Source organism: Bufo gargarizans, chromosome 11, assembly GCF_014858855.1.
Source record: "Bufo gargarizans isolate SCDJY-AF-19 chromosome 11, ASM1485885v1, whole genome shotgun sequence".
Taxonomy (NCBI): Eukaryota; Metazoa; Chordata; class Amphibia; order Anura; family Bufonidae; genus Bufo; species Bufo gargarizans.
Genome location: NC_058090.1, coordinates 99454977 through 99518884, shown reverse-complemented (window position 1 = coordinate 99518884; position 63908 = coordinate 99454977). Strand labels below are relative to the sequence as shown.

General features: G+C 46.7%; 2 protein-coding genes across 2 annotated transcripts in view; both read right to left on the bottom strand.

Moving 5' to 3' along the window:
- Positions 1-15156, bottom strand: part of SEMA4A (semaphorin 4A) — a 66342-nt gene extending 51186 nt beyond the window's left edge. The window contains exon 1 of the mRNA XM_044272245.1: positions 15032-15156. The gene's annotated coding sequence lies outside the window, so the exon portion shown is untranslated. The remainder of the gene's footprint in view (positions 1-15031) is intronic.
- A 12262-nt stretch (positions 15157-27418) lies between these two features.
- LMNA (lamin A/C) lies at positions 27419-47095 on the bottom strand. The gene is made up of 12 exons (XM_044271745.1): positions 46650-47095; positions 34444-34600; positions 34206-34331; positions 33959-34129; positions 30959-31084; positions 30650-30870; positions 30017-30230; positions 29820-29927; positions 29514-29633; positions 29337-29432; positions 29008-29259; positions 27419-28914 (listed from the first exon to the last, which is right to left on the bottom strand). The coding sequence occupies exons 1-12, from the start codon at positions 46994-46996 to the stop codon at positions 28885-28887; spliced, it is 1968 nt and encodes a 655-aa protein (XP_044127680.1). The 5' UTR covers positions 46997-47095; the 3' UTR covers positions 27419-28884.
- Between the last annotated feature and the right edge of the window lie 16813 nt (positions 47096-63908).

Sequence of the window (63908 nt, the reverse complement as noted above, 5' to 3'; positions counted from 1 at the left end):
GAATATAACTACTATAATACTGCTCCTATGTACAAGAATATAACTACTATAATACTGCTCCTATGTACAAGAATATAACTACTATAATACTGCTCCTATGTACAAGAATATAACTACTAATACTGCTCCTATGTACAGAATATAACTACTATAATACTGCTCCTATGTACAAGAATATAACTACTATAATACTGCTCCTATGTACAAGAATATAACTACTATAATACTGCTCCTATGTACAAGAATATAACTACTATAATACTGCCTCCTATGTACAAGAATATAACTACTATAATACTGCTCCTATGTACAAGAATATAACTACTATAATACTGCTCCTATGTACAAGAATATACTACTATAATACTGCTCCTATGTACAAGAATATAACTACTATAATACTGCCTATGTACAAGAATTAACTACTATAATACTGCTCCTATGTACAGAATATAACTACTATAATACTGCCTCCTATGTACAAGAATATAACTACTATAATACTGCTCCTATGTACAGGATATAACTACTATAATACTGCTCCTATGTACAAGAATATAACTACTATAATACTGCCTCCTATGTACAAGAATATAACTACTATAATACTGCTCCTATGTACAAGAATATAACTACTATAATACTGCTCCTATGTACAGAATATAACTATAATACTGCTCCTATGTACAAGAATATAACTACTATAATACTGCTCCTATGTACAAGAATATAACTACTATAATACTGCTCCTATGTACAGAATATAACTACTATAATACTGCCTATGTACAAGAATATAACTACTATAATACTGCTCCTATGTACAAGAATATAACTACTATAATACTGCTCCTATGTACAAGAATATAACTACTATAATACTGCTCCTATGTACAAGAATATAACTACTATAATAGCTCCTATGTACAAGAATATAACTACTATAATACTCCTATGTACAAGAATATAACTACTATAATACTGCTCCTATGTACAAGAATATAACTACTATAATACTGCTCCTATGTACAAGATATAACTACTATAATACTGCTCCTATGTACAGAATATAACTACTATATACTGCTCCTATGTACAAGATATAACTATAATACTGCTCCTATGTACAAGAATATAACTACTATAATACTGCTCCTATGCAAGAATATAACTACTATAATACTGCTCCTATGTACAAGAATATAACTACTATAATACTGCTCCTATGTACAAGAATATAACTACTATAATACTGCTCCTATGTACAAGAATATAACTACTATAATACTGCTCCTATGTACAAGAATATAACTACTATAATACTGCTCCTATGTACAAGAATATACTACTATAATACTGCTCCTATGTACAGAATATAACTACTATAATACTGCTCCTATGTACAAGAATATAACTACTATAATACTGCTCCTATGTACAAGATATAACTACTATAATACTGCTCCTATGTACAAGAATATACTACTATATACTGCCTCCTATGTACAAGAATATAACTACTATAATACTGCTCCTATGTACAAGAATATAACTACTATAATACTGCTCCTATGTACAAGAATATAACTATAATACTGCTCCTATGTACAAGAATATAACTACTATAATACTGCTCCTATGTACAAGAATATAACTACTATAATACTGCCTCCTATGTACAAGATATAACTACTATAATACTGCTCCTATGTACAAGATATAACTACTATAATACTGCTCCTATGTACAAGAATATAACTACTATAATACTGCTCCTATGTACAAGAATAAACTACTATAATACTGCTCCTATGTACAAGAATATAACTACTATAATACTGCTCCTATGTACAGAATATAACTACTATAATACTGCTCCTATGTACAAGAATATAACTACTATAATACTGCTCCTATGTACAAGAATATAACTACTATAATACTGCTCCTAGTACAAGAATATAACTACTATAATACTGCCTCCTATGTACGAATATAACTACTATAATACTGCTCCTATGTACAAGAATATAACTACTATAATACTGCTTATGTACAAGAATATAACTACTATAATACTGCTCCTATGTACAAGAATATAACTACTATAATACTGCTCCTATGTACAAGAATATAACTACTATAATACTGCTCCTATGTACAAGAAATAACTACTATAATACTGCTCCTATGTACAAGAATATAACTACTATAATACTGCTCCTATGTACAAGAATATAACTACTATAATACTGCTCCTATGTACAAGAATATAACTACTATAATACTGCTCCTATGTACAAGAAATATACTACTATAATACTGCTCCTATGTACAAGAATATAACTACTATACTACTGCTCCTATGTACAAGAATATAACTACTATAATACTGCTCCTATGTACAAGGAATTAACTACTATAATACTGCTCCTATGTACAAGAATATAACTACTATAATACTGCTCCTATGTACAAGAATATAACTACTATAATACTGCCTCCTATGTACAGAATATAACTACTATAATACTGCCTCCTATGTACAGGATATATAACTACTATAATACTGCTCCTATGTACAGAATATAACTACTATAATACTGCCTCCTATGTACAAGACTATAACTACTATAATACTGCTCCTATGTACAAGAACTATAACTACTATAATACTGCTCCTATGTACAAGAATATAACTACTATAATACTGCTCCTATGTACACAGAATATAACTACTATAATACTGCCTCCTATGTACAAGAATATAACTACTATAATACTGCTCCTATGTCAAGAATATAACTACTATAATACTGCTCCTATGTACAAGAATATAACTACTATAATACTGCCTCCTATGTACAGGAATATAACTACTATAATACTGCTCCTATGTACAAGGAATATAACTACTATAATACTGCCTCCTATGTACAAGAATATAACTACTATAATACTGCTCCTATGTACAGAATATAACTACTATAATACTGCCTCCTATGTACAGGATATAACTACTATAATACTGCTCCTATGTACAAGAATATAACTACTATAATACTGCCTCCTATGTACAAGAATATAACTACTATAATACTGCCTCCTATGTACAAGAATATAACTACTATAATACTGCTCCTATGTACAAGAATATAACTACTATAATACTGCTCCTATGTACAAGAATATAACTACTATAATACTGCCTCCTATGTACAAGATATAACTACTATAATACTGCTCCTATGTACAAGAATATAACTACTATAATACTGCTCCTATGTACAAGAATATAACTACTATAATACTGCTCCTATGTACAAGAATATAACTACTATAATACTGCTCCTATGTACAAGAATATACTACTATAATACTGCTCCTATGTACAAGAATATAACTACTATAATACTGCCTCCTATGTACAAGAATATAACTACTATAATACTGCTCCTATGTACAAGAATATAACTACTATAATACTGCTCCTATGTACAAGAATATAACTACTATAATACTGCCTCCTATGTACAAGAATATAACTACTATAATACTGCTCCTATGTACAAGAATATAACTACTATAATACTGCTCCTATGTACAGAATATAACTACTATAATACTGCCTCCTATGTACAAGGAATATAACTACTATAATACTGCTCCTATGTACAAGAATATAACTACTATAATACTGCCTCCTATGTACAAGAATATAACTACTATAATACTAGCCTCCTATGTACAGAATATAACTACTATAATACTGCTCCTATGTACAAGAATATAACTACTATAATACTGCTCCTATGTACAAGAATATAACTACTATAATACTGCTCCTATGTACAAGAATATAACTACTATAATACTGCCTCCTATGTACAAGAATATAACTACTATAATACTGCCTCCTATGTACAAGAATATAACTACTATAATACTGCTCCTATGTACAAGAATATAACTACTATAATACTGCTCCTATGTACAAGAATATAACTACTATAATACTGCTCCTATGTACAAGAATATAACTACTATAATACTGCTCCTATGTACAAGAATATAACTACTATAATACTGCTCCTATGTACAAGAATATAACTACTATAATACTGCCTCCTATGTACAAGGAATATAACTACTATAATACTGCTCCTATGTACAGAATATAACTACTATAATAACTGCTCCTATGTACAGGAATATAACTACTATAATACTGCTCCTATGTACAAGAATATAACTACTATATACTGCTCCTATGTACAAGACTATAACTACTATATACTGCTCCTATGTACAGACTATAACTACTATAATACTGCTCCTATGTACAAGAATATAACTTACTATATACTACTGCTCCTATGTACAAGAATATAACTACTATAATACTGCCTCCTATGTACAAGAATATAACTACTATAATACTGCTCCTATGTACAAGAATATAACTACTATAATACTGCTCCTATGTACAAGAATATAACTACTATAATACTGCTCCTATGTACAAGAATATAACTACTATAATACTGCTCCTATGTACAAGAATATAACTACTATAATACTGCTCCTATGTACAAGAATATAACTACTATAATACTGCCTCCTATGTACAAGATATAACTACTATAATACTGCTCCTATGTACAAGAATATAACTACTATAATACTGCTCCTATGTACAAGAATATAACTACTATAATACTGCTCCTATGTACAAGAATATAACTACTATAATACTGCTCCTATGTACAAGAATATAACTACTATAATACTGCTCCTATGTACAAGAATATAACTACTATAATACTGCTCCTATGTACAAGGAATATAACTACTATAATACTGCCTCCTATGTACAAGAATATAACTACTATAATACTGCCTCCTATGTACAAGAATATAACTACTATAATACTGCTCCTATGTACAAGAATATAACTACTATAATACTGCTCCTATGTACAAGAATATAACTACTATAATACTGCTCCTATGTACAAGAATATAACTACTATAATACTGCTCCTATGTACAAGGAATATAACTACTATAATACTGCCTCCTATGTACAAGAATATAACTACTATAATACTGCTCCTATGTACAAGAATATAACTACTATAATACTGCTCCTATGTACAAGAATATAACTACTATAATACTGCCTCCTATGTACAAGAATATAACTACTATAATACTGCTCCTATGTACAAGAATATAACTACTATAATACTGCCTCCTATGTACAAGGAATATAACTACTATAATACTGCCTCTATGTACAAGAATATAACTACTATAATACTGCTCCTATGTACAAGAATATAACTACTATAATACTGCTCCTATGTACAAGAATATAACTACTATAATACTGCTCCTATGTACAAGAATATAACTACTATAATACTGCTCCTATGTACAAGAATATAACTACTATAATACTGCCTCCTATGTACAAGAATATAACTACTATAATACTGCTCCTATGTACAGGAATATAACTACTATAATACTGCTCCTATGTACAGAATATAACTACTATAATACTGCCTCCTATGTACAAGAATATAACTACTATAATACTGCTCCTATGTACAGGAATATAACTCTATAATACTGCCTCCTATGTACAAGAATATAACTACTATAATACTGCTCCTATGTACAAGAATATAACTACTATAATACTGCTCCTATGTACAAGAATATAACTACTATAATACTGCTCCTATGTACAAGAATATAACTACTATAATACTGCTCCTATGTACAAGAATATAACTACTATAATACTGCTCCTATGTACAAGGAATATAACTACTATAATACTGCCTCCTATGTACAAGAATATAACTACTATAATACTGCTCCTATGTACAAGAATATAACTACTATAATACTGCTCCTATGTACAAGAATATAACTACTATAATACTGCTCCTATGTACAAGAATATAACTACTATAATACTGCTCCTATGTACAAGAATATAACTACTATAATACTGCTCCTATGTACAGAATATAACTACTATAATACTGCCTCCTATGTACAAGGAATATAACTACTATAATACTGCTCCTATGTACAAGAATATAACTACTATAATACTGCTCCTATGTACAAGAATATAACTACTATAATACTGCCTCCTATGTACAAGAATATAACTACTATAATACTGCTCCTATGTACAAGAATATAACTACTATAATACTGCCTCCTATGTACAAGAATATAACTACTATAATACTGCCTCCTAGCTGTGAGGACGTGTGTAGGTGGTTCTCCTCATGTCTGGAGCTAGCCCAGGGAAGGGCCTCCCTGGGCGGGGAACTTCCCCAAGCAAGGCCCAGGCTTCCAGGCCTCCACTGGGAGGAAACTCCCAGGCTTTCTCTAGTATGGATACAAGTCCAAAAGTGAATCCTGTGACAAGAAATGACCAGAATGGAAGAAACACCAGTGCATTAAGTGCAAGTAAGAAAGATGGAGCAACAGTTGTGGTTCCAGAAAGAAAGAAGGATTCAGCCGCAGTGAGTACAGCTCAGAGATGTGATGAGAAGCAGACCTCCAGCCCAGGCCTGCAGCGTCCAGTGCAGCATAGTGACCCCCAAAAGGTATCTTCTGTGAGTGGCAATCCCAACCTGCAGGGTGCACAGGAGGTGAGACAGGACGCAGCACATGCATCAGGTGTGCAGCTCACCCCTCCAGCACACAGGCAGCGGAGGACATCTCTGGAGAGGCTGACATTACAGCAGAACCTGCAGCAGTGTGAGGTGGTGACCATGGCACGCTTAGGCCGCACCAGGTCTCAGTCTGGAGGTGGCAGCAGCAAAAATGATGAAAGATCTATGGATGTGGCACAAGAGAGATCTGCAGAGAAATCTGATGGAGGCTCCAGGTCTGCTGAGTTCAAACAGCCTGAGAAGCTGCCCAAGACTGGATCCCAAACGAGAGAGACCCGTGCACCTGAGCTGCAGCTAGCAGAGGAGATCCCTGCCCTGGTGAGGAACATGGAGGAGCTGATGGGACACAAACAAATGCTGCAAATGGAGATTGACTGTGTGTACAAGCTAAAGACTGCAAATCCAAACTGTGCAGCCGTGTACGACCGTAAGCTACACTCACTCAGCTTGGAACTTGGTGACCTGGTAAAGCAGATAGACATTGTACTGGACAGGATGGGACCACTTGCTGAGTCCTATAGGAACCAGGAGCGTTTTGCCAGCCAAGGCCTGAACCTTGAATCTGTTTTTTCTCCTGCTGAACTGGATTCCAGTGTTACCCCTGAGGAGGCCCAGCAAGCGACAAGACCTGTGCTGCAAGCCGCAAAGTTTTCCTTTCAAAAAGGAGAGATTTATAAACAGGACAGTTTGCAACAGCGGCCACAAGGATCTGCAGCTATCCCTGAGGAGACACATGGACCTCAGACACCAGCACTACAAGTCCCAGGAGGCACAGTGCAGCAGGACAATGGACATGCATCCGTACATCCAGGTGATGGGGTGGCAGAGCAGATCTCTACTGCTGGGGCAGAGACTGGGGGTGATGGTGGACATGTACCTGAGGGGTCAGTGTCTGGGGGGAATGTACAGTCTGTATGGGAGATATCTGAGGATGGCATAGAGGTGGACGGGCTGGAGGAATCTCCACAGAGTAATGAGGGCGATTTTCCACCTTTACCCTCAAGCACAGAAGGTGTGAGTGGCCCCCCTAGTGCAGACACCCCCCCAATAAGTCAGGGCCCTGAACCCCGCCAGGTCCCCCCCAGTAATGCCTGGAGCCGTGGTGCTCCATCTTTGTCCTCCGGCGCTCACTATACAGGTCAGGCCTTTAAAAGGAGGAATGTAGTGAGGTTTAAACATCGAGGCGCCAAAGAAGACCTCCCAGATCGGAGGCTTGTGGTCCGAGAACTCCTGTGTCGCCAGATGGGGTTTGTGCCAGCGGACATCTTGGCAGTCATTAATCTACCAGATAGACAGGGCTATGACATCAGCTTTAAGGTCATGTCTAATCTGGATAGATTTTGGGCTAATTTCCCTAGGTTCAGGGACACTGACGATTGGAGTAAATTTATTTTTATTCCAATATCCAAGCCAGATACCGTCACTGTTAATATCCTCTTCTGGAATGAAGCCGTCCCTCCCCAGGACATTGTTGTGTGGCTCAGGAGACACTGTGACATGGTCTCTGATCTCACCAAGAACCGAGATGATGATGGTATCTGGACTGGAGGGTGGAAGGTTTTGGTGAAGCTGCGCCAGCATAATAATGTCACGTGGCATCTACCAAACTCCTTCTTCATTGGGAGAGAGAAAGGCGTCTGCTTCTACCCAGGTCAGCCCAGGAAGTGTTTTAAATGTGGCAGAGCCGGTCATGTCGCGAGTGTGTGCACTGTGGTCAAGTGCAATCTGTGCGGTGAGGTCGGTCACATAAGTGCAAATTGTCAGAACATCAGATGTAATCTATGTGGTGCGATGGGTCACCCTCACAGAGATTGTCCGGACGCATGGCACAATGTCTGTAAGGAGCTTCCTGATGAGGAATTGTTAGAGGCAGATGCTGTAGAGGAGGAGGCCTTAATGTCAGGGTCAATTCTGACCACACAAGAAGTCCAGCAGGGATCAGGTACTGCAGCTCCAGAACATGAGGTCCCAGATACTGCACAGGGGAGTATGGAGGTTGTCCCTGAGGGCCAGCAACAGTCAGAGGTAGCCTCTTCTTCATCGCCAGCAGTATTTGAGGAAAGTAAGAGCAACAAGAGGAGGAAAAAAGACAAGTCCTCCCGTAAGCCTGAGTACAGCATGGCCGAGAGTGTCAGGAAGAAAGTCCATAAGGGGGCAGAGGTTATGGTCATATCAAATAGGTATGAAGTACTGTCAGAATCTGAGGGAGATTATGAGAGAGAACTGAAGAAAATAGATGATGAATGTGAAGGGGACACTGAGGATCCTCCGACCAAAAGGAAACCCTATGCTGTAGAGTCCCAGGTAGAATCAGACATGGAGACTGGTGGTAAGCAGGGCAACTCCGACCTATGATGATGGGTATTACCTCGCTGCTCTTCCTTTTGTGTTGTGTAATGATGGCCGGGTTCTCTTTAAAAGTGCTTTCCAGCAATGTCAATAGTATTAAAGTAAGAAAGACAAGGCACATAGTGTATGACCACCTGAGATCTTTTGATGCAGATGTCATCTTCTTACAGGAGACGCGTCTGACCACATCAGGACTTCTACGTGAGGCTGAGAGGGAATGGAGGTCTGGTCCTTCTTTCTGGTCACTGGCTGTGGAGCCTTATGCCGGGGTTGCTATATTGTTCACCACCAATGATGTGACTATACATAGACTGACAGAAGTTATTATGGGTCGATGTCTGGTCCTGGAGGTCACAATCCATGGTAGACGACTCCGGCTCATTAATATCTATGGTCCACAGTCAGTGGCGGAAAGGGTCCAGTTATTTAACGAGGTTAAGCCGTATCTTTTTACCTCTGTCCCAGTGGTGTTGGCTGGAGATTTCAATGTCACTAGGACATCGGGTGACAGATCCTCTGGCCGAGCAGTGACCAGGGACTCCAAGGTCCTAAATAGCATGATCCAGCAGGCAGGCCTCAGCGATGTGTTCATACAGGGTGGTAGGAAGCCAAAATTTACATACTCCTGTGCTGACAGAAGAAGTCGCATTGATATGGCTTTTGTAAACCCTACAGAAGTGGTTAGTGGGATGTGTGAGAAAATTGTCCCTTTCTCTGATCACTTGGCCTTGTCATTCTGTTTGGGATCCATGAAGCGTCCAGATGTTGGTAGAGGGCTATGGAGACTTAACTCCAGTCTCCTGGAGGATCCTTATGTCCAGGATTGTGTCCACTTTCTTTTTCAGCAACAACTAGAGAGAGTGGACTTTTATGATAGCATGGCTGACTGGTGGGAGGACGTCAAGGAGGAGATCAGATCCCTCTTGAGGAGACTGTCATTTAAGAAGGGGAAGAGTAAGTACAGCCAGTATCTCAAGCTGCGGAAAGAATTGGAGTCACTGTATTCGGCAGATGGGGGGGACCAACAAAAGATAAACCGACTGAAATCTGAGATAAGGCAGTATCAGTACAGCAGGTACACCTCCCTGGTTCTGGAACGAGATTATGGTTCCTTAGGGTCACCTGATCCCTTTGAGAACTGCCGGGAGCGTGTAGTAAACAAGGTGGTCACAGGTCTCACTGACTCCCAGGGTGTTTTGCAGGAATCTCGGGAGGGTATCCTGGGGGTGGTGAGATCTTACTATACTGACTTATTTCAGAAGAAGGTTTTGGATAAAGAGAAGATGACACAATTCTTGGAGGCAACTCCAGGCCCTGATACTCATGATTTGGACTTCTCTCCTTTAACAGCAGAATTAACGGTGGAGGAAGTTAAAGTGGCCATTGATAAATTACATCTGAAGAAGGCACCAGGTCCGGACGGTATTACTGCAGAATTCTATAAGAAATTCAGAGACCACTTGGCTCCAATCCTCGTGGACGTCTATAAAAATTGTCTAGAAAATCACCTGATGCCTCCGTCCATGAGGGTGTCATCGCTAATTCTGCTTTCTAAAGGTAAGGAGCCTAGTGACATCAAGAACTGGAGGCCGATTGCCCTCTTGAATGTCGACAGGAAAATTCTGGCAAAAATCCTTTTCTCTAGATTAGTCTGTTTGTCCCGAGCACTGTTGGCAGGCTGTCAGTTCGGCACAGTGAAAGGGCGGAACATCTCTGGAGCAGTCATCTCGATAAGGGAGATGTTTGAGAGATGTAAAGCTCTGAGGTGTGGGAGATATGTTGTTGGTCTTGACCAGGCTAAAGCCTTCGACAGAGTAGACCACGAGTATCTATGGGCCACTTTGTCAAAGTACGGTATTCCGGGACAATTTATTGATTGGCTGAAAACCTTGTACAGAGAGGCAGAGAGCTTTCCTCTGGTCAATGGTTGGCAGGGTGGCACGTTCAGGGTTGCGGCAGGGGTGAGACAGGGTTGCCCGTTGAGTCCACTGCTGTATGTGTTTGCCTTAGACCCGTTCCTGAGGTCGCTGCAGGAGTGTGATTTTCAGGGGGTGCCGGTCCCCCACTGCTTGCCTCTGAGTGTTGTCGCCTACGCGGATGATGTGACTGTGGTGATATCTGAGCCTCGTGAGGTGCAGATGTTGTCGGCAGCCATCAGAAGCTACTCGGAGGCCTCAGGGTCTCTGGTCAACCTTGAGAAGAGTCAAGCTTTCTGGACACTGGATTCTGATCCAGACTTTGACCTGCCACAATTTGCGAAAGCCTCCACCTATATTAAGATCTTAGGGGTTAAATTTGGGAGGGACGATAACGCCAGGATAAATTGGGAGGAGAAGTTGGAAACCGGAAATGCAAAGGTTCAGCGATGGAAGAACTGGAGGCTGACCTATAGAGAAAGGGTTAAAATGCTGAAGACTTACCTGGTCCCTGTCTTCTTGTATATCTCTGTCGTTTTTCCTTTGCCAGAATCTTTCTCGGCTAGGCTCTTTAGCCTGTTCTTCCAGCTTCTTTGGGGGAACAGGTTAAACCCAGTAAAAAGAGGGATCACCTACCTGCAGAGGAGAGAGGGTGGGCTGGATATGTTAAATCCAAGGGTGTTCTTTGACTCCTTGTTCCTAAAAGTCAATTTTGGTGACCTGGACTCAGAGAACAGCTCCCTGTGGGTGAACAGTGTCAGGGACTGGATATTGCCTTTTGCAGAGTCTTGGGTGCGAGGCGGCAGTCTCAAGAGGGGTCGGTTTACTCGTGGCTTCCTCCCCCAGTACCTGAACTATGGTCTCCGGTGCTTGAGAAACTGGCGGATTGATAAAGGGTGTATTGAGAGTAAGACCAGGAAAGAGCTGTACCTGACCATATGTAGGACTTTCTTTTATATACAGCCCGCATTAAAAGACTGTACAACCGTAACCTTAAAAGAAAGTCTGAGGTTTCTTAATGGAGTCAGGCTCCCTGCAAATTTTTTTGACATAGCCTGGCTGTCCTTGCAGGGAAAGCTTTATGTTAAGGGGAATCTAAAACATCTGAGTGTCTCAGAGCGTAAGTGTCCCTTAGGATGTCAACAGGAGGAGACAATGGCACATTTTATATCCGAGTGCGAGGAGGGGCAGAAAATATGGCAGGAGGTATCATCTAGGTTAAAGATCCCCAGACTGCGGCGTCTTACATACCCTGATATTATCTATGGGGTACCAGCCAGTATACCTGACATTGACCGGGGGACCATGTACCTGATTATAACAGTCATTAAATACTACCACTGGCATACTAGAACGAAAGTGTCCGTACATAGCGAGCCGTTCCATCACAGGCAAGCGGTGACCCTGATCCTGTCAGAGCTGAGGTGGATAAAGAACTTAGAATGTAGGAAAAAGGAGAGAAACAGGATGTTATGGAGGAAGGTACATATGGTGGATGTGGACTGATCCTCATAATGGAATTGTGTTTATTACTGATTTATTTACTTTATTCTCCTTTAACAGCAATGGACTATTGTTAAGTTAAAGTTATCACCATTATTATTATTTATACTGTTGGATATGTATGATTTCTGGTAAATGACCATTGTTTCTGTTCATTCAGATTGAATGTATTGTTATGTTTGTTTATACTAATAAAAATTGCCTCCTATGTACAGGAATATAACTGTTATAATACTGCCTCCTATGTACAGGAATATAACTGCTATAATACTGCCTCCTATGTACAAGAATATAACTACTATAATACTGCCTCCTATGTACAAGAATATAACTACTATAATACTGCTCCTATATACAAGAATATAACTACTATAATACTGCTCCTATATACAAGAATATAACTACTATAATACTGCCTCCTATGTACAAGAATATAACTACTATAATACTGCCTCCTATGTACAAGAATATAACTACTATAATACTGCCTCCTATGTACAAGAATATAACTACTATAATACTGCCTCCTATGTACAAGAATATAACTACTATAATACTGCTCCTATGTACAAGAATATAACTACTATAATACTGCCTCCTATGTACAGGAATATAACTGCTATAATACTGCTCCTATGTACAAGAATATAACTACTATAATACTGCCTCCTATGTACAAGAATATAACTACTATAATACTGCTCCTATGTACAAGAATATAACTACTATAATACTGCTCCTATGTACAAGAATATAACTACTATAATACTGCTCCTATAGTACAAGAATATAACTACTATAATACTGCTCCTATGTACAAGAATATAACTACTATAATACTCCTCCTATGTACAAGAATATAACTACTATAATACTGCTCCTATGTACAAGAATATAACTACTATAATACTGCCTCCTATGTACAAGAATATAACTACTATAATACTGCCTCCTATGTACAAGAATATAACTACTATAATACTGCTCCTATGTACAAGAATATAACTACTATAATACTGCTCCTATGTACAAGAATATAACTACTATAATACTGCCTCCTATGTACAAGAATATAACTACTATAATACTGCTCCTATGTACAAGAATATAACTACTATAATACTGCCTCCTATGTACAAGAATATAACTACTATAATACTGCTCCTATGTACAAGAATATAACTACTATAATACTGCCTCCTATGTACAAGAATATAACTACTATAATACTGCTCCTATGTACAAGAATATAACTACTATAATACTGCTCCTATGTACAAGAATATAACTACTATAATACTGCCTCCTATGTACAAGAATATAACTACTATAATACTGCTCCTATGTACAAGAATATAACTACTATAATACTGCTCCTATGTACAAGAATATAACTACTATAATACTGCTCCTATGTACAGAATATAACTACTATAATACTGCTCCTATGTACAAGAATATAACTACTATAATACTGCTCCTATGTACAAGAATATAACTACTATAATACTGCTCCTATGTACAAGAATATAACTACTATAATACTGCCTCCTATGTACAAGAATATAACTACTATAATACTGCTCCTATGTACAAGAATATAACTACTATAATACTGCTCCTATGTACAAGAATATAACTGCTATAATACTGCCTCCTATGTACAAGAATATAACTACTATAATACTGCTCCTATGTACAAGAATATAACTACTATAATACTGCCTCCTATGTACAAGAATATAACTGCTATAATACTGCTCCTATGTACAAGAATATAACTACTATAATACTGCCTCCTATGTACAAGAATATAACTACTATAATACTGCTCCTATGTACAAGAATATAACTGCTATAATACTGCTCCTATGTACAAGAATATAACTACTATAATACTGCCTCCTATGTACAAGAATATAACTACTATAATACTGCCTCCTATGTACAGGAATATAACTACTATAATACTGCTCCTATGTACAAGAATATAACTGCTATAATACGTTCTCCTTTTATCTTCTGTTATTCAGCATTGCTGAGTGTTACACAGACGTGTATGTGCGGTATAACAGCCTGCTTACCTGCTATACCGTGGCAGTACACCGCTGCAGGCAGTGCCGTCCTGTTACTCTCAGGTATTGCCAGATAGTGGTGACGTTTCCTTACTGTGAGCCCTGGCTATCCTCCACCTCCTCACCTGTGGGAGCTGCCGCCATGACATCTTCCCTCGAAATAGTGGGATGATGCCTCAGGGAACCGCAGATGGCAGGTGAGGGGAATACCGCCACCTCCGTACGGTGCCCGGGAGTGGACGTGATGGACTTATGTGTTTGTAACCACACTAACTCTGTATATTGAACGCCATTGCGTGTCGGCAAAGGTGGTCATACTGGGAACACTGGTCCATACCGCAGTGATGTCAGATATGGCGATATGACAAGGATCTTGGCGCTGTTGTATGTTATGACATCATTGATAGGATTATAGCAGTATTATATTGTAGGTAGATGACTATATTAATCTGGTGCTAGGCACACGCAGCGTGACACTTACCTGTGGGTGTGGGGCACCCGAGGAGGGTCAGCCTATGGACGAGTGAAGCCTGAGGGTCTCTCCCCTTCCGTGTAATCCCCCAGCGTGGTCGGGGACCCTCCTTCCTGTATGGGGAGAGCCGCGATGCGCTAACCTGCTATTGTCAGCCGCTGAAAATGGTCGTTAACGGTGGATGCCACATCCTGTGGTTACCATGGCAACCTCACACCATCTAATCCCCGGGCGGGCGGTGGTCCTCTGCTTGAAGGAGGGAGGAGGAAACCTCCAGATGTTCACATGAAACCAGGAGAAGGGAGGGGGAGGAGTCGAGGAGGGAAGATCCCACCCATTGTGTCTGCCAGGAGATGGCAGCTGTGCCCGGCCCCTCCCCACCAAAACACCGCCATATGTACAGGGAGCGACGCTCTGCAGGTCGCCAGAGAGACCAGGGGTGTAATAATCTGCAGGATATATCACTGTGTATCTGTCAGGAGGTGGAGAGGACAGAGCGATGTTCTGCAGATCTCTAGAGAGGTCAGGGGTGTAATAATCTGCAGGATCTATCACTATGTATCTGTCAGGAGGTGGAGAGGACAGAGCGATGTTCTGCAGATCTATAGAGGTCAGAGGTGTAATAATCTGCAGGATATATCACTATGTATCTGTCAGGAGGTGGAGAGGACAGAGCGATGTTCTGCAGATCTCTAGAGAGGTCAGAGGTGTAATAATCTGCAGGATATATCACTGTATCTGTCAGGAGGTAGAGAGGACAGAGCGATGTTCTGCAGATCTGTAGAGAGGTCAGAGGTGTAATAATCTGCAGGGTATATCACTATGTATCTGTCAGGAGGTAGAGAGGACAAAGCGATGTTCTGCAGATCTAGAGAGGTCATAGGTGTAATAATCTGCAGGATATGTCACGGTGTATCTGTCAGGAGGTAGAGAGGACAGAGCGATGTTCTGCAGATCTCTAGAGAGGTCATAGGTGTAATAATCTGCAGGATATATCACTGTGTATCTGTCAGGAGGTAGAGAGGACAGAGCGACGTTCTGCAGATATCTAGAGAGGTCAGAGGTGTAATAATCTGCAGGATATATCACTGTCTATATATCAGGAGGTAGAGAGGACAGAGCGATGTTCTGCAGATATCTAGAGGTCTGTGGTGTAATAATCTGCAGGATATATCACTATGTATCTGTCAAGAGGTAGAGAGGACAGAGCGATGTTCTGCAGATCTCTAGAGAGGTGTAATAATCTGCATGATATATCTCTATATATCTGTCAGCAGGTAGAGAGGAAAGAGCGATGTTCTGCAGATCTCTAGAGAGGTCAGGGGTGTAATAATCTGCAGGATATATCACTGTGTATCTGTCAGGAGGTGGAGAGGACAGAGCGATGTTCTGCAGATCTCTAGAGAGGTCAGGGGTGTAATACTCTGCAGGAGATATCACTGTGTATCTGTCAGGAGGTAGAGAGGACAGAGCGATGATCTGCAGATCTCTAGAGGTCAGGGGTGTAATAATCTGCAGGATATATCACTGTGTATCTGTCAGGAGGTGGAGAGGACAGAGCGATGTTCTGCAGATCTCTAGAGAGGTCAGAGGTGTGATAATCTGCAGGATATATCACTGTCTCTGTCAGGAGGTAGAGAGGACAGAGCGATGTTCTGCAGATGTCTAGAGAGGTCAGAGGTGTAATAATCTGCAGGATATGTCACTGTGTATCTGTCAGGAGGTAGAGAGGACAGAGCGACGTTCTGCAGATATCTAGAGAGGTCAGAGGTGTAATAATCTGCAGGATCTATCACTGTGTATCTGTCAGGAGGGAGAGAGGACAGAGCGATGTTCTGCAGATCTCTAGAGAGGTCAGAGGTGTAATACTCTGCAGGATATATCACTATGTATGTCAGGAGGTAGAGAGGACAGAGCGATGTTCTGCAGATCTCTAGATAGGTCAGAGGTGTAATAATCAGCAGGATATATCACTGTGTATCTGTCAGGAGGTGGAGAGGACAGAGCGATGTTCTGCAGATCTCTAGAGAGGTCAGAGGTGTAATACTCTGCAGGATATATCACTGTGTATCTGTCAGGAGGTGGAGAGGACAGATCGATGTTCTGCAGATCTCTAGAGAGGTCAGAGGTGTAATAATCTGCAGGATGTATCACTGTGTATCTGTCAGGAGGTGGAGAGGACAGAGCGATGTTCTGCAGATCTCTAGAGAGGTCAGAGGTGTAATAATCTGCAGGATGTATCACTATGTCTCTGTCAGGAGGTGGAGAGGACAGAGCGATGTTCTGCAGATCTCTAGAGAGGTCAGAGGTGTAATAATCTGCAGTATATATCACTATGTATCTGTCAGGAGGTAGAGAGGGCAGAGCGATGTTCTGCAGGTCTCTAGAGAGGTCAGAGGTGTGATACTCTGCAGGATATATCACTATGTATCTGTCAGGAGGTAGAGAGGACAGAGCGATGTTCTGCAGATCTATAGAGAGGTCAGAGGTGTGATACTCTGCAGGATCTATCACTATGCTTGGATCGGTGTACTAAGAGCTCCTCCCCTTCTCCCATATATGGTCACTTGTCACGTGATGTCAGCTGCGGGCGCGGTTTGCGTCGTTACCGTGGAGATTACGCCTTTGGGCGTTGAAAGTAAATATTGAATGTTTTATGAGCAGGATGGTGACGTCACAGAGGTAAACTCGGGCGGTGGCCCTCACCTGGTGACCATGGCAACGTCAGGCACCAATGATCTCGTATAGATCCTGGCGTTCTCCAGGTGAGGGGTCACGTAGTTACCGGTGATGGAGGTGGAGTGCGGTTAGCTCCGCCTCCAGCGCCAGAGGCTGCCATGCACTGTGGGCCTCATTTATGAAGACTAGCAGTAATACGATCCTCGTTGCCCCTAACAACCAATCACAGCGCAGCTATTACTTTTCCAGAGCAGTTTCCAGAATAGAAGCTGAGCTCTGATTGGTTGACTGTGAGAAGGCTTTGACCACTGAGGGGCAGCGTCCTCTATTTTGGTGCTTTCGTTAGGGGGAGGCTCCTGCTGATACCTGACAACCACACCCCCCGGCAGGACCTATAGTGACAACAATGGCGTCTCCACGGCGACCATGGTGGAGGGAAGCCATTGCGAGAGCCCCGGGCCTCCAGCGCGATGTTACTTGGTGGCTCGGCCATGACTAGTTACAAAACCAGAAGTTTAGCACTTTGTGGAGTTCCCCTTTAGGCAGAGGACGTGGTCACATTTGTCGGTCGTGGTCACGCTTCCTCCAGCGCAGCTTCGTTTCCTCATGTTCCTTGTGGTTATGCACATGCTACAGACACGTATGTCACACAGGAAGGCGCTGGGGGAGGGGCAGTCATCGTCTGTGGAGTGAAAGGGGCTTTGTGCTGATAATTAGGGGGAACGGCGCAGGAAATGACCCCCAATTTAGGCTTATTCTAGCCCAGTAATGACCACTTGTCTGCTTACTGACCCTCTGGGCGTCGCATCTCTAAAAAAAAAAAGTAAGTTGTTTTTTGAAAGCTCATTGGCGCCCCCTGCTGCCCCAGAAGAAGATTGCCATGATACTCTAGTGGGGGTTCTGCCACTGTTAAGGGCATTGCATTCCATGACAATCTCTGACAAAGCTACAACCAGCCCGGTACCTCACATGGATCCACATCTCAGCATTCATTGTTCCGGGGCGTGTTCTTTCTGCTGCAGCTCTCTCCCTATCACAGCCCAGGGGACGTGTCCTTTCAGCTGCAGCTCTCTCCCTATCACAGCCCAGGGGGCGTGTCCGTTCAGCTGCAGCTCTCTCCCTATCACAGCCCAGGGGGCACGTCCTTTCTGCTGCAGCTCTCTCCCTATCACACCCCACTGGGGCGTGTCCTTTCAGCTGCAGCTCTCTCCCTATCACAGCCCAGGGGGCGTGTCCTATTAAGCTGCAGCTCTCTCCCTATAACAGCCCAGGGGGCGTGTCCTTTCAGCTGCAGCTATCTCCCTGTCACAGCCCAGGAGGCGTGGCCCTTCTGCTGCAGCTATCTCCGCTGTAGCTCTTCCCCTGGTACTGACTTACAGAAGACATAGCTGGTGACAAGGTGAAGATTTAACACTGAGCACGTGCGACCTCATAGAGAGGGACAGGTAATAAAGAAAAAGAACAAACAGCAGGAGGCGCTAAGCACTATACAGCTCACCCGCTACACTAAACTGTCAATTACACAGTTTCAACAGTATTCAGGTTTGAAAAATGTAGAATAGTTTTTTTTATTGGAAAACCCTTTAAGAACACCACAGCCTCTGGTCACTATGTAATCATATCAGTGATGTCATCAGCAGGGGGCGGGGCTGTGACTACCCCTCAGGCAGGATGTACAGGCAGGTTGTCAGCAGTAATAGATGTTCCTGTAGTATAAGGTGTGTATTATACCAGTGATGTCATCAGCAGGGGGCGGGGCGGGGCTGTGACAACCCCTCAGACAGGATATACAGGCAGGTTGTCAGCAGTAATGGATGTTCCTGTAGTATAAGGTGTGGATCACATGTCATTATATCAGTGATGTCATCAGCAGGGGGCGGGGCTGTGACTACCTCTCAGACAGGATATACAGGCAGGTTGTCAGCAGTAATAGATGTTCCTGTAGTATGAGGTGTGGATCACATGTCATTATATCAGTGATGTCATCAGCAGGGGGCGGGGCTGTGACTACCTCTCAGACAGGATATACAGGCAGGTTGTCAGCAGTGATAGATGTTCCTGTAGTATAAGGTGTGGATCACATGTCATTATATCAGTGATGTCATCAGCAGGGGGCGGGGCTGTGACTACCTCTCAGACAGGATATACAGGCAGGTTGTCAGCAGTGATAGATGTTCCTGTAGTATAAGGTGTGGGTCACATGTCATTATATCAGTGATGTCATCAGCAGGGGGCGGGGCTGTGACTACCTCTCAGACAGGATGTACAGGCAGGTTGTCAGCAGTAATAGATGTTCCTGTAGTATAAGGTATGGGTCACATGTCATTATATCAGTGATGTCATCAGCAGGGGGCGGGGCTGTGACTACCTCTCAGACAGGATATACAGGCAGGTTGTCAGCAGTGATAGATGTTCCTGTAGTATAAGGTGTGGATCACATGTCATTATATCAGTGATGTCATCAGCAGGGGGCGGGGCTGTGACTACCTCTCAGACAGGATATACAGGCAGGTTGTCAGCAGTGATAGATGTTCCTGTAGTATAAGGTGTGGGTCACATGTCATTATATCAGTGATGTCATCAGCAGGGGGCGGGGCTGTGACTACCTCTCAGACATGATGTACAGGCAGGTTGTCAGCAGTAATAGCTGTTCCTGTAGTATAAGGTGTGGGTCACATGTCATTATATCAGTGATGTCATCAGCAGGGGGCGGGGCTGTGACTACCTCTCAGACAGGATATACAGGCAGGTTGTCAGCAGTAATAGATGTTCCTGTAGTATAAGGTGTGGATCACATGTCATTATATCAGTGATGTCATCAGCAGGGGGCGGGGCTGTGACTACCTCTCAGACAGGATATACAGGCAGGTTGTCAGCAGTAATAGATGTTCCTGTAGTATAAGGTGTGGATCTCATGTCATTATATCAGTGATGTCATCAGCAGGGGGCGGGGCTGTGACTACCTCTCAGACAGGACGTACAGGCAGGTTGTCAGCAGTAATAGATGTTCCTGTAGTATAAGGTGTGGATCACATGTCATTATATCAGTGATGTCATCAGCAGGGGGCGGGGCTGTGACTACCTCTCAGACAGGACATACAGGCAGGTTGTCAGCAGTGATAGATGTTCCTGTAGTATAAGGTGTGGATCACATGTCATTATATCAGTGATGTCATCAGCAGGGGGCGGGGCTGTGACTACCCCTCAGACAGGATATACAGGCAGGTTGTCAGCAGTAATAGATGTTCCTGTAGTATAAGGTGTGGGTCACATGTCATTATATCAGTGATGTCATCAGCAGGGGGCGGGGCTGTGACTACCTCTCAGACAGGATGTACAGGCAGGTTGTCAGCAGTGATAGATGTTCCTGTAGTATAAGGTGTGGATCACATGTCATTATATCAGTGATGTCATCAGCAGGGGCGGGGCTGTGACTACCCCTCAGGCAGGACATACAGGCAGGTTGTCAGCAGTAATAGATGAACAGATGTTACCATTAGAAGAATCTTGGCCACACCTCCTGATTGGTCCATATTCCTATATGCCCGGTGAAGGAAATCTTTGTGAGAAATCTGCCTTCCTCTTTAGTCCCAGGGGGGTGAACTATAAGGAAATCCTTTAAACTCTCATTCTTCACATTCCTCTGGGACACTGAGAACCTGAAAAGCCCTGATAAGATCTGCACTTAGCCAGACAGACTCTTAAAAGGACAGTACACACTCTAGGCTTAAAAAGGGGCTGTCCACCCATGAGCTTTAACCGGGCAGTCCTCTCAAAGGACTTAAAGGGGCTATCCATCCACAAAACACAAAGGGGTTGTTTACCCACGACCCTGAAAGAGACAGTCCAAACACTAGCCTTAAAAGGGTTGTCCGCACAGGAGGTTTAAAAAGGCAGTCCACCCACAAGGTGCAAAGGTGTTGTGCGCTGTGACACGTTTGCCGAACATGCCGGCTGCCAGGGGCAACGCGTGGTTATCTGCATGTGTGTGCTTTGCGCCTCTTCTCCTGGTTCCTCCTCTGTCTGGTAGTGGAGGGGTTAACTACCTTGCTTGGTGTGGACACTAGGTGCTTCTTATACCTGTGCCTTAGGCTACACGCACACGGACGTTGTTTGTTTCCGTGTCCGTTCCGTTTTTCTTTTTTGCGGATAGGATGCGGACCCGTTCATTTCAATGGGTCTGCAAAAAATGCGGACGGCACACCGTGTGCTGTCCGCATCCATATGTCTGTTCCGTAGGTCCGCAAAAAAAAAAATAGAACATGTCCTATTCTTGTCCGTTTTAGGCATTGTTACAATGGATCTGCCAAAAAAAACCAAAAAAAAACTGATGGCATACGGAGGTCATTGTTTTTTTTATTTTTGTGGATCTGCAATTTGTGGACCGCAAAACACATACGGTCGTGCGCATGTAGCCTTAAGGCCAGCAGTCAGTTGTACTCCAGCCTTGGTGTGTGCTGGAGTTATGCTCCTTGTCTGGGTGTTCCATCGTCCAGTGTGAGGGCCACCTAGTGGGACATCGATGTCTCCAGTGATGTCTTCCTTATGTCTCCTCCATTTTCCCTACCTTACCTGTTATGTTTGGTGTGGGTATATGTTCTGGGGTTGTTGTACGTCTAGTTGTGGTTCCGTGTCTGGTCAGTGTTTGGTGTATTCTGCCCGGCATGGATGTTAGATGTTCCCCTTTTTGTCTGTTGTGGCCTCCGGAAGGGGGTCTCATGGTTTCCCGGAGGGGTGAACCAAATGTCAAGTCTGTGAGCTGCTTCTGGATTGCTGGTTCCTGTGTGTCAGTATGTGCTGCATCCGTTTGGTGCTTGGATCGCAGTAAGTTTGTATAGGTTCCAGTTTACCTTTGTGTGGTCTTCTGTTGTGCCGTCCAGCAGCTGCAGCAGGTAAGTCACCATGCTTTCCTTGGTTCAGTGGTTATCCCCGCCACTGGATACTTACCTGTCATTCCACTTGGCATCCTCTTTATGCTACTACGCCGGTTGAGACTCCTGTTCTTCCATGTCTTGGAAGAACAGGCCGCCTCTCCCATGTGAGGTATTATCAGGGCGACTCAAGGTCCTAGGTATGAGCCGTCCTACAATCCAGGTCCACTGTCACAGTGAGGAGTGGGGGGAAACTCCCCACCGTACGCTAGTGGGTATGCGGGGAAGCAGCTAGGCCAGGATACCGGGAGCAGGTCACCTCCTAAAGCATCCCTAATCCTCGCCCTAACTCCTCACCGTATGAGCGAACCTGGATGGTAGGACGGCTCATACCCAGGATGCCTAGGACCCCGAGTCGCCCTGATAATCCCTCACATAGAAGCAGGGGAGAAACGACCTGTTCTTCCAAGACACGGAAGAACAGGAGTCTCAACCGGCCTAGTAGCAAGAAGAGAAAGCCAAGTGGAATGACAGGTAAGTATCCAGTGCGGGGATAACTATTGAACCAAGGAAGGCATGGTGACTTACCTGCTGCACGGCACAATAGAAGACCACACAAAGGTAAACTGGAACCCATACAAACTCCCTGCGATCCAAACAACAAACGGATGCAGCACATACTGACACACAGGAACCAGCAATCCAGAAACAGCTCACAGACTTGATATTTGGTTCACCCCTCCAGGAAACCATGAGACCCCCTTCCGGAGGCCACAACAGACAAACAGGGGAACATCTAACATCCATGCCGGGCAGAATACACCAAACACTGACCAGACACGGAACCACAACTAGACGTACAACAACCCCAGAACATATACCCACACCAAACATAACAGGTAAGGTAGGGAAAATGGAGGAGACATAAGGAAGACATCACTGGAGACATCGATGTCCCACTAGGTGGCCCTCACACTGGACGATGGAACAACCAGACAAGGAGCATAACTCCAGCACACACCAAGGCTGGAGTACAATACAGGTATAAGAAGCACCTAGTGTCCACCCCCAGCAAGGTAGTTAACCCCTCCACTACCAGACAGAGGAGGAACCAGGAGAAGAGGAGCAAAGCACACACATGCAGTGAACCACACGTTGCCCGTGGCAACCGGTATGTACGGCAAACGTGTCACCACGTTCCTTCTTTCACCCTGCCCCGAAGATGTTATAATGTCTCCTCTCTTAGGTCTGGGTGACAACCTGTGTATCCAGCATTTCATCCCCCGCAGGGATTATTACCCAACTTTTCTTGATTCCTGACAAATCTGACAAGTTCTGTGGGGTCCGGATCCCCTGCATCACTGGACAGACTCCAGGGCCTTGGCCATATTGCTTCTCACCCAGCTTTCCCGGGAGCCTACACTCCAGCGGTCAGCTCAGCAGGACTTGTTTGTCTCCCCCTCCCCTGGATGCCATAAGGTGCACCCCCTGATTACTCAGCAGGTAGGTATAACAGATGTCACTTACTGTGCCCGGGGCGGCCCTGCGGGTAGCTGGCATCTCTGTGACGCTGGTTAGCCGCTGCGCTCAGCTGGTGCTGGGGTTACTGAGAGCTCCAGGAAAGCAGATTATAGGAGATTTGTCTACTCTCCAGTAACCCCGTCAGCCCCAGAAACGAGCACAAAGACCGAACCTGAGACGAGGGGCACAGCCAAGTGAATGACCCAGAAACCCAGGGGCCAGCCGCCCTCACAGGCTGAAGATTATAACAGTACAGCAGTGTTATAAGAGGAGCGGCTGATATAAATCATATAGGAGGGGCGGCCTTCACTTCCTGTCACTCACCTGAACAACAAATAGAGGGAAGACTGCAGAACATGCACCTGCTCCTATACTCTGGGAGTCAACAGAGCAACATCACCCTCTGGTGGTCATCAGAACCAATATCACAACGCTGCCCTCTGGTGGTCATCAGAACAAATATCACAACACCGCCCTCTGGTGGTCATCAGAACCAATATCACAACACCGCCCTCTGGTGGTCATCAGAACCAATATCACAACACCGCCCTCTGGTGGTCATCAGAACCAATATCACAACACCGCCCTCTGGTGGTCATCAGAACCAATATCACAACACCGCCCCCTGGTGGTCTTCAGAACCAATATCATAACACCGCCCCCTGGTGGTCATCAGAACCAATATCACAACACCGCCCTCTGGTGGTCATCAGAATAGTATCGTCTTCCAGAAATCATAGTAGCATAGCCTTCTGGTGGTCATCACACCAGGATTACTACATCCCCTCTGGTGGTCATTACACCAGGCTCTCTGTTATCACCTTCTGGTGGTCATCAGAATAGTAATATCTTCTAAAAATCAACAGAGCAGCATCACCCTCTAGTGGTCATCAGACCAGGATCACTGCATCACCCTCTGGTGGTCATCACACCGGGATCACTGCATCACCCTCTGGTGGTTATTACACCGGAATCACTGCATCACCCTCTGGTGGTCATCACACCGGGATCACTGCATCACCCTCTGGTGGTCATCACACCGGGATCACTGCATCACCCTCTGGTGGTCATCACACCGGGATCACTGCATCACCCTCTGGTGGTCATCACACCGGGATCACTGCATCACCCTCTGGTGGTCATCACACCGGGATCACTGCATCACCCTCTGGTGGTCATCACACCGGGATCACTGCATCACCCTCTGGTGGTCATCACACCGGGATCACTGCATCACCCTCTGGTGGTCATCACACCGGGATCACTGCATCACCCTCTGGTGGTCATCACACCGGGATCACTGCATCACCCTCTGGTGGTCATCACACCAGGATCACTGCATCACCCTCTGGTGGTCATCACACCAGGATCACTGCATCACCCTCTGGTGGTCATCACACCGGGATCACTGCATCACCCTCTGGTGGTCATCACACCAGGATCACTGCATCACCCTCTGGTGGTCATCAGAAAAGTATGTTCTTAAAATTAACAGAGCAGCATCTCCCTTTGGTGATCATGAGAACAATATCACCGCATCGCCCTCTAGTAGTTAGCATAGTATCATGCTATAGGGGTCAAAAGAGAAGAATGGCCTTTCATCACGGCCTGGCCCTCTAATAGTCACCAGATTAATATTGTCCTCTGAGTGTCGTCAGAGCAGCATTGCCCTCTAGTGGTCATTATTTACTTATTATTTTATTTTGTGACGTTTTATGTCATGAGAGCAGCATCACCCTTTGGTGGTCATCAGGTTAGTATCCTCCTCCTCTGGTGCTCATCAGGTTAGAATCCTCCTCCTCTGGTGCTCATCAGGTTAGAATCCTCCTCCTCTGGTGCTCATCAGGTTAGAATCCTCCTCCTCTGGTGCTCATCAGGTTAGAATCCTCCTCCTCTGGTGCTCATCAGGTTAGAATCCTCCTCCTCTGGTGCTCATCAGGTTAGAATCCTCCTCCTCTGGTGCTCATCAGGTTAGAATCCTCCTCCTCTGGTGCTCATCAGGTTAGAATCCTCCTCCTCTGGTGCTCATCAGGTTAGAATCCTCCTCCTCCGGTGCTCATCAGGTTAGAATCCTCCTCCTCTGGTGCTCATCAGGTTAGAATCCTCCTCCTCTGGTGCTCATCAGGTTAGAATCCTCCTCCTCTGGTGCTCATCAGGTTAGAATCCTCCTCCTCTGGTGCTCATCAGGTTAGAATCCTCCTCCTCTGGTGCTCATCAGGTTAGAATCCTCCTCCTCTGGTGCTCATCAGGTTAGAATCCTCCTCCTCTGGTGCTCATCAGGTTAGAATCCTCCTCCTCTGGTGCTCATCAGGTTAGAATCCTCCTCCTCTGGTGCTCATCAGGTTAGAATCCTCCTCCTCTGGTGCTCATCAGGTTAGAATCCTCCTCCTCTGGTGCTCATCAGGTTAGAATCCTCCTCCTCTGGTGCTCATCAGGTTAGAATCCTCCTCCTCTGGTGCTCATCAGGTTAGAATCCTCCTCCTCTGGTGCTCATCAGGTTAGAATCCTCCTCCTCTGGTGCTCATCAGAGCAGCATCACCCCCCTCTGGTGCTCATCAGAGCAGCATCACCCCCCTCTGGTGGTCATCAGAGCAGCATCACCCCCCTCTGGTGGTCATCAGAGCAGCATCACCCCCCTCTGGTGGTCATCAGAGCAGCATCACCCCCCTCTGGTGGTCATCAGAGCAGCATCACCCCCCTCTGGTGGTCATCAGAGCAGCATCACCCCCCTCTGGTGGTCATCAGAGCAGCATCACCCCCCTCTGGTGGTCATCAGAGCAGCATCACCCCCCTCTGGTGGTCATCAGAGCAGCATCACCCCCCTCTGGTGGTCATCAGAGCAGCATCACCCCCCTCTGGTGGTCATCAGAGCAGCATCACCCCCCTCTGGTGGTCATCAGAGCAGCATCACCCTCTGGTGGTCATCAGAGCAGCATCACCCTCTGGTGGTCATCAGAGCAGCATCACCCTCTGGTGGTCATCAGAGCAGCATCACCCTCTGGTGGTCATCAGAGCAGCATCACCCTCTGGTGGTCATCAGGTTAGTATCCTCCTCTGGTGGTCATCAGAGCAGCATCACCCTCTGGTGGTCATCAGGTTAGTATCCTCCTCTGGTGGTCATCAGAGCACCACCCTCTGGTGCCATTCATAACAGTCTCATCCTGGTGTCTACAGAGCAGCATCGCCCTCTAGTGGTGATCCTAACAGCCTAATTCTCAAAGTGTCATCGCAGCATCGCCCTCTGGTGGACATGATGTTATGAGCGGATAATCAGAACACATTACAATGGACGCTTTCTTAAAGGAACAGGACGCACTCACAAATATCTGGATCATTGGCTTTTATTTCAAAATTGCACAGAAATTTAAGGCTGGCGGGGGATGGGGGAAGGCACTTCAAAAGCTTCGGGGGCTCCTCTAAGGCACTTGAACAACAATCTGGACATCATTCTCCTCCACGATCGGACCTCCTCCAATACAGAATCACATACAGGACTCCATGATACAGACCCCGGTGCTGGGATTAACTCTTCATATACCATAATTTTTCACCTCCGCGCGTTTCACCCCGGGGTATATGTGCTTTATAGAACATGAACAGGACGTCCGGTACGCAGGCTAAAGTGGATTACGGAAGGCCAGTTTAAAGGGAACACCCTGCCCACCCAAAGGGGCGGAGCTTAATATATACGTGGTATCCCTTTAAAACTGTTGTTTTAAAAAAATAATAATATGGAGTAAATAAAATAAAAAAATCTCAGATCTGCCCCGAAATAACAAACCGAGCGTACGATATATATATATATATATAGACACAGCAGCATGCACTGGTATGGAGGCGGCTACGCGGATAACTACGGAATGCAAGCGTTATAAAAAATAAAGCAAGATAGCGGACAGACCCTCTGCATTACTCTCTATCCAATGGATCCAAATGTGTGGCCCCGGATGATGACCCCCTGAGTTAGGGCCCCAACAGAAAAAAAAAAAAAAAAGTAATAAAGTGGTGGAGTCTAGTGTTCAGTTGTGGGTATCACCCCTGCCCCAACTCTGGACCCCCCAATATGTTAATCCTCACCCCCTTTTATAAAATATATCCTACAATCTGGCGCAAAATAGACTCCTCCCCCATTTTATTGCTACCAGTACTATGGTAGACGGAGTGCAAATATCTCAGGTCAATGTACAATTAGCGACAATGACAGGACTACAACAAAATGGCGTCTGCCCCCCTTAAGATCACTAAAGTACCAGGGGCGTGAGAACTTATGAAAACTGGCGGATCGCAGTTCCTAAGGCTGAAGAGGAATTTGGCGAATCTCCTCCTGATAAAAGTGGTCGGTGTGGTCATGTAAACGTAGCGCGGCGGGAAGAGCCTCCTCTTTGGTATTGCGATGTACGGCCTCCATCTTGTAAACGCCATATTGTGTGCGGGGGCGTTCCTTTTCTTACTCATCGATATATAGGAGTACTGAACGGATAAAAAAAAAAAAAGCGCAAAAAAAAAAAAAACTGTTGAAAACCCTTTAAATCTGAAACCGTTCAGGGTTCAGCACCAGCGGCATCACAGTGCAAAGTCACAGGGAGGAGGAGCTTCAGCAGGGGCCCGGTGCTGGTGCCACGGGGCGTCCGCAGTGGATTTAGCTTTGGTTTCATAAAAAAAAAAAATGGCTGCCATCCGAAAACAAAAATTCTCCTTCGATATAAAATACCTGATGTAAAAAATGTAACAAAAACATCCCACAGGAAGAAAACGGAGCCGCCACCGACTTCTCACGCGATGCGGGCGTCCTTACATGATACCGCAGCCCTCCGGGGACACCTGTGCGGAGACAAGGGGCGGGGTCAGTATGATTGAGGAGGGCAGCCATATTTGTATTACAGTAGCCATACTGGGGGGGGGGGCCAGTCTCACCTTGGCACGTTGGTTGTTTCCCACAATGAAGGATCGGGGTGTCAGGCTCTCACCCAGGGTGCTGCCCCCGCCAGTTCCCCCGCCACTACGGAAGGTACGGGTGACGGTAGTGTAAGAACTGGAGGAGGAGGAGGTGCCCGCGCCCTGGGCGCCCCCTAACCCCTTTTCGGCTGGCTGCCCACAGGTAGTGCAGGTGATGTTGCGGGAGCGGAGGTTGTACTCGCTGGGGTCTCCGGTGGAGTTGTGCCCATCCTGCAAGGAGATAAATGGCGGTTCAGTCCTCCGTAGCAGGGCAGGGATTAAATTGTGTGGCAGACATCTTTACTTACATGATGGTGGTGGTGGTGGTGCTCAGCGCCCTCATCATCCTCGTCATCATCCTCATCATTTACCACTGCGCGGACAAGCTTACGCATGGCGACTTCCTGCAGGGATGGTCAATGAGGTCAATACACCCCCAGGATGTTGGCCCCACCTTCCCCCGCCGCCCGTCTTGTGGTACTCACCTCATTACTGGAGGTCAGCAGGGCGGTGCGGATACTGTCTCCTGTCCCCCAGGACGTATGAGACTTCAAGACTAAATCAGTGGGAGGGTTGTGAGGAACGCCGGCCCCAGAAGCCCAGACCTGAGAGGAGAGAAAGATGGTGGCATCAGTTCCATGACCGGCCACCAGGGGGCAGCAGAAGGAACTCTACAGCCTCGCAGTGACTATGAATTTCCTTACTTCCACCAGCAGAGGGTGCTGATGCTCCACACATAAGCAGCACAGAGCCAGCTTTACGGTACAATTTATGGGGGTCCTGTCACTTACCGTCAGGGTCTGGCCCGCCTTCAGCAAGGTCCTGGGGGGGAAGCGGAAAATGATGGGCTTGTCATCTCCGATCTGACGCTTTATCTGCCAGTTCCCCAGCGACTGGTCCTGTGATGTGATGGAAGTGAGGTCAGTAAGTCACGCTACAGGAGAAGACACGCATCTAATGGTGGTCACCTTCTACCCCCAAATCCTACCTCGCTGGACTTGTTCTTCAGACGCACAAATTTTCCCTCCAGATCGACCTCCTCTACGCCCACTTTGCCGCTGGTCCTGGCGTGCTGGTTGTAACTGGTGATCTTGGTCTCTTCCTCCAGTCTCCTCTTCTTGGATGTGGAGGAGACTTGCGCCCCGGATTGTGCCGTCCTTGAGGTCCGCTTCTGCCCAGTAGGGCTGGGTGACAGCCGAAGCCTGCCGAAAAGAGACGTCTCAGTCACTCTACCAAGACCCATAGCGGTATTTTACCACTGCTCCCACCCAGCCACCTACCAGCCCTCCTCGTCCACCCGCAGTCACCCACCTCTCCTCCTCGTCCACCCGCAGTCACCCACCTCTCCTCCTCGTCCACCCGCAGTCACCCACCGCTCCTCCTCGTCCACCCGCAGTCACCCACCTCTCCTCCTCGTCCACCCGCAGTCACCCACCTCTCCTCCTCGTCCACCCGCAGTCACCCACCTCTCCTCCTCGTCCACCCGCAGTCACCCACCTCTCCTCCTCGTCCACCCGCAGTCACCCACCTCTCCTCCTCGTCCACCCGCAGTCACCCACCTCTCCTCCTCGTCCACCCGCAGTCACCCACCTCTCCTCCTCTTTCACCCGCAGTCACCCACCTCTCCTCCTCTCCCTCCAGGAGTTTGCGGTAGGCATTGATCTCCATGTCCAGTGCCAGCTTGACGTCCAGCAGTTCCTGGTATTCATCCAGCTGTTGCTGCATACGAGCCCTCATCTCCGCCATCTCCCGGTCCTTCTCTGCCAACGCCCGACGGTTCATATCTCTTTCCCGGGTCAGGGCGTCCTCCACGTCCCGTAGTTTTGCCTCCTTAGCGGCAAGCTGCAGAAAACACAATAGCAGACACTTGTTATAATGGTCAGGCTGGTACCACCACCATCCTGTTCATCTGAATGACCGTAATGCCCACCTGCTTCTGCAGCTGACTGAGCTGAGAGCTAAGACTGTCTATCCGTATCCTGCTCTGCTGGATCTCCTCATGAGCTTCACCCACCATCGAGCTGTTCCTCTCTGCCGACGACTTCGCGTTCTCTAGCTGCACAAATATCAAAGATGATGTTATACTGAGAAAAAACTCCACATCACTGTCCACAAGGGGCGGTAATATAGTAATAATATTCTTATACATAGCAGCAATATTATAGTAGTTATATTCTTGTACATAGGAGCAGTATTATAGTAGTTATATTCCTGTACATAGGAGGCAGTATTATAGTAGTTATATTCTTGTACATAGGAGGCAGTATTATAGTAGTTATATTCTTGTACATAGGAGGCAGTATTATAGTAGTTATATTCTTGTACATAGGAGGCAGTATTATAGTAGTTATATTCTTGTACATAGGAGGCGGTATTATAGTAGTTATATCCCTGTACATAGGAGCAGTATTATAGTAGTTATATTCTTGTACATAGGAGCAGTATTATAGTAGGTATATTCTTGTACATAGGAGCAGTATTATAGTAGTTATATCCTTGTACATAGGAGCAGTATTATAGTAGTTATATCCCTGTACATAGGAGCAGTATTATAGTAGTTATATTCTTGTACATAGGAGCAGTATTATAGTAGTTATATTCTTGTACATAGGAGCAGTATTATAGTAGTTATATTCTTGTACATAGGAGCAGTATTATAGTAGATATATTCTTGTACATAGGAGGCAGTAATATAGTAGTTATATTCTTGTACATAGGAGGCAGTAATATAGTAGTTATATTCTTGTACATAGGAGCAGTATTATAGCAGTTATATTCTTGTACATAGGAGCAGTATTATAGCAGTTATATTCTTGTACATAGGAGCAGTATTATAGTAGTTATATTCTTGTACATAGGAGCAGTATTATAGTAGGTATATTCTTGTACATAGGAGCAGTATTATAGTAGTTATATTCTTGTACATAGGAGGCAGTATTATAGCAGTTATATTCTTGTACATAGGAGCAGTATTATAGCAGTTATATTCTTGTACATAGGAGGCAGTATTATAGCAGTTATATTCTTGTACATAGGAGGCAGTATTATAGTAGTTATATTCTTGTACATAGGAGCAGTATTATAGTAGTTCTATTCTCGTACATCGGGGCAGTATTATAGTAGTTATATTCCTGTACATAGGAGGCAGTATTATAGTAGTTATATTCCTGTACATAGGAGGCAGTATTATAGTAGTTATATTCCTGTACATAGGAGGCAGTATTATAGTAGTTATATTCTTGTACATAGGAGGCAGTATTATAGTAGTTATATTCCTGTACATAGGAGCAGTATTATAGTAGTTATATTCTTGTACATAGGAGGCAGTATTATAGTAGTTATATTCTTGTATATAGATGCAGTATTATAGTAGTTATATTCTTGTATATAGATGCAGTATTATAGTAGTTATATTCTTGTACATAGGAGCAGTATTATAGTAGTTATATTCTTGTACATAGGAGCAGTATTATAGTAGTTATATCCCTGTACATAGGAGCAGTATTATAGTAGTTATATTCTTGTACATAGGAGCAGTATTATAGTAGTTATATTCTTGTACATAGGATCAGTATTATAGTAGTTATATTCTTGTACATAGGAGGCAGTATTATAGTAGTTATATTCTTGTACATAGGAGGCAGTATTATAGTAGTTATATTCTAGTACATAGGAGGCAGTATTATAGTAGTTATATTCTAGTACATAGGAGGCAGTATTATAGTAGTTATATTCTAGTACATAGGAGGCAGTATTATAGTAGTTATATTCTTGTATATAGGAGGCAGTATTATAGTAGTTATATTCTAGTACATAGGAGGCAGTATTATAGTAGTTATATTCTTGTACATAGGAGCAGTATTATAGTAGTTATAATCTTGTACATAGGAGCAGTATTATAGTAGTTATATTCTTGTACATAGGAGGCAGTATTATAGTAGGTATATTCTTGTACATAGGAGCAGTATTATAGTAGTTATATTCTTGTACATAGGAGCAGTATTATAGTAGTTATATTCTTGTACATAGGAGGCAGTATTATAGTAGTTATATTCTTGTACATAGGAGGCAGTATTATAGTAGTTATATTCTTGTACATAGGAGGCAGTATTATAGTAGGTATATTCTTGTACATAGGAGGCAGTATTATAGTAGTTATATTCTTGTACATAGGAGGCAGTATTATAGTAATTATATTTCTTTACATAGGAGGCAGTATTATAGTAATTATATTTCTTTACATAGGAGGCAGGATTATATATATATATTTTTTTTAAAATCTGTCCTATGATGTCAGAGAATGATATTGCCATGAATAAATCACCCAGGAACCACCCAAATACAGTTCACCATTTTACCTTGAAATACTAGGCAGTCAGGACATCTGCAGGGATCTCCTGGTGACAATGTGTATATTTCAGGGGTAAGTTTATGTTGCAGAGTGTATAGAAGTCACTGTAAACCCTTCAGGGGGTCAGGAACGGTGACATTATGTCTCAGTGCACATCCCCCCGGAGCTAGCTCATATGGAGATTATATATATATGTATATTGATGGAATGAGGGATGTCCAACACATAAGTGGAGGGCAAAGATGGATGACATAGGCCCCTGTATATAAGTAGGTACATTATATCTGATTTGTTTGGTTGGATACCAGAAATCGAGCAGTAAAATGGGATAACGGACAGAGTTGGGAGGCCATGCGGCGTGGAGGGTTCATATCTACACTTCACATAATAAAGGGGCCCCTGGAGCCCTGAAACGCGTTAGATTTGGATGACCTGGAGATGTCCCGACTTCCTGGTTGTTCCCTGACAAGGCTGGCACCTTGGCGTGGCTATGCGTCTATTCCATCAGTGCACCTCCTTGTACCGCTCGCTCACTATAGCGTACTACGGCTATTAGCGCCATTATCTCCCATTTTTTACCTTAGCGTTGTACGTCTTCTCCAGCTCCTCCTTATACAGGGAGATCTGTCCCTCGTGTTGGGCACGGAGGTCTAGCAGAGCATCGGACAGTTTGCTTTCAAACTCACGCTGGCGGCCGCTGTCGATCTCCACCAGGCGCGTTTCGTGCCGTCTCTTGGACTCCCGCAGTTCCTGTAAAAAGTATCCTTGGTCAACTACAAAATGGCGGCATGTCATCCTCCACAGCACGCAAGGATGGTGTACCCACCTCACCGTAGATGTTCTTCTGAAATTCCAACTCTTCTCTCAGGGTCTGGTTACGGTTTTCGGCGTCAACGCGGCGCAGCATTTCATCCTGAAGCTGCTTCTTGGCATCCGCAAGGCTTCCTTCCAACTGCAGAGAGAACGACTTAGTGAGGAGAGACCCCCAGTGTACAGTAAGTGATATATACAGCCCCCTCCACTCAGGGAACGCCAGCCGCCATTGGTAGCTCCCCGCGTCTGACCTTAGCGAGTTGTCCTTTGAGCTCCCGCATTTCGGCCTCCAAGTTCCTCTTCTCCCCCAGAGCAGTGGACAACGCCGCATCCTTGGAGTTCAGTAGCGCCTCCAAGTCCTTCAGCCGAGCCTGAGCCGCCAGCAGATCGGCCTCCTTCTTCTTGTTTCTGGAAGACAGAAATAGAAACCCTAGGTCATGTCTGGACGCCCCACAGCGCTGGCGGACATTCTATGTATTCCCATGCCTGAGGCCTTCAGTTGGTTAAGACTACAGATGAGCAAAGTTTTGGAAAATTCGATTCGGCTGCTTCGCCAAATTTTACCCAAAAATTTGCGTTGTGCCGAATTACTACTTCACGAAGCGTATTTCTTTGTAAGTAGTGGGTGCAATGACAGGGAGTAGCGATTGCGCCGCCCCGTCATTGTCCCCCTTTAGATGCCGCGGTCATACATGAGCTGATCCAGTGTAAAAAAATCAATATGGCCGCCATGACTGCCCCTGCGGTGGTTGTCACCCAGCTTTCCGGCACAGCAAATAGAGTTGTAAATTAGCGCTTTGCTCGCTGGGGGCGGGGCCTCGCACTACAATGAATGGCTCTGGACTAGTTTGAAGACCCGCCTATTTCCCAGCATGCCGCGCTGTGAAGGGCGGCAGCTGCCTGGTGGGATATAAGCCTGTAAACATGGCAGCTGCTCCAGCCAGAGTTTAGCACATGGAGGGGGGGCATACTTTGCCCCCTGTGCCATTTATAATGGGTCACCTCACCCTGGACAGGTGCGACGCTACAATAAAGCTCACTCCACCAGTAGACACCGTCCGTCATGTCATGATAGGAACTCCTATGGATTGTGAGAGGTTTGCATGGAGGAGTCTGAGACCTGGGGGCGTCATCACAACGGACAAGAGGAAGGGACTCGCCAAAGTTCCGCGGAGCACCAAATAACCTCAGCTCGTGCGGAGCGCCCCCAGATCACCGACAGATCCGCTCCACGCCCCTCGTCTACGCGTTTCTGCGACGCCCAATATGGACGCCATCACAGCATGGATTGGTACGCTCAACTCTGCCAAGTTATGAAGTAATATATCCAAATGGAAGCTGTAATGGCGGCCATATTGGCTAGCTTTCCCAGGAGCAAACCTAACAGCCGCGGCGCATCAAGCTTTATTTGTCAGCAACACAGAATCCACTATAAACTTTGGGCCTGGGCGACGCGTTTCGGGGGTTTGTGTGTAAAGCCCGGGGGCCGGACGTCGTCTGCGCAGAACATTCCTGGTATTTTTAGCTTAAGATTTAAAGAAAAAAAGTTGCTTCCAGTAATGCGTTTTGTGGCGGCGCTCCAGGAGCAGCAGCCGCTTCCACCAGTACGCTCGCTCCAAGTTTCCAGTTACTTAATGGGAGCCGAGCACGGTGTTTATACAGGACGCCCCTGGGGCGCGGGGGAAGGGGGGGGCCAGCCTAACGTCAGCACCGCTGGCGATCTCATGAAATTCACAGGATTTAAAAAAAAATAACAAATTTTATTCCCGCCATCGTTAGATTGCGAGCTCTTGTGGTAACGTGAATGTCGCTGCGTGCGGAGTTTGGATTGTCCTCCCCCCTTCCTCGACAGGATCATCCGCCCGCCATTCTTTCTTTTACGAGATGAGGGGAACACCCAGGTATCAAGTTATACTGACAATGTCGCCTGAGGGTGCAGCAGGTCCGGGAAACATGGAGACAAGGCCGGGACTTGTCAGACCAGACATCACTGAGGCGCAGGGTGCCTCGCACCTCAGCGATGTGACTAATTCCTTATTTCGGAGGCGCTGCACATGCAGGGTGTATACACTTGGCACGCTGCACGGCCAGGAAGGGATGACATGTGAAGTACAAGCTGCCACGTTGCCGCCTCCTGCTTAATCGCCTTCTTCCATGCTCTACGTTTGCCAATATTTTATTACATCTCCGCCCCGAACCCATGGGGAACCCTAAAAACGACGGACCGAAAACACACACATTGAGTCTGCGAGGACGGTCATGTCTGTTCTATGTGGGCGCCATATTTGGGGATAATACAGGCGCCTCGCCCCATTTTTCGGGTGTGTCAGTGATGGACTGATCTAGGTACAGCGGATATGCCACACACTGCGCCAGAACGGACGCCTAATTCACGAGCAGCTCCCCGCCCCTACCCCCAGCAATGAGGAAGATCCCACTACATGCCGTGGGTGGGAAAGCTGGGTGAAAACCAGCATAGCCGCCATTACAGGAATGGGAGATTCTGTATGGCGGCTGCTTTGAGTGATAAATACGCCTGCTGATGCCGAGTGGCCCGACTACTGCCATTCAGGGAAAAGCTGTCTGACAACCTGGCAGTCGCAGGGTTAATGGCCAGGCTCTCACAGACACTTGAGACGCAGCCTTGTCCTTGCAGGGCCGCAGCCCGTGAGTCATCACTCCAGGGTGGAAAAACTTGAGGCGGCGGCAGAGGAGGGGGGCACAGTTTGTGTCTCTGTCGCTACGGTAACCGGCAGGGGCTTCAGCTCGCTCCGGGGCCCGTTATTTCCTGTAAACAATAGACATTGAGCTGTGACGGGTGTAAAAGAGGGTGTCAGACACCGGAGTGGGGGAGGAATCGCTGACACCCGGCGGATGCGTCACACAGCTGGGACGAAATAATAACAACAGGCTTAAAGGGGAACCCCACCCAAAATCTCTAAAGCCCAGAAATATGTAAATCCCTGGGAAATATCAGACGTACCCCTCCCAACCCAATACCTGCATTACCGATCACCACAACACATAATAATGACCGCCACAGCGCTCCCCGTAAAAGTGACCGCCACAGCGCTCCCCGTAAAAGTGACCGCCACAGCGCTCCCCGTAACAGTGACCGCCACAGCGCTCCCCGTAACAGTGACCGCCACAGCGCTCCCCGTAACAGTGACCGCCACAGCGCTCCCCGTAACAGTGACCGCCACAGCGCTCCCCGTAACAGTGACCGCCACAGCGCTCCCCGTAAAAGTGACCGCCACAGCGCTCCCCGTAAAAGTGACCGCCACAGCGCTCCCCGTAACAGTGACCGCCACAGCGCTCCCCGTAAAAGTGACCGCCACAGCGCTCCCCTTAAAAGTGACCGCCACAGCGCTCCCCGTAAAAGTGACCGCCACAGCGCTCCCCGTAAAAGTGACCGCCACAGCGCTCCCCGTAAAAGTAACAGCCACAGCGCTCCCCGTAAAAGTAACAGCCACAGCGCTCCCCGTAAAAGTAACAGCCACAGCGCTCCCCGTAAAAGTGACTGCCACAGCGCTCCCCGTAACAGTGACCGCCACAGCGCTCCCCATAAAAGTGACCGCCACAGCGCTCCCCATAAAAGTGACCGCCACAGCGCTCCCCGTAAAAGTGACCGCCACAGCGCTCCCCATAAAAGTGACCGCCACAGCGCTCCCCGTAAAAGTGACCGCCACATCGCTCCCCATAAAAGTAACAGCCACAGCGCTCCCCGTAAAAGTAACAGCCACAGCGCTCCCCGTAAAAGTGACTGCCACAGCGCTCCCCGTAAAAGTGACTGCCACAGCGCTCCCCGTAACAGTGACCGCCACAGCGCTCCCCATAAAAGTGACCGCCACAGCGCTCCCCGTAAAAGTGACCGCCACAGCGCTCCCCGTAAAAGTGACCGCCACATCGCTCCCCATAAAATTTACCGTGACAGTGCTCCCTAGAAAAGTGACCGCCACAGCTCTCCCCGTAAAAGTGACCGCCACAGCGCTCCCCATAAAAGTAACAGCCACAGCGCTCCCCATAAAAGTAACAGCCACAGCGCTCCCCGTAAAAGTGACCGCCACAGCGCTCCCCGTAAAAGTGACCGCCACAGCGCTCCCCGTAAAAGTGACGGTCCCTGCGCTTCCCTTAAGTGTCACCATCACAGTGCCCCCATGACAGTGATCTGACAGCGTTCCCCATGAGAGACCGCCACAGCACCCCCATAAAAGTGACCGCCACAGCGCAGCCGTGTGTGAGGAAGCGCCTTATTTACACGAGATGCAGTTTGGCGTTGTAGCGGGAGGGGTCTGTCACTATCCAGAATCTGTGGTATTTGGCAGGAGGTGCGTCGGGACAGGTTGACAGATCAGCGGCGCGCCCTCTTTCTCAATACCTTTCTACTGTACGCAAACAGAGACCCAGATTAAGGGATAGACGCACACGTGAACCTCAGTGCAGTACCCGCGCCGGTGGAGCGAGGAACCTATGAATGACATCATGGAGGCACAAGGCATGGGAAGCCACTACCGTGCACAAAAAATGGCCACTTAGCATCGCAGTGCTCACGAGATCTGATCGGTCACACTAGTCTACAATTCTACATTGTACAAAATGGCCGCCACCTCCATCTAAGTCATTTTTATGACCGGAGTTACTGTCATGGATGATATGACAACTCCAGAGAGGCCACCCCGTATTTATCTGCGGCAGCACAGGAAGCCACGCCGATACAGCCGACCACGCAGTCATATGGCGCGGCTGATAGGAGAAGCTGTCACTAATGAGGAGACGCTGCCGTAAAATACCCACAAGACATCCGACCAACCAGACCACTAAAGCTGCCATAGCCCTATTTTTGCCATAACTGCGCCATTTTGGACAGAGTGATAAGGGGATGCCCGGAGTAACGCTGAATAACGCATCGTGTAGGTCAGGTTACAAGGCTGAAGCTGTAGGAACCGCCATGGGGTTGGCAGTCATCTCCGTGCCCATAGCGGAGACATCCAGGTTCAGACTGGGTCTTATCCTAAGGGAAGACTCCATTATAAGAGGTGAGCGATGTAGGAAGGAAGTACCGGAGTGAGCGGGATCCGGATGTCACTTAGCGCCTTACGCCGCTTATCAGGAGCATGAGGTTATTGTTCTCCTCAAAGGCCGCATACTGGGAGGACGTGGAGGTTCCTCTCAAAAGGTGTACACTTAAAGGAACACTCAAGACAAACCATGTAAACTGTGTTATGACCAGTACAGGACAAGAGGGGTGGAGCATGACACGGAGCCCCTGTGTCATGCCCCGCCCCCTGCATTAGGCAGAGCACAGTGTATTAGTTTCGCCCACAGCATTCCTTTTCTCTGTTTCCATTAGTGTCACAATCTAGAGGTTTACGAAACTGGTTCACGGCAAAAGTGGATGATCTGCCGACAGCAACCAGTAAGATGGCATCTCAGGAGTTAAAGTGGAGGAATCAACCTGATCAATGGAGGGTCATTGTGGTTTCCTAGTTTTCCTGAGGTACTGAAGTCAATGACTACCTTCTCAGGTTACACAAGGTTTTATTATATCTTTTAAATATATAATTTTTTTACAAACTTTTTTAAAATTTAAAACAAAACATAAGCCCTGGGATTTTGAATCCGTTGGAGTAGGCTGGTCCCTCCCCTGGTTTTACGCCATGCGTCCTGCAAACAATTGGTAACAGCTGAGACGCCCCCCCCCCCCCCCCTTACATCGACAGGAGGGTCTGTATCCCTAGATGGCGCCTGTCGCCAGAGATGGCGTCCCGAGCAGCTGCAAGAGGAACAAAACTTCTCCTGCAGCAGGCAAAAGCCGGAAAAAAAAAAAAAAAGTCTCCGGGATCCGTTAAAGAACAAAAGTACTTCTAGAAATTGTAAAAAAAAAAAAAAAAAATCCTGATTTACAAACCACAAAGACAGAAATGAAGAGAAGTTTTCTGCTTGTGAGTCATGAGCCGCGCGGAGACCAAGAGCGAAATAATAATATAATTATAACCACAGTGGAAACTTCCACCCCTCCCCCACCGCAGGGCTGCGCCGATTTATGGGAGAAAATAAAAGGAAAAAAAAATAAAAAAATCACTTCTTAGGCCAAATCCGCACAATCTGTTCTTTGTTAGTGAGGTCTGCCAGACGACGAGATCGCCACGGAGGGGACCGCCATTACGCTGGAACTAAAGGGGTTTTTTTTAATTATTTTTCACATTAATCAAAATCCTTACATAAAAAATAAATATATATTCACCTTTTTTTATTATTTTTTCAATTCTTTTCATATTTTGGACATTTAGTAAATATTTGTCACTTTTTTAATCGTCTAAACTATTATAAGTATTTGTCATGTTTTAATAGTTTTTCACATTGTGTTTTAGTCGCTGGTATTTTTTATATCTAATTCGGCCTTCTGTTTGCCCAGGAGATTAACCCCCGCAGGGAGTATATTACCATACGCTGCGTGTTTATAAGAAGGATGCGGATCTGGGGGGGGACGCACCGTGTGACAAGTTGTCAGACCAGTCGGGGACGGTCTTACGAGGCGTGCTCAGACAGCTACACCAGGAATTCCTAAAAAACGAAGGGGCTACAGCCTGAATGGCTCCCATTAACCTCTTCACGGCTGGGTGACGGCCATTTGTATCGCCTGTCTGTATCGCCAGAGGCCGGGGAGCTGGTTCCTGTTTTTGCGCTACAATACGGGGGGCGTCCGGCCGCAGAGAAGGAAGTGGTAATGATAACCCCACCATTAGCGGAAAGACAACGGGTAACAGTGGCAACGGACGCATTTACCTCAAGTAAAAAAAATGGTGGAGTGCGCCAAAAATTACACCATGTGCGGAGAATGAGGGGATGCGGCGGCGCCGCCATTTTTCGCCACGCGGCTGCAGATTGTAAAAGAAAACTATAAACTCTGAGCAATAAACGGCAGGGCGCTACAAACGTGAGGCTGGCACCGCTCCAATCACTGACCCTGCCAGGTGGCACATCGCAGCGCCCGAGGACAAAGTACTTCCACTTTCCTCCAAACCATGTGAGGAATTCAGAAGATACCAGAAAGAAGATAAAAATGTGACCTTTGTGACAGCAGCGGCCGTCACTAGACACCGACCTGTAGCCATTATGGCAACGAAGAAACATTGATGATCGTTTCCATAGAAACCAATGAAAATATAGAGATTTTGCCCATAGTAACAATAAGCCTGAAAAGGAAAGCAGCGATCCTATTAGTCGCTAGGGGACAATTACTCGTTACTATGGGTCACTGGTTGCTATGAAGAAAACCTCCACTTCTGAGTCGGTTGCTAAGGGCACTGGTGTGCGTCGGCCCAGTTTAGACCAGTGCCCGCCAGCCTTGCTTGTAGAGAGTTCCCACCTGCTGGAGCAAAATGGTGGCCCAGATGTGTACAGCTGGATCTCCCCTTTAAGAAGCCTCCGTGATGCCCCTAGCTCTATGTTCACCTTTCACTATGGCTGCCCCCCCATCAATCAGGAAGACCAGGGCAACCATTTTGGGAAGTGAACATTATTGACTGCAGAATGTTGATTCGTGTGGTGCCGCGCCATGCTGGTGACCTTTCCGTGTAAACGCCTACGTCAGCCGTGCCAGTCGCAGCTCTTGGCACAGAGGTGGTTAATGGGAGCAGGGCTGGTGTGGACAAAGAGACTTTCATCAAGGTTATGGAGCAGCGTCTGGAGATGTGGAGCGCCAAGGATTCCGGCAGCTCGTGGGACGCCAGATTGTGCCAGCCACGTCAGCCCGCACCACGTACAACGGAATGCTCAGTAAGCTCACTCCTCTGCTGAAAACCTCTGTGCTGCTGGGAGGACCCTGCTCCTTCCACTATGTAACTTCTCAGTCTGTGACCTTCACAAGATCAGCACACTCCTCTCCTGAAAACCTCTGTGCTGCTGGGGCCCTGCTCCTTCCACTATGTAACTCTCATTCTGTGACCTCCACAAGATCAGCACACTCCTCTCCTGAAAACCTCTGTGCTGCTGGGGCCCTGCTCCTTCCACTATGTAACTTCTCAGTCTGTGACCTCCACAAGATCAGCACACTCCTCTCCTGAAAACCTCTGTGCTGCTGGGACCCTGCTCCTTCCACAAGATCAGCACACTCCTCTCCTGAAAACCTCTGTGCTGCTGGGACTCTGCTCCTTCCACTATGTAACTCTCAGCCAGTGACCTCCACAAGATCAGCACACTCCTCTCCTGAAAACCTCTGTGCTGCTGGGACCCTGCTCCTTCCACTATGTAACTCTCAGCCAGTGACCTCCACAAGATCAGCACACTCCTCTGCTGAAAACCTCTGTGCTGCAGGGAGGACCCTGCTCCTTCCACTATGTAACTCTCATCCTGTGACCTCCACAAGATCAGCACACTCCTCTCCTGAAATACTCTGTGCTGCTGGGACCCTGCTCCTTCCACTATGTAACTCTCATCCTGTGACCTCCACAAGATCAGCACACTCCTCTCCTGAAATCCTCTGTGCTGCTGGGACCCTGCTCTTTCCACTATGTAATTCTCATCCTGTGACCTCCACAAGATCAGCACACTCCTCTCCTTAAATCCTCTGTGCTGCTGGGGCCATGCTCCTTCCACTATGTAATTCTTATCCTGTGACCTCCACACTCCTCTGCTGAAATCCTCTGTGCTGCTAGTGGAACCTTATACCTTTCATTATGACCTCTTGCAAGATCAGCACAACGACCTTTCTGAAATACTCTGTTCTGCGGGGGACCCTGCTCTTTTTACAATAACCGCCTTTAAGAACAGCATACTCTCTTTCTGAAATACTCTGTGCTGCTTGGAACCCTGTTTCTTCTCCTAATATTTTCTGTACAATAGACTCAATCTTCTCCTGAAATACTCTGTGCTGCAGGGGACCCTGTACCTTCTATGAACTTCTGTAAAATCAACGCAGTCCTCTCCTGAAATACTCTGTGCTGCTGTGGACCCTGTCTTTTGTACTATAACTTTCTGTAAACTCAACCCAGTCTTCTCCTGCAATACTCTGTGCTGCTGACTAGACATTAACCCCCATCCCCAACACATGGTTCTCAGCACAGGCTTTCTTTCCCCTTTGCGTACAATTCTAAGCGAATAGTACACGGGCGTGGCAGAGCACCATAGGTGGTGCCAAGGTGCGCGACACTCGCTTTACCCAGCATGCCGCGGTACAAGTAAGAGTTGTGCAAGACAGGAGCCACAAATTGCCGTTTTATCCGGCCTATGGATTGCCATGGAAACATTAGGTGAAATATCAGCGGCGGGTGCGGCCCGAGAAGCCAGCGTCAGAATGTGTGACTGAAGGACTTCTCACACATCTGCCTGAGGCAACCACGAGACACTACAGGAATGTACGAGGACTGGCGGCTGCATGTGGGGACTATCCGTGTCCTTGCCCCAACATAACCTAACACTTCATCCGCTAAGGTGAAGCATGGCCAGTAGTATTCCTTGTGGATAAACATACTGTGGCGGTCATATTAAGCCCCATCTGTTTACTACATGAGACATCCACAGAGAGGTGACCCATCATCAGTCCCCATGCTATCTGCTCGGTTATAGTGGCGGCTTTACCTCAGAACATTGTGTGGCGGCCATATTGATCCCCATGTGTTTGATACACGAGTATAATAGACATAAAGCGACAGCTCCATGTTGTATACAAGTTATCCATTAAGGTTTATTAACAGTTTCACCTCAGAACGTTGTGTGGTGGCCATTTTGTTTCTCAAGTGTTCTCTCAGGAGGAACACTCATAATAATCCACGTGGGACCATCACACCTGCAATTAACTGCATGGCATATGCCTATTTGATACTTTATATGCTACTGGCCTAATTAAATTTCCATTTTCACCTCACAGCATCGTGTGGCAGCCATATTGATCCCCATGTGTTTACTACATGAGACATCTACACAGGAGTACCACAGAGAGGTGAGCCATCATCAGTCCCCATGTTATCTGCTGGGTTATAGTGGCGGTTTTACCTCAGAAAATCGTGTTGCGGCCATATTGATCCCCATGTGTTTACCACATGAGACATCCACAGAATGATAACTCATTATCAGCCCCCATGTTATCTGCTGGGTTAAAGTGGCGGTTTTACCTCAGAACATTGTGTGGTGGCCATATTGATACCGATGTGTTTGCTACACGGGTATAATAGAGGAACATAAACCAATCATCAGCGCCACGTCGTGGACAAGTTATCCTCTAAGTTCTTTTGGCAGTTTCACCTCAGAATGTTGTGTGGTGGCCATTTTGTTTCCCAAGTTTTCTCTCAGGGGGAACTCTGGTAATAATCGTGGGACGCACGTAGGACCATCACATGCCTATTTAATACTTTATATGCTACTGGCCTAATTAAATTTCCAGTTTTACCTCAGAGCAGGCGCCATTTTGTTAACAATTATATGTGAAAATCAAACACGTAATTAACTCTGTAATTAATATATATATATATCTCACAACATTTTTATTTGGTTCACCTCTGATTTTAAACTTTTCCTTAATTAAATGACATTTTTTACATAACTTCAGTGAACACTAAATATAATTTTGTATTGAATGAAGTCTTTTCGGTGCCTCGCTCTCTGACTACCTCGGGAGGACGGTGACAATGCTTCCCGATATAGCTCCCTGCAGTCCCTCCTATAGGCAGGACTCATTACTCACGATGTCTTGCGCTGCTCGGCTCTGCTACATTGAGTCACTCATTCTCTGTGATCCTCCCTTTTCTCCTCATACTACACAACCTATTACGTAAATTAGTACGAACCAGTTCCCCGTTTCTGGCGGGACCGCCGACTCTTTATCCCTCGCTTACCATTAGGAACAGCAGCCATGCTTTTAGGATCAGCAATGATCAGATACATCCCCTATTTTCACCAAAGACTCTAAGGAAACATCTCGTCACCCGTCCCACATATTTATATAATTGGGGGGGGGGGGGGGGATAATTACGGATACCGGGCTTTGCATGGAATTCGGAGGATTGTTTGGAAAATTAAAAGCAGGATCTGTGCGATGTTGGCAGGACACCATGTTTTCCCTGTCGTCGGAGGAGACGTAGAGACACTTACAGCCGCCTGCCCTCCACACAGTGGGGTTTATTACAGAGAAAACACCTACAGACAGACTTTCTGCAGCGATGGCGGGCGGCACGATGGGTGTGCCTATATCAGCGGCTGCCCAGACACAACACATGGCTGATTGGCAGAACACGGCATCCTCCTGTAGTGCTTGGCAAACAGTCTGCAGAACGCCGGTGCCAGGGCAGCCGGGCACAATAGGCTCAAACGGGGATGAAGATGACAGCTGCAAAAGAAGCAGCTGCCTGCACCCAGGCATTGTGATAGCCTGCAGAATGTGCAGAGACGCTTAAATACTCTGTGCTGGCTACAACAAGAAGGGGGGGGGGGGGGGAGTGCGCTAAAAACTCCAGAGGAAGATTATTTCTGTCTGCAGTCTATTAATGGAGGCAACGGGCAGCGACTGGCCGGGGAAAGGGGGGGGACGGAAATTTTATGGAGTTTCTGCCTTAAAGTGTCCAGACCCCGCATCCGCTCCCAGAGAAAGTGAAAGTGCTATACACAGGAGAAGGCGCGAAGTGTACTCATTCATATCCAAACAACATGGAGTTAAAGTATTGATCGTGCAAACAAGCAGCAAGCACAGCATCTAAAGGGTTAACAGGACAGTACAGTCCACAGTGTCCAACGAATATTTACCCCCCCCCCGCGCCCAGATCTCCCATATATAACCCTCCAATATTCCCTTTATATCCCCCAGTCCACATGTGCTGCATACACCCCCAATCCGTGTCTCCGGTATACATCCCTGTATACACCCCCAGTCTGTATCACCCATATATATCGCCAGAGCTATATCCCTATATATCACCCCAAGATATATCCCTTTATACACCCCCAGTCTATATCACCCATTTATATTGCCCCATCTTCATCCGACATTTATACCACTCCTGTCTGTATCCCCCATAAATGCCCCGCTGTCTGTATCCCCCATAAATGCCCCGCTGTCTGTATCCCCCATAAATGCCCCGCTGTCTGTATCCCCCATAAATGCCCCGCTGTCTGTATCCCCCCATATATGCCCCGCTGTCTGTATCCCCCCATATATGCCCCGCTGTCTGCATCCCCCCATATATGCCCCGCTGTCTGTATGCCCCCTTATATGCCCCGCTGTCTGTATGCCCCCTTATATGCCCCGCTGTCTGTATCCCTCCATATATGCCCCGCTGTCTGTATCCCCCCATATATGCCCCGCTGTCTGTATCCCCCCATATATGCCCCGCTGTCTGTATCCCCCCATATATGCCCCGCTGTCTGTATCCCCCCATATATGCCCCGCTGTCTGTATCTTCCGTATACGCCACGCTGTCTGTATCCCTCGTATATGCCACGCAGTTTTTATTGCCCCGCTCCTTACCGTGCCTTCAGCTCGTTCTGCTCCTCCCGGATCTTGCTCAGTTCCAGCTGGAGTCGAGCCCTCTCTTTGGCCACAGAATCTAGCGTCTTGCGTGCGTCGGCAAGCTCAGTCTCATAGGCAGACTTGATGCTGGACACCTCGCGGCTCACCACCTCCTCAGACTCGGTGATCCTCAGCCGCAGCCCCGCGTTCTCCGACTCCAGGGAGCGCACCTTGTCGATGTAGGTAGCCAGCCGGTCATTGAGCTCCTGCAGGTCTTCCTTCTCCTGTAGGCGGGTGATGCGGGTAGGTGACAGCGGGGTAGACGAGTGGCCCCGGTTGCTCTTCCGGTTCCCTGGCGTTTCCATCGCAGCTTCGTCTGCAGCAGAATGAAGGAGAGAGTGTGAGGATCTGTGCTGCGCTCTCCCGGCTCTCTCTATGACTGTCTCACTCTGAGAGACTGTAATAACATTCCCTGGGAGGAGCCGAGGAGAAGCAGACGCTGCCCAGATCCAGGACAGCCCTCAGTATCACCCACCACTGCCCAGATCCAGGACAACCCACAGCAGCGCCCACCGCTACCCAGATCCAGGACAGCCCACAGTATTACCCACCACTGCCCAGATCCAGGACAGCCCACAGCAGCGCCCACCACTGCCCAGATCCAGGACAGCCCACAGCAGCGCCCACAGGTGCCCAGATCCAGGACAGCCCACAGCAGCGCCCACCGCTGCCCAGATCCAGGACAGCCCTCAGTATCACCCACCACTGCCCAGATCCAGGACAACCCACAGCAGCGCCCACCGCTGCCCAGATCCAGGACAGCCCACAGTATTACCCACCACTGCCCAGATCCAGGACAACCCACAGCAGCGCCCACAGGTGCCCAGATCCAGGACAGCCCACAGCAGCGCCCACAGGTGCCCAGATCCAGGACAGCCCACAGCAGCGCCCACAGGTGCCCAGATCCAGGACAGCCCACAGCAGCGCCCACAGGTGCCCAGATCCAGGACAGCCCACAGCAGCGCCCACAGGTGCCCAGATCCAGGACAGCCCACAGCAGCGCCCACAGGTGCCCAGATCCAGGACAGCCCACAGCAGCGCCCACAGGTGCCCAGATCCAGGACAGCCCACAGCAGCGCCCACAGGTGCCCAGATCCAGGACAGCCCACAGCAGCGCCCACAGGTGCCCAGATCCAGGACAGCCCACAGCAGCGCCCACCGGTGCCCAGATCCAGGACAGCCCACAGCAGCGCCCACCGCTGCCCAGATCCAGGACAGCCCACAGGAGCGCCCACCGCTGCCCAGATCCAGGACAGCCCACAGGAGCGCCCACCGCTGCCCAGATCCAGGACAGCCCACAGGAGCGCCCACCGCTGCCCAGATCCAGGACAGCCCACAGGAGCGCCCACCGCTGCCCAGATCCAGGACAGCCCACAGGAGCGCCCACCGCTGCCCAGATCCAGGACAGCCCACAGCAGCGCCCACCGCTGCCCAGATCCAGGACAGCCCACAGGAGCGCCCACCGCTGCCCAGATCCAGGACAGCCCACAGGAGCGCCCACCGCTGCCCAGATCCAGGACAGCCCACAGGAGCGCCCACCGCTGCCCAGATCCAGGACAGCCCACAGGAGCGCCCACCGCTGCCCAGATCCAGGACAGCCCACAGGAGCGCCCACCGCTGCCCAGATCCAGGACAGCCCACAGGAGCGCCCACCGCTGCCCAGATCCAGGACAGCCCACAGGAGCGCCCACCGCTGCCCAGATCCAGGACAGCCAACAGGAGCGCCCACCGCTGCCCAGATCCAGGACAGCCCACAGGAGCGCCCACCGCTGCCCAGATCCAGGACAACCCACAGGTGCCCAGATCCAGGACAGTCCACAGGAGCGCTAACTGGACCACACTGCTCACACTCCAAACTGATTACTGAGCGCTTTGCCTTTAAAAACTCATCTTTTACCCATTCATCACCAGTACATAGAAGTGGCGCCATCTTCACAGTCTATTCAGTAATTGTACCGTCATATCTGACATCTGTTATATCTCCAGCAGGGACTGCACCCAGCTTTCCTAGAGTCCTAAATGACATGTCTTCATATACGTGCAGGTGTTAACCCCAAATCTCCAGAAGTGCTATACCAGGTGTCATCCAGCTTTCCCAGCCACAGATCTGTACCTGGTTATGAAGCGACAGACCCCCAGGTCAATATCATTGTACGAGCAGGCTGCTTGGACATTCAGGAATCTAGAAAAGATGAGTGCCAACCCCTGTACAAGAGCTGCAATGGAGGCCATAATGCCCGTCACCCAGCTTTCCCAGGACCTGAATGAAATGTTTTGAAGTTGAATAAACAAAGACAATTCGGGGTTGGCGGCCACTCCTTTATCACAAACTATCTGGAGTCAAATATTGAACATATCCACCCCTCCTGGAGGACACACCCTGTCTTATCACACCGCCAGTAAGCATGGCCACCAGAGGCGCCGCGAGTAATAATCTGTGATAAATCCCTGATATTTCAGAGGCGCCGCGAGTAATAATCTGTGATAAATCCCTGATATTAAAGCAGGAACTTAAAGGGGAACTCCAAGGACATGTCAAATAAATAAAGCTCACTGGACTTTAAAATACACCAATAAACCAGCAAAAACATGACAAATACAGACTACCTTAGAGTGACATCCATATGGACTTACAGGCAGCAGAGGGTGACACAGGATCTACAAACAGGACACACAAAGGCATAAAAGTAACAGAGAAGAGTGAAAGCTGACATAATAGAAACCTGACAGTGAGCACTCACCTCTCCTGAGCCCAACATCAGACCACCCCACACCATGTGCAGCTCCACAGTGCCCCTAGTGCTCAGCACAGAGCCTGCAGGAATGTTCCTGAACAGGTACCTACCACACCTCAACACAGCGCCCTCTGTAGGCACCACCACCACTGCACGGAAGTGTAACCTGCAGAATAGAGACTAACTACTTTCACACTTGCGGCAGAGCGATCAGGCAAAATGTATGACAACTGTATGCATTTTAAGACGGATCAAGATCCTGATCCGTCTTAAAAATGCATTGCAGGAACGGATCCGTCTGTCTGTTTGTCATATGGACAAACGGATCAGTTTCAATTTTTTTTCACATGCCCAGACCGGAAGGACAGATGCGGCACAAACTCATTCCCATGGAAAAAAATGCTGCATTCAGGAAAGTCTTCCGTTTTTTTGGCCGGAGATAAAACCGTAGCATGCTGAAAGACTGAACTGAAGACATCCTGATGCATCCTGAACGGATTGCTCTCCATTCAGAATGCATGGGGATGAAACTGATCAGTTATTTTCCGGCATTGAGCCCTTTTGACGGAACTCAGTGCCGGAAAAGAAAAACGCTAGTGTGAAAGTACCCTAAAGGCCTCATGCACACGACCGTTCCATTTTTTGCAGTCCGCAAAACACGGAAGCTGTCCGTGTGCCCTCCGCAATTTGCGGAACGGAACAGGCGGCCCATTGTAGAATTGCCTATACTTGTCCACAAAACGGACAAGAATAGGACATGCTATATTGTTTTTGCAGGGCTACGTAACGGAGCAACGGATGCGGACAGCACATGGAGTGCTGTCCGCATCTTTTGCGGCCCCATTGAAGTGAATGGGTCAGCACCCGAGCCGCAAAAACTGCAGATCGGATGCGGACCAGAACAACGGTCGTGTGCATGAGGCCTAAGACCTAAACACTATGCACAGGATAACCGCCCTTATTGTATGATGTGCACAGTACAACTTCTCCTGTCCTGTATACTGGGTATAATCCTCAGTATCTGCTCTTATTCTGTATGTATATATATATATATATATATATATATATGTATATACACACTCACCTAAAGAATTATTAGGACCACCATACTAATACGGTGTTGGACCCCCTTTTGCCTTCAGAACTGCCTTAATTCTAAGTGGCATTGATTCCACAAGGTGCTGATCGCATTCTTTAGAAATGTTGGCCCATATTGATAGGATAGCATCTTGCAGTTGATGGAGATTTGAGGGATGCACATCCAGGGCACGAAGCTCCCGTTCCACCACATCCCAAAGATGCTCTATTGGGTTGAGATCTGGTGACTGTGGGGCCATTTTAGTCCAGTGAACTCATTGTCATGTTCAAGAAACCAATTTGAAATGATTTGAGCTTTGTGACCTGGTGCATTATCCTGCTGGAAGTAGCCATCAGAGGATGGGTACATGGTGGTCATGAAGGGATGGACATGGTCAGAAACAATGCTCAAGTAGCCCGTGGCATTTAAACGATGGCCAATTGGCACTAAGGGGCCTAAAGTGTGCCCAGAAAACATCCCCCACACCATTACACCACCACCACCAGCCTGCACAGTGGTAACAAGGCATGATGGATACATGTTCTCATTCTGTTTACGCCAAATTCGGACTCTACCATTTGAATGTCTCAACAGAAATTGAGACTCATCAGACCAGGCAACATTTTTCCAGTCTTCAACAGTCCAATTTTGGTGAGCTCGTGCAAATTGTAGCCTCTTTTTCCTATTTGTAGTGGAGATGAGTGGTACCCGGTGGGGTCTTCTGCTGTTGTAGCCCACCTTTCTTTCCCATTCTGACATTCAGTTTGGAGTTCTGGAGATTGTCTTGACCAGGACCACAACCCTACATGCATTGAAGCAACTGCCATGTGATTGGTTGACTAGATAATCGCATTAATGAGAAATAGAACAGGTGTTCCTAATAATTCTTTAGGTGAGTGTATATATACACTGCACAGTACCACTTCTGGGGAGCAGCAAACTGGGGAGCAGCAGGAGCATCCGAGAGCATCCACGATGCCCGGAAAGCTGTCCATGCTGCGATCCCTAAGATGACCCCTGCAAACGACGTAGAGACCTATCTGGTGGTGTTCGAAAAGGTGGCCGTGAGGGAGAAGCTACCCCGAGACCAAAGAGCTGAGGTCGTTGCTCCGTTCCTGGCATCCAGATTTAACCCGGCTGAACCCGCCAGACCACAGTATTATTATCTGCTACACCGGTTTCAAAAATGGCTGCAGCCTGACGTACTGAGTCCCACTCCTATGCTGGACCGTCTGTTGGCGGATGTGTTCAGGAGGGCTTTGCTGTACCCTCTCCAGCACTGGATCGGCCAGGTGTCTCCTGATAATGCCCTAGAGATGGTCGACCTGGGGGAGTGCTATGAGGCCACCAGAAATCTACAGGGGGGTTCTTTTTGGAGAGGGCCCATCAAACCCCGGAAATCTCCACCCTTGACCAGGCGGCTAGTGCCAGCAAAACCCGCCTGGGATATACTCCCTATAGACCCAGCTCCAATGGTCTGTTGGCAGTGTCAAGAGCCTGGTAACATAAAGGCCGACTGTCCCCATCGGGGGGAACCCATGGACACTAACTTTGGCTCCTGCCCCTCAATGTATGCCAGGAGGCTGTGACCGCCACTTCGGTGGAAGAGGAGGAGACAATCTCACTAAGTGTGATGGTGGGAGACGTGGAGGACTTGCCGTCAGGTCCTGAGTTGGCAGACCTCAACGTCTCTGGAGCGATATACCTCGGCCAAACTCATAGCCAAAGAGTTAGTGGAGATGTTTTCCTGAGTGGGCCTACCTAAAGAAATTCTGACCAACCAGGGGACCCCTTCTATGTCAAAAGTCATGAGGGAACTCAGTAAACTGCTACAGATCAAACAGTTGCAGACGTCCGTCTATCACCCACAAATGGACGGCTTGGTAGAGAGGTTTAATCAAACCTTGAAAAACATGTTAAAGCGGGTGGTGTCTAAAGATGGGACGGATTGGGATCCTCTACTGCCCTATCTCATGTTCGCAGTGCGAGAGGTGCCCCAGGCCTCTACTGGGATCTCGCCCTTCGAACTGCTGTATGGCCGACATCCGCTTGGTTTGTTGGACATAGGACCGGGAGGATTTGAGTGATGGACATAGGATTTGAGTGATGTACTCAATCACACTTTTATGCGGTATGGGTTGTTTTTCCCAAGGAGGCGTGGGAAAAACAACCCATACCGCTTAAAAGTGTGATTGAGTACATCACTCAAATGCAAGAGCGGATGGAGACATTGTTGCCACTGGTTAGAGAACATATAGAGGCAGCCCAGCGAGCCCAGAGCAAGGTCTATAATCGCCAGGCTCGGGTTCGGAATTTTAACATGGGAGATCGGGTTTTGGTTCTGGTGCCGACAGTGGACAGTAAGTTCCTGGCTAGGTTAGAAGGTCCCTACGAAGTGCTCGAAAAAGTTAGGGAGGTTACCTACAAGGTACTATAGCCCGGGCGGAGAAAGCAGGAGCAGGTGTACCATGTAAAGTTACTGAAACCGTGGAAAGATAGGGAGACCAGTACGGACAACAGCCCCTGGCTTGGTTTTCTGGGGGTACAGTTTCCAGTCCCGCGGTCTGATACGAGAGAAGCAATTGCCACTGTAAAGATTGCTGACAACCTTTCCTCTAAACAGACTCAGGAGGCCAGGGAGTTCGTCAGCAGGAACACAGATGTATTCTCGGACCTCCCTGGACGCACTTCCATAGTCCGACATGACATTGTCACTGAGCCTCACGCCAGAATCCAGTTGTAACCATACCGGGCACCTGAGTCGCAGCGACAAGCCATCTCAGAAGAAGTGCAGCTGATGTTACAGCTAGGTGCCATCGAGGAGTCAAAAAGTGAATGGGCCAGTCCGATAGTCTTAATACCTAAGCCGGACGGGACATTACGATTCTGTAACGACTTCTGCAAACTGAATGAGGTGTCCAAGTTTGACGCATATCCCATGCCTCGAGTGGATGAGCTTATTGAAAAAGTTAGGCCAAGCCCGGTATTTTTCTGTGTTGGACCTCACCAAAGGGTACTGGCAGGTACCCTGGACAGAGGCTGCCAAGGAAAAAACATTGTTCCTCACACCAGAGGGGCTGTATCGGTACAAGGTATTACCATTTGGTCTATATGGCGCTCCCGCCACGTTTCAAAGGCTAATGGACATTGTACTCCGTCCACATTGTCGGTATGCTTCGGCGTACCTGGACAATATCATTATCCACAGCACCGACTGGGAAAGTCACCTACCTAAAGTGCAGGCTGTAGTGGACTCCCTTAGGAAGGCTGGCTTAACCGATAACCCAAAAAGTGCACGATAGGGTTAGAAGAGACCAAGTACCTGGGGTATGTAATTGGGCGAGGAAATATCAAACCTCAGGTGAACAAAATTGAGGCAATTAGGAATTGGCCCTGACCTTTCACTACTCGGCAAGTAAAGTTGTTCCTAAGTATGGTGGGGTACTATATGAGGTCTGTGATGGTCCACTGGAATGAGCAGGCGTAAAATGCTTTCTCCGCTTTGAAGTCGGCCCTGTGTGGGTTCCCGGTATTGGTGACTTCAAAAAGGAGTTTATAGTAAAGACTGATGCCTCCGAAGTAGGTCTCGGTGCTGTACTGTCTCAGGAGTTCAACGGGGAGGAGTATTCCATTGTCTTCTTCAGCCCGAAGCTTACCCCAGCCAAGACCAGGTACAGTAGAGTGGAGAGAGAGTGCCTGGCTATGAAGTGGGCACTCGAGTCTCTCTGCTATTATTTGTTGGGGAGAACATTCTGTCTGGTGACCGACCACTGCCCTCTGGAGTGGATGAGACAGGCCAAAGCGAGAAATGCCCGGGTCACCCGGTGGTTTCTGTCTTTGCAGAATTTCAAGTTTTCGGTGGAACACAGGGCAGGCCGGTTACTAGGAAACGCAGATGCCCTGTCCCGGGTACACTGCACAGTACCACTTCTCCTGTCCTGTATACTGCGTGTAATCCTCAGTATCTGCTCTTATTCTGTATATACTGTATATACACTGCACAGTACCACTTCTCCTGTCCTGTATACTGGGTGTAATCCTCAGTATCTGCTCTTATTCTGTATATATACACTGCACAGTACCACTTCTCCTGTCCTGTATACCGGGTGTAATCCTCAGTATCTGCTCTTATTCTGTATATATACACTGCACAGTACCACTTCTCCTGTCCTGTATACCGGGTGTAATCCTCAGTATCTGCTCTTATTCTGTATATATACACTGCACAGTACCACTTCTCCTGTCCTGTATACTGGGTGTAATCCTCAGTATCTGCTCTTATTCTGTATATATACACTGCACAGTACCACTTCTCCTGTCCTGTATACCGGGTGTAATCCTCAGTATCTGCTCTTATTCTGTATATACACACTGCACAGTACCACTTCTCCTGTCCTGTATACTGGGTGTAATCCTCAATATCTGCTCTTACTCTGTATATACACTGCACAGTACCACTTCTCCTGTCCTGTATACCGGGTGTAATCCTCAGTATCTGCTCTTATTCTGTATATATATATACACTGCACAGTACTACTTCTCCTGTCCTGTATACCGGGTGTAATCCTCAGTATCTGCTCTTACTCTGTATATATACACTGCACAGTACCACTTCTCCTGTCCTGTATACTGGGTGTAATCCTCAGTATCTGCTCTTATTCTGTATATATATACACTGCACAGTACCACTTCTCCTGTCCTGTATACTGGGTGTAATCCTCAGTATCTGCTCTTATTCTGTATATACACTGCACAGTACCACTTCTCCTGTCCTGTATACTGGGTGTAATCCTCAGTATCTGCTCTTATTCTGTATATATACTGCACAGTACCACTTCTCCTGTCCTGTATACTGGGTGTAATCCTCAGTATCTGCTCTTATTCTGTATATATATATACTGCACAGTACCACTTCTCCTGTCCTGTATACCGGGTGTAATCCTCAGTATCTGCTCTTATTCTGTATATATATATACTGCACAGTACCACTTCTCCTGTCCTGTATACCGGGTGTGATCCTCAGTATCTGCTCTTATTCTGTATATACACTGCACAGTACCACTTCTCCTGTCCTGTATACTGGGTGTAATCCTCAGTATCTGCTCTTATTCTGTATATATATACGCTGCACAGTACCACTTCTCCTGTCCTGTATACTGGGTGTAATCCTCAGTATCTGCTCTTATTCTGTATATATATACACTGCACAGTACCACTTCTCCTGTCCTGTATACTGGGTGTAATCCTCAGTATCTGCTCTTATTCTGTATATATATACACTGCACAGTACCACTTCTCCTGTCCTGTATACTGGGTGTAATCCTCAGTATCTGCTCTTATTCTGTATATATACTGCACAGTACCACTTTTCCTGTCCTGTATACCGGGTGTAATCCTCAGTATCTGCTCTTATTCTGTATATATATATACACTGCACAGTACCACTTCTCCTGTCCTGTCATCCTCAGTATCTGCTGTTATGCTGTGTGTATGCACAGTACCACTTCTCTTGCTCAGTACCACCACTGCAGACATGTCTGGACAGTACTCCCCGCTTAAATGGGATCCCCATCCTGTAAGTTGATTCCAGATTCTATTTACGTCCTGTGAAGATGGCGTCTAGACAGAAGCTGATCCCGGAAGTCACCTCCTTTCAACAGTATAACAATAGTACATAAAATATTATGTTATTATACTATCATAGTATTATAATAGTATACATTGTAACAGCAGCCAATCAGAATGCTGCTTCCATCTGCCCACTGAAGGGAGTGAAATAAAAGCTGGAAGCTGATTGGCTGCTGTGATCATTTGCTGTACTGAGGCCCGGCTGTCAGTCTTCTACTGCAGTCTTTGGTACAAGCGATCAGAGGATCACACGTTCAGCTCTAAGGAGGCCTACATTACTGTAAAATAAAAAAGGTTTAAAAAGAAATAAAATTAAAATGATCAAAAAGCCGTATGTACCCCAAAATGATCCCACAAAAAAATGGGCTCTGCAGACAATGGCCGCTCAAACTGGGGAGCGCAGACTGAGTGTCAGGATGAGAAGGAACGGCGAAGAGAATATCCGGGAATCAGGAGAGCGCGGAAGAAAGATCGCCAAATCATCGCTTACATGACACCTACAGAGCAAACTACTGACTGTATCACACAGGATAGGATTAGATACACAGCTCAGCAGACAGTATCACACAGGATAGGATTAGATACACGGCTCAGCAGACAGTATCACACAGGATAGGATTAGATACACAGCTCAGCAGGCAGTATCACACAGATCAGATACACAGCTCAGCAGGCAGTATCACACAGGACAGGATTAGATACACAGCTCAGCAGTCAGTATCACACAGGATAGGATTAGATACGCAGCTCAGCAGTCAGTATCACACAGGATAGGATTAGATACACAGCTCAGCAGTCAGTATCACACAGTATAGGGTTAGATACACAGCTCAGCAGTCTGTATCACACAGGACAGGATTAGATACACAGCTCAGCAGACAGTATCACACAGGATAGGATTAGATACACAGCTCAGCAGTCAGTATCACACAGGATAGGATTAGATACACAGCTCAGCAGACAGTATCACACAGGATAGGATTAGATACACAGCTCAGCAGTCTGTATCACACAGGACAGGATTAGATACACAGCTCAGCAGACAGTATCACACAGGATAGGATTAGATACACAGCTCAGCAGTCAGTATCACACAGGATAGGATTAGATACACAGCTCAGCAGACAGTATCACACAGGATAGGATTAGATACACAGCTCAGCAGGCAGTATCACACAGGATAGGATTAGATACACAGCTCAGCAGACAGTATCACACAGGATAGGATTAGATACACAGCTCAGCAGACTGTATCACACAGGACAGGATTAGATACACAGCTCAGCAGACTGTATCACACAGGATAGGATTAGATACACAGCTCAGCAGACAGTATCACACAGGATAGGATTAGATACACAGCTCAGCAGACAGTATCACACAGGATAGGATTAGATACACAGCTCAGCAGACAGTATCACACAGGATAGGATTAGATACACAGCTCAGCAGACTGTATCACACAGGATAGGATTAGATACACAGCTCAGCAGACTGTATCACACAGGATAGGATTAGATACACAGCTCAGCAGTCAGTATCACACAGGATAGGATTAGATACACAGCTCAGCAGACAGTATCACACAGGATAGGATTAGATACACAGCTCAGCAGTACAGTATCACACAGGATAGGATTAGATACACAGCTCAGCAGTCAGTATCACACAGGATAGGATTAGATACACCGCTCAGCAGTCAGTATCACACAGGATAGGATTAGATACACGCTCAGCAGTCCGTATCACACAGGATAGGATTAGATACACAGCTCAGCAGTCAGTATCACACAGGATGGGATTAGATACACAGCTCAGCAGTCAGTATCACACAGGATAGGATTAGATACACAGGCTCAGCAGACAGTATCACACAGGATAGGATTAGATACACAGCTCAGCAGACAGTATCACACAGGATAGGATTAGATACACAGCTCAGCAGACAGTATCACACAGGATAGATTAGATACACAGCTCAGCAGTACAGTATCACAACAGGATAGGCATTAGATACACAGCTCAGCAGACAGTATCACACAGGATAGGATTAGATACCACAGCTCAGCAGACAGTATCACACAGGATAGGATTAGATACACAGCTCAGCAGACAGTATCACACAGGATAGGATTAGATACACAGCTCAGCAGGACAGTATCACACAGGATAGGATTAGATACACAGCTCAGCAGACAGTATCACACAGGATAGGATTAGATACTACAGCTCAGCAGACAGTATCACACAGGATAGGATTAGATACACAGATCAGCAGACATGTATCACACAGGACAGGTATTAGATACACAGCTCAGCAGACTGTATCACACAGGATAGGATTAGATACACAGCTCAGCAGGACAGTATCACACAGGATAGGATTAGATACACAGCTCAGCAGACAGTATCACACAGGATAGGATTAGATACACAGCTCAGCAGGACGTATCACACAGGATAGGATTAGATACACAGCTCAGCAGGACTAGTATCACACAGGATAGGATTAGATACACAGCTCAGCAGACTAGTATCACACAGGATCAGGATTAGATACACAGCTCAGCAGACATGTAGCACACAGGATAGGATTAGATACACAGCTCAGCAGACAGTATCACACAGGATAGGATTAGATACACAGCTCAAGCAGACAGTATCACACAGGATAGGATTAGATACACAGCTCAGCAGACTGTATCACACAGGATAGGATTAGATAACACAGCTCAGCAGACAGTATCACACAAGGATAGGATTAGATACACAGCTCAGCAGACAGTATCACACAGGATAGGATTAGATACACAGCTCAGCAGACAGTATCACACAGGATAGGAGTAGATACACAGCTCAGCAGTCAGTATCACACAGGATAGGATTAGATACACAGCTCAGCAGACTAGTATCACACAGGATAGGATTAGATACACAGCTCAGCAGACTGTATCACACAGGATAGGATTAGATACACAGCTCAGCAGTACAGTATCACACAGGATAGGATTAGATCACACAGGATTAGATACACAGCTCAGCAGACAGTATCACACAGGATAGGATTAGATACACAGCTCAGCAGACAGTATCACACAGGATAGGATTAGATACACAGCTCAGCAGACAGTATCACACAGGATAGGATTAGATACACAGCTCAGCAGACAGTATCACACAGGATAGGATTAGATACACAGCTCAGCAGACAGTATCACACAGGATAGGATTAGATACACAGCTCAGCAGACAGTATCACACAGGATAGGATTAGATACACAGCTCAGCAGACAGTATCACACAGGATAGGATTAGATACACAGCTCAGCAGACAGTATCACACAGGATAGGATTAGATACACAGCTCAGCAGACAGTATCACACAGGATAGGATTAGATACACAGCTCAGCAGACAGTATCACACAGGATAGGATTAGATACACAGCTCAGCAGACAGTATCACACAGGATAGGATTAGATACACAGCTCAGCAGACAGTATCACACAGGATAGGATTAGATACACAGCTCAGCAGACAGTATCACACAGGATAGGATTAGATACACAGCTCAGCAGACAGTATCACACAGGATAGGATTAGATACACAGCTCAGCAGGCAGTATCACACAGGATAGGATTAGATACACAGCTCAGCAGTCAGTATCACACAGGATAGGATTAGATACACAGCTCAGCAGACAGTATCACACAGGATAGGATTAGATACACAGCTCAGCAGGCAGTATCACACAGGATAGGATTAGATACACAGCTCAGCAGACAGTATCACACAGGATAGGATTAGATACACAGCTCAGCAGACAGTATCACACAGGATAGGATTAGATACACAGCTCAGCAGGACAGTATCACACAGGATAGGATTAGATACACAGCTCAGCAGACAGTATCACACAGGATAGGATTAGATACACAGCTCAGCAGCAGTATCACACAGGATAGGATTAGATACACAGCTCAGCAGACAGTATCACACAGGATAGGATTAGATACACAGCTCAGCAGACAGTATCACACAGGATAGGATTAGATACACAGCTCAGCAGACAGTATCACACAGGGATAGGATTAGATACACAGCTCAGCAGACAGTATCACACAGGATAGGATTAGATACACAGCTCAGCAGGCATATCACACAGGATAGGATTAGATACACAGCTCAGCAGATCAGTATCACACAGGATAGGATTAGATACACAGCTCAGCAGTCAGTATCACACAGGACAGGATTAGATACACAGCTCAGCAGTCAGTATCACACAGGATAGGATTAGATACACAGCTCAGCAGTCAGTATCACACAGGATAGGATTAGATACACAGCTCAGCAGGCAGTATCACACAGGATAGGATTAGATACACAGCTCAGCAGTCAGTATCACACAGGATAGGATTAGATACACAGCTCAGCAGGACAGTATCACACAGGATAGGATTAGATACACAGCTCAGCAGACAGTATCACACAGGACAGGATTAGATACACAGCTCAGCAGACAGTATCACACAGGATAGGATTAGATACACAGCTCAGCAGGCAGTATCACACAAGATAGGATTAGATACACAGCTCAGCAGACAGTATCACACATGATAGGATTAATACACAGGAGAGGATTAGATACACAGCTCAGCAGACAGTATCACACAAGATAGGATTAGATACACAGCTCAGCAGACAGTATCACACAGGATAGGATTAGATACACAGCTCAGCAGTCAGTACCACACAGGATAGGATTAGATACACAGCTCAGCAGACAGTATCACACAGGACAGGATTAGATACATAGCTCAGCAGACAGTATCACACAGGATAGGATTAGATACACAGCTCAGCAGACTGTATAACACAGGAGAGGATTAGATACACAGCTCAGCAGACAGTATCACATAGGATTAGATACACAGCTCAGCAGACTGTATAACACAGGATAGGATTAGATACACAGCTCAGCAGTCAGTATCACACAGGACAGGATTAGATACACAGCTCAGCAGACTGTATCACACAGGACAGGATTAGATACACAGCTCAGCAGGCTGTATCACACAGGACAGGATTAGATACACAGCTCAGCAGGCAGTATCACACAGGATAGGATTAGATACACAGCTCAGCAGACTGTATCACACAGGATAGGATTAGATACACAGCTCAGCAGGCAGTATCACACAGGATAGGATTAGATACACAGCTCAGCAGACAGTATCACACAGGATAGGATTAGATACAGCGTCTGGTTTCTTGTATTCATTATATATAGCTCTTTGGGGGTGCAGATGGTATAATTTTCCCCCGGGGTTGATCCAGTAGGTAAGGTTAGTGAAGTTCGTGCGTCGACAGATGTGTCTGTGAAGGGTTAAATCTCGCCGTCAGACTTTGATCAGTACAAGATGAGTCACGCAAGCGGCCAAATATAAACCACTGCCCCCATCCTCCAGTCCTTCTCTGTGGCTGCGGAGATGGGGGCAGCTCAGGGGAGCGCACCGTGCAGCGTATGAACTGTAGCCTTCAGTATTATATTGGGGGGCACAACACTCTGGAAAAGTGTAGTATTTGAGTGATTTAGCAGAGCTGGATTTTCTCTATAGGCGCAGCTTACTGTGAGTTTACATAAGACTGCCTGTAACACCGAGCTACAAACAGCACAGCCCCAGACGTGCCCCTCACCTCAAGTATCAGTATGTCATTATCCTGTACCCCCAGTGTCAGTGTCATTATCCTGTACCCCCAGTGTCAGTGTCATTATCCTGTACCCCCAGAGTCATTATCCTGTACCCCCAGTGTCAGTGTCATTATCCTGTACCCCCAGTGTCAGTGTCATTATCCTGTACCCCCAGTGTCAGTGTCATTATCCTGTACCCCCAGAGTCATTATCCTGTACCCCCAGTGTCAGTGTCATTATCCTGTACCCCAAGTATCAGTATGTCATTATCTTGTACCCCGAGTGTCAGTGTCATTATCCTGTACCCCCAGTGTCATTATCCTGTACCCCGAGTGTCAGTGTCATTATCCTGTACCCCCATTGTCAGCATCATAATTCTGCACCCCGAGTGTCAGTGTCATTATCCCGTATCCCCAGTGTCAGCGTCATTATCCCGTACCCCCAGTGTCAGTGTCATTATCCTGTACCCCGAGTGTCTGTGTTATTATCCTGTACCCCGAGTGTCAGTGTCATTATCCTGTACCCCCAGTGTCAGTGTCATTATCCTGTACCCCGAGTGTCATTATCCTGTACCCCCAGTGACAGCGTCATTATCCTGTACCCCGAGTGTCAGTGTCATTATCCTGTACCCCCAGTGTCAGTGTCATTATCCTGTACCCCCAGTGTCATTATCCTGTACCCTGAGTGTCAGTGTCATTATCCTGTACCCCCAGTGTCAGTGTCATTATCCTGTACCCCCAGAGTCATTATCCTGTACCCCCAGTGTCAGTGTCATTATCCTGTACCCCCAGTGTCAGTGTCATTATCCTGTACCCCCAGTGTCAGTGTCATTATCCTGTACCCCCAGAGTCATTATCCTGTACCCCCAGTGTCAGTGTCATTATCCTGTACCCCAAGTATCAGTATGTCATTATCTTGTACCCCGAGTGTCAGTGTCATTATCCTGTACCCCGAGTGTCAGTGTCATTATCCTGTACCCCCATTGTCAGCATCATAATTCTGCACCCCGAGTGTCAGTGTCATTATCCCGTACCCCCAGTGTCAGCGTCATTATCCCGTACCCCCAGTGTCAGTGTCATTATCCCGTACCCCCAGTGTCAGCGTCATTATCCCGTACCCCCAGTGTCAGTGTCATTATCCTGTACCCCGAGTGTCTGTGTTATTATCCTGTACCCCGAGTGTCAGTGTCATTATCCTGTACCCCCAGTGTCAGTGTCATTATCCTGTACCCCGAGTGTCATTATCCTGTACCCCCAGTGTCAGCGTCATTATCCTGTACCTCGAGTGTCAGTGTCATTATCCTGTACCCCCAGTGTCAGTGTCATTATCCTGTACCCCCAGTGTCATTATCCTGTACCCTGAGTGTCAGTGTCATTATCCTGTACCCCCAGTGTCAGTGTCATTATCCTGTACCCCCAGTGTCAGTGTCATTATCCTGTACCCCCAGTGTAAGTGTCATTATCCTGTACCCCCAGTGTCAGTGTCATTATCCTGTACCCCCCAGTGTCAGTGTCATTATCCTGTACCCCGAGTCTCAGTGTCATTATCCTGTACCCCCAGTGTCAGTGTCATTATCCTGTACCCCCCAGTGTCAGTGTCATTATCCTGTACCCCGAGTCTCAGTGTCATTATCCTGTACCCCGAGTCTCAGTGTCATTATCCTGTACCCCCAGTGTCAGTGTCATTATCCTGTACCCCCAGAGTCATTATCCTGTACCCCCAGTGTCAGTGTCATTATCCTGTACCCCCAGAGTCATTATCCTGTACCCCCAGTGTCAGTGTCATTATCCTGTACCCCCAGAGTCATTATCCTGTACCCCCAGTGTCAGTGTCATTATCCTGTACCCCCAGTGTCAGTGTCATTATCCTGTACCCCCAGTGTCAGTGTCATTATCCTGTACCCCCAGTGTCAGTGTCATTATCCTGTACCCCCAGTGTCAGTGTCATTATCCTGTACCCCCAGTGTCATTATCCTGTACCCTGAGTGTCAGTGTCATTATCCTGTACCCCCAGTGTCAGTGTCATTATCCTGTACCCCCAGTGTAAGTGTCATTATCCTGTACCCCCAGTGTCAGTGTCAT

What these genes read in the sequence shown, in the direction of transcription:
- LMNA (XM_044271745.1), bottom strand. Translation starts at nt 46,996, where the DNA reads ATGGAAACGCCAGGGAACCGGAAGAGCAACCGGGGCCACTCGTCTACC. An exon ending in CAGAACGAGCTGAAGGCACG is followed by an intron (nt 34,601 to 46,649) that starts GTAAGGAGCGGG and finishes TCTGTCTTCCAG; the next exon opens with AAACAAGAAGAAGGAGGCCG. An exon ending in AGGCGGGCCAGACCCTGACG is followed by an intron (nt 29,634 to 29,819) that starts GTAAGTGACAGG and finishes CTCTCCTCTCAG; the next exon opens with GTCTGGGCTTCTGGGGCCGG.